The 72,089-nt window shown below is 40.2% G+C and overlaps 1 protein-coding gene across 2 annotated transcripts; it reads left to right on the forward strand.

Moving 5' to 3' along the window:
- The first annotated feature begins 9,657 nt into the window (after positions 1 to 9,657).
- On the forward strand, positions 9,658 to 52,945 carry zcchc9 (zinc finger, CCHC domain containing 9). Of its 2 annotated transcripts, none has more exons than XM_048528356.2 (6): positions 9,658 to 9,708; positions 12,505 to 12,907; positions 20,075 to 20,228; positions 24,293 to 24,385; positions 46,292 to 46,360; positions 52,449 to 52,945. In XM_048528356.2, the coding sequence occupies exons 2-6, from the start codon at positions 12,515 to 12,517 to the stop codon at positions 52,568 to 52,570; spliced, it is 831 nt and encodes a 276-aa protein (XP_048384313.1). In that variant the 5' UTR covers positions 9,658 to 9,708; positions 12,505 to 12,514; the 3' UTR covers positions 52,571 to 52,945. The 2 variants fall into 2 exon arrangements, with proteins under 2 accessions (XP_048384313.1, XP_048384312.1); XM_048528355.2 differs by lacking the exon at positions 9,658 to 9,708 and adding an exon at positions 9,715 to 9,946.
- The last annotated feature ends 19,144 nt before the right edge of the window (positions 52,946 to 72,089 follow it).

The raw sequence follows: 72,089 nt of genomic DNA on the forward strand, positions 1-72,089 counted from the left end.
CAGATCCCAGCATAATTTAAATGTTAAGACCTGATATTATGGAGTGTGAAATATTTAGAGACAATAAAAATCTAAAGCATTTAAAATTGAAAGGATTTGATGAAATTCGTACAGAAATGATAAAAGCAATTGTAGAGAAAGTGACAAGAGAATCAAAGGCAAAGCAGAATGACTGGAGACATTTTTGAAGAGCACAATGGTCCCAGAAACACCACAGTATGGAAGAACATTGCACCATACTTTTGATTACTCACATATCCAAGGAATATTAAAGATCCTAGCAAACAGAATGAAAGCCAAAGTTTGACATTACAATGCCTATGATCAATTCAGTTTAAGGAAGTGAACGAAATGATAGGCTCTAGTTAGAAAATGTTGAGTTTACTAACAAGAAGTGTACACTGTTTTGTGGATAATGAAAAATCTTTCAAAAGGGTTAAGTGGCAAATGTTATTACAAGTTTAGGAGGTAGTCAAAATTGACAGGAGGGACCGAAGAATGGTTATGGTTCTGTACATGCAACAGACAGGACTTGGAGTAGACAAACACAGGTGAGACTCAACAGTTTATTATTCCATTGCTCTTTAACATTCAAGCAAAAGTCATAATGAAGGTAGCACTAGACGAAATACAAAAAGGTTTCAAAGCAGGACATCAATTGATGAGATTTGCCATTTGCTTTTTACTAGTTCCTTGCAGCTAGCACAACAGATGATCTAAAGATATTAAGGGATAGAATGAATGCATCAGAGAAATCTTATGGAATGAAAATTAATATGAAGGTAAGTCAAAAGTTATGAAGATTGAAAGAAATAATAATGGGAAAGCACGCATCCATTTTTTTTTTGTTTGTTTTATGGTTCAAGGGATGAGGGTGTTGCTGGCCAGGCAGTATTTATTGCCCATCCCTAACTGCCCAGAGGGCAGCTAAGAGTCAACCACATTGCTGTGGGTCTGGAGTCATACATAGGCCAGACCAGGCAAGGATGGCAGTTTCCTTCCCTAAAGGGCATTAGTGAACCAAATGGGATTTTCCTGACAATCAACACTGGGTTCATGGTCGTCATTAGATTCTTAATTCTAGATATTAGTTGAATTCAAATTCAACATGTGCTGTAGCAGGATACAAACCTGGGTCCCCAGGACGTTATTTGGGTCTCTGAGTTAACAGCCCAGTGACAATGCCATTATGCTATTCCTGTGAGGGGAATAAATGGTCAATGACTGGAATGATACTCAAGCAACATCTTGTCAGAGGATGATGCTAGCTGAAAAGATAATAAAGCTAGAACAGCAATGGCAAAGAATACCTACTCCAAATATAAAAAAAACTGCTCATAATAGGAATGATTAAAGATAACAGGCTATTAATTTTAAAAGACTACGATTTGGAATGTCTTGTATGTTACATAGGTTAAATGTCTACGAAAAGTAGACTTCCAAAGACTTGAAAGTTATGAGATGTAGTTAGTTAGATTAGATTCCCTACAGTGTGGAAACAGACCCTTTGGCCCAACAAGTCCACACTGCTCCATGGAGCATCCCACCCAGACCCACACACCCCTGAACATTACAGACAATTTAGATGGCTAATCCACCTAACCTGCACATCTTTGAACTGTGGGAGGAAACTGGAGCACCCAGAGGAAATCCACGCAGACAAGGGGGGAATGTGCAAACTCCACACAGGCAGTCGCCCTAGGCTGGAATCGAACCCGGGTCCCTGGTGCAGTGATGCTGCAGTGCTAACCACTGAGCCACCGTACCGCCCCAGAAGAATGGACTGGGTCAGCTGGAGTGAACACAACAGCAATGGCCAAGTTCTCAAAATAGTGGAGGAGCAAAGATCATGATTGAATGTCATTTCAAAAAAGGCCAGCTTGCCTTGGCTATAGCATTCAGGAGAAGGTGATTGAGAAAACATTCGAAGGATGACGAAATTGAAGGATAAAGGGAATGATGATATTAAACAACTTTAGGTTAAAAATAGGAAGGTCATAAAAGTCACTGCAGAGGAAAGTGCAAGACCACAATGTGGAAGAATGAGTAGGTGGAATAATCCTGGAAAAGTCAATGAAGAGCTCTCTGTTGATTCCATGCTCCTGGAACAGTTGGTGGATAGAATCTTATTAGGACCTGAACAGTTGGACCTGTAAATGATAAATGACAACACCTTCCAGTCGCCAACCATTTTAACTCCCCCTCCTAGTCTTTGGTTGACATGTCCATCCTGGGCATCTTCCAGTGCCACACTGACACCACACACAAACTGGAAGAGCAATACTTCATATACTGCCTCAGAAGTCTACAGCCTGATGGCTTAAACATGGATTTCACCAGTTTCAAATTCTCCCCAATCCCAGCCTCATCCCATGTCTAACCCTCACTCTCATCCCTACCTCTGTGACCTGACACACCTGTCCATCTTCTTTCCCACCTATCCGCCTCACCCATCCCATTGACCAATCTCCACCACTCCCTATCTGCACTCACCTATCACCATCTCATCTACCTTCCCCAGCCCTACCACTCTTCTTCTCTATTCCCCAGCTCCCTTACCCCTCCCCATTTCTAAATAAGGGTCCCGATCCGAAACATCAACTTTCCTGCTCCTTTGATGCTGCCTGGTCTGCTGCATTCCTCCAGCTCCACACTGTGTTATCACAGGTAATTGTGAGAGAGGTTGAGCATGTGCTTTGGGGAAGGGTGGTCTCAGTAACATCAGGGGCCGAGTGAGTGTGGCATATTGGAGAGAAGATGGTGGTAATTACACTGGCAGAGTGGAGAAGGACATTGACCTTCTTCCTACCTAGTTGGACATTCTCCCAGATGGCTGAGACTGTGTCTGGCTGACCTGGTCTGATTTTGCAGCTTCCTCTGTTGGTACTGGAGAAGATAACAACCCATCTGTACACAGCACCATCCAGCAGGATTTCCTGATCCCTGACTGTAAAAGGGGGTGACACATTTCATTCATTTATTGCGTCAAAGGTAACTGTGTCAAAGTTATGTGTCAAATTGTGTCAAAGACAACATCCCAGCTGTACACAATGCCATCCAGCGGAAACATTGCTTTTCCATCTATTTAATTCCCTGATTCTGGAAGAGTCAATAATTTTCCCCCTGTTAATTTCCTGTTCCGGGAACAATCAGTGATTTCCTCTGTGATAATTCTCTCTGCCTGAAAAAGAAAACAGCGATTTTCTCTTTGATTATTCTCTGATTATTCCGGAAGAGTCTGTGTATTCCTCCTGTTTATTCCTTGTTCCAGGAAGTGTCAATGATTTTCCCATTGTTTATTTCCTCTTTACGAAAGTTAGCAATATCCCTCATGTTAATTCCCTGTTCCTGGAACACTCAATAAATTCCTGTCTGTCCACTCTCTATTCATGGAGAAGTAAACTATTATCTCCCTGTTAATTCCTTGTGCTCGAACAACCAATTACTTCCTTCTTGTTAATAATTTCAGCTTTGTTAATTCCCTGTTTCTGGAAGAGTCCATCATTTTAACACTGTTAATTTCCTGTGCCTGGAACAGAATGATTTTCTAGCTGTTTATTCCCTGTTCCTGGAAGAGTCGATTATTTAACCCTGTTTGGCTCAATTTCCTGGAACAGTAATTTATTTTCTTCCTGTTTATTCTGGTGTTCTTCAAAGAGTCAGTGATTTTTCCTTCTCTTAATTCCTGGAAGACTCAATAATTTCCTCCTGGTTAATGCACTATTCTCACTCTTATTTTCTGATCTTGTAACAATCATTGATTCTTTCCTCTGTAAATTCCATATTACTCAAAGAGTTAGGGATTTTCTCTCCTTTTATCCCCTGTTTCTGGGGTCATCAGTCATTTTCTGTCTTTTAATTCCCTGTACCTGTGAGAGCCTGTGATTTTCACCCAGTTAATTCCTTGTTCCTGAAACAGTCAATGATTTTTCTTCAGGTTTTTTCCATGTACCTGGATGAGGAAATTGAGTGCACTATAGCCAGGTTTGTGGAGGATGACACAAAGACTTTGAGGAAGGTTATAGACAGGTTAAGCAAGTGGGGAAGAACTTTGTAGATTCAGTATCATGTAGAATGAATCGTGAGGGTTTACCATTGGTCAGGAAGAATAGATGAGCTGAATATTTTTTAAATAGAAAGACCGCAGAAAGCTACAGCATAGTGGGATTTGGGAGTCCTCATTGACAAATCTGAAAAAGCTAGCTTAAAAGTTCAGTAGGTAATAATGAAGGCAAATAGATGTTGTCCTTTATTTTACGGGGAATGGAGTATAAAAATAGGTAAGTCTTGCTAAAATTATATTGGCCATTAGGAAGACCACAGTTGGAATCTGTGGGGGAAGATACATTAGAGGCAGTCCAGAGAAGGTTCGCTAGGCTGAGACTAGGTGTGGAGCAACTGGCTTATGAGGAGTGGTTGAGTGGGTTGGGCCTGAAGTCATTAGCATTTATAAGAATAAGTGGTGTCCTTATTGAAAATTATCATTGATTTCCTCCCTGTTTATTACATATTTCTAGAATAGTCAGTGGTTTTCTCACTGTATATTACCTGTTTCTGCAGCCATCAGCACTAGCTTTATGGTTACGTACTGTTCCAGTAAGTCTATCAGGTTTCCTTCCTTTTTGTTCCCTGATCCTGTGTCAGTGATTTTCTTCCTGATCATTTCCAGTTCCTGGAATAGTCAATAGTTTCCCTGTGTTTATTCCCTTTTCCCAGAATTGTTTGATTTTCTCCATTCTAATTCCCTATTTCTATAGGCCCCTGTTCCTAGAACTGTTAGTGGCTTTCTCACTGTTGAATCCTTGTTCCTGGAACAGTCACTGATTTTTCCCTGTGCTTCTTCTCCTGGCACTGGAATACTCAATGGTTTTCCCTCTGAAAGAGTCAGGGATTTTATGACTATTATTCCCCGTTCCTGAAACTGTAAGTGGTTTCCTCCTTTTTGACTCCATGCTCCTGGAACTGGGTCATTGACTTACTCTCTTATTTATTGCCTGATAGAAAAATAGAAACATCAAATACAGAAAACAGAAACAAGAGAAGGCCATTCAGCCCTTCAGGCCTGTCCTGCTATTCAATGCGATCATGGCTAATCAGGCAACCCACTGCTTTGTTCCGGCTTGCGCCATTCAATTCCTTTAGCCATTGAACTATATCTCCTTCTTGAAAAATATTCAATGTGTAAGGCTCATTACTCTTTGGGTAAAGAAATTACTCCTCATTGTAGCCCCAAAATGGCCTATTCCATTTCTTCAGGGTACAACCCCTGTTTCAGGGCGTCCCCAGTTGTTGGGAGCACAGGTGGCACAGTGGCTAGCACTGCTGCCTCACAGTGCCAAGGACCCAGGTTCAATTTCAGCCTTGGGTGACTGTCTGTATAAAGTTTGCACATTCTCCCTGTGTCTGCGTGGGTTTCTGCAGGGTACTCTGATGTCCTCCCACCGTCCAACAATGTGCACATTGGGTGGTTTGGCCATTGTAAATTGCCCTGTAGTGATCAGGGATATACAGGCTACGTGGATTAGCAATGTGAAGTTATGGGGCTAGGGTATGGGAATGGGTCTAGTGGGATGCTCTTTGGAGGGTCAGTGAGGACTTGATGGACTGAATGACCTTTATTTACACTGCAGGGATTCAATGATTCTGATGTTTATCCAATCTAATCCTGTTAGAATTTTATAGTTTTCTATGAGATATGCCCGTGTTCTTCCAAGCTGCAATGACTATGGTCTAAATAGATCCAGTGTTCCTTCAAACATCAATCCTGCAATCCCAAGAATCAGCTTGGTAAACCCTTAAACAAACAGAAAGCACTGGAGAAACTCAGCAGGTCTGGCAGAATCTGTAGAGAGAAAAACAGAGTTAGCATTTCAAGGTCAGTGACTGTTCATCAGTCTGGTAAGCCCTTGTTGCAGTCCCAACATAGCCAGAATATCTTACCCCAGATACGATGCAGACATGCAGGTGTTGGACTGGGGTGGACAAAGTCAAAAATCACGCAACACCACACAACACTGTCATGGCAAGACATGTCAGATCATCAAGATGGATACTACCATCGCACATGGGAGCACCACCCACCACGTGCACGGCAGATACTCGTGTGATTCGGCCAACATTGTCTATCTTGTATGCTGTAGGCAAGGATGTCTGACTCAAGGTAAATTGGCGAAACCATGCAGACACTATGACAAAGGATGAATGGGCACCACACAACAATCACCAGAGGATGTTCCCTTGCAGTAGGGGAACACTTCATACAGTCTTGATCTTCAGGTAAGCATCCTCCAAGCCCAACTTTGGGATACACAACAATGCAGGGAAAGTGAGCAGAGGCTGATAACAAGTTTTATACCCATGAGGACGGCCTCAGCCAGGATCTTGGGTTCGTGTTGCACTATCGGTGACCCCACCACACAATACACTTTTGATTTTGATTTTATTGTCACGTATACCAAAATACAGTGAAAAGCTTTGTTTATGAGCGGTACAGGCAGATCATGGCAAGCAAAGGATGAACTGATCAATGTGAAGATAGATAAGTCTCCTGGGCCGGATGGGATTTATCCTCGGATCCTCTGGGAAGCCAGGGAGGAGATTGCCGAGCCTTTGGCATTGATCTTTAACTCATCATTGTCTACAGGAATAGTGACAGATGACTGGAGGACAGCAAATGTGGTTCCCCTGTTCAAGAAGGGGAGTAGAGACAACCCTGGTAATTATAGACCAGTGAGCCTTACCTTACTTGTTGGTAAAGTGTTGGAAAAGGTTATAAGAAATAGGATTTATAATCATCTAGAAAAGAATAAATTGATTATGGATAGTCAGCGCGGTTTTGTGAAGGGAAGGTCGTGCCTCACAAACCTTATTGAGTTCTATGAGAAGGTGACCAAACAGGTAGATGAGAGTAAACCGGTTGATGTGGCGTATATGGATTTCAGCAAGGCGTTCGATAAGGTTCCCCACAGTAGGGTATTGTACAAAATGCGGAGGAATGGGATTGTGGGAGATATAGCAGTTTGGATTGGAAATTGGCTTGCTGAAAGAAGACAGAGGGTGGTAGTTGATGGGAAATGTTCATCCTGGAAACCAGTTACTTGTGGTGTACCGCAAGGGTCGGTGTTGGGTCCACTGCTGTTTGTCATTTTTATAAATGACATGGATGAGGGCGCAGAAGGATGGGTTAGTTACTTTGCAGTCGACACTAAGGTCGGTGGAGTTGTGGATAGTGATGAAGGATGCTGTAGGTTTCAGAGAGATATAGATAAGCTGCAGAGCTGGACGGAGTGGTGGCAAATGGAGTTTAATGCAGACAAGTGTGAGGTGATGCACTTTGGTAGGAGTAACCAGAAGGCAAAGCACTGGGCTAATGGTAAGATTCTTGGTAGTGTAGATGAGCAGAGCACACTATCGGTGTCCATGTACACAGATCCTTGAAAGTTGCCACCCAGGTTGACAGGGCTGTTAAGAAGGCATACAGTGTTTTAGCTTTATTAATAGAGGGATTGAGTTCCGGAACCAAGAGGTTATGCTGCAGCTGTACAAAACTCTGGTGCGGCCGCTCTTGGAGTATTGCGTACAGTTCTGGTCACCGCATTATAAGAAGGATGTGGGAGCTTTGGAAAGGGTGCAGAGGAGATTTACTAGGATGTTGCCTGGTATGGAGGGAAGGTCTTACGAGGAAAGTCTGAGGGACTTGAGGCTGTTTTCATTAGAGAGAAGAAGGTTGAGAGGCGACTTAATTGAAACATACAAAATAATCAGAGGGTTAGATAGGGTGGATAGGGAGATCCTTTTTCCTAGGATGGTGACGGCGAGCACGAGGGGGCATAGTTTTACATTGAGGGGTAAAAGATATAGGACAGATGTCAGAGGTAGTTTCTTTACTCAGAGAGTAGTAAGGGAATGGAACGCTTTGCCTGCAATGGTAGTAGATTTGCCAACTTTAGGTACATTTAAGTCATCATTGGACAAGCATATGGACGTACATGGAATAGTGTAGGTTAGATGGGCTTGAGATCGGTATGACAGGTCGGCACAACATTGAGGGCCGAAGGGCCTGTACTGTGCTGTAACGTTCTATGTTCTATGGTCAAAAAGACTTCGAGGCATATATGTTACATTGCAGGTTATGTCATTTGAGGCTAGAGTCCATTCAACAACTGATAATGGCTGGAAAGAAGCTGTTCCTGAACCTGCTTGTGTACATGTTCAGATTTCTGTATCTTCTGCCTGATGGAAGAGGTTGTAGGAGGTCATTACCAGGGTGTAGTGGGCCTTTGATGATGTTGGCGGCCTTTGATGATGAGGGTAGCCTTTCTACGGCAGTGGGCTGTGTAAATAGAGTGGTGCATATGAATGTGTGTGTGTGTGTGTGTGTGTGTGTGTGAGAGAGAGAGAGAGACAGAGTCTGTGCATATGTTTGTGTGTGAAAGTTTATGTGTATGAGAGAGAATCTGTGCGTATGTTTGTGTAAGAGTGTATGTGTCACTATGTGTGAGTTCAAGTGTTCAGTGGAAAACCTAGAAGAGCATGCCACCACCATCACCGACTTCGTTAGCAAATGTGTGGAGGACTGAGTACCAAAAAAAATCAATCCAAGTGTTCCCCAACCATAAACCTTGGATGAACCAGGAAATCCACTCCCTACTGAAGATCAGGCCACACAGCATTCAAGTCAGCTTACCTGGACCAACACACACTCACACACTTTCTCTCACAAACACATAAATCTATAGGGTGAATTTGCATTTTCAGATTTATTATTGCAGATACATTCTATTTTGTTCAAAATAGACACAATTTGTAGACAAGCAATGTGTGTTTTATAAATTCCTACTTTGGAAATAAAACCAGCCTGACTCCAAGTTAAAATGCAGACAGATTCTAAATAAGTCCTCACGCCTAAAATGCAACTGAGATGTTGCCTCTGGTATACTGATAAAACCTTTAGTTATATTAGGGGAGTGACTTGAAAGAAATTCTGAGATTTGCAGATTAATCAATCTGAACCTGCATCTCCTTTCTGACTGATTAAAGATTTATTAGCCATCTTAGGTTTCTTCAACACATTCACATCAGTTCACTGACCCTTTGATCTTTTGCTCTTAAATTCTATGTCTGATGCCACTCCTCTCACTGACACAAGAAGAAGGAGCAAGACTCCGAAAGCTTGTGTTTTCAAATAAACCTGTTGGACTATAACTTGGTGTTGTGTGATTTTTGATTTTGCCCAGATTAGAAAACCAGAATACAACTGTTCTTGTTCCTCTAAGAGTCGGTCTTTACATCCCTGTTTTATTCTCAGTTCTCAGGTGTGTCACTTATTTCCTCCCTGTTAATTCCATGGTCCTCAAAGAGTTAGTGGTAGAAAGGTCAGCGTTTTTTCAACCTGTAATTTCCCTGTTTCTATAATTGCCAGTGATTTCCTCCTGTTATGTCCCTGTACCTGAATACAGTCAATGTTTTTCCCTCTGTTCATTCCCTTTTCCTTTAAATGTCAGTGATGTTTCTGCTGGTTAATTTCTCATTCCTGAACAAACAGTGTTGTTCTACCTGTTAATTCCAAAGTTTTGGACACACTGATTTTTCCCTGATCCTGAATAGTCTAGTTCAGTGGGATTGGGTGCAGTCAGGGACAGGAACCTTTCTGCTGCACTTCGGAGCGCACGGATCAGTTTGATTGTGACACCGGAAGTGAGGTTCCAGGTAAGAAGTTGGTTCAGAAGGGGATGTTTCTCTATCCAATACAGTCTACACTCTCCGTCTCCCTGCATGGCTCTCCCGAAGGAGGCAGGAGCCCCTCACTCCCTTCTTCCCGACTTTGCCCCAGTGGTTAGCCCCGTCCTGAACTCGGGACTGACTGCCTTCACTGTCAGCCTCACACATCCAACCCCAAGCCCAGCCCCTGCCCCAGCAGTTGTCACCCAGGCCTCGGACTGACTTGGTAGGTAACCTTTGTGCCCGGGGTTTATCCCGACTCCGGCCGTTACATCATCAACGTCTAGGGGATCACCGTTTAAGCAAAAGGTTAACCGGATCGATGATAATGGGAACTGCAGATGCTGGAGGATCCAAGATAATAAAATGTGAGGCTGGATGAACACAGCAGGCCAAGCAGCATCTCAGGAGCACAAAAGCTGACGTCCTGGGCCTAGACCCTCCATCAGAGAGGGGGATGGGGTGAGGGTTCTGGGATAAATAGGGAGAGAGGGGGAGGCGGACCAAAGATGGAGAGAAAAGAAGATAGGTGGAGTGGAGAGTAGAGGTGGGGAGGGGATAGGTCAGTCCAGGAAAGACGGACAGGTCAATGAGGCGGGATGAGGTTAGTAGGTAGGAAATGGAGGTCTGGCATGAGGTGGGAGGAAGGGATGGGTGAGAGGAAGAACAGGTTAGGGAGGCAGAGACAGGTTGGACTGGTTTTGGGATGCAGTGGGGGGAGGGGACTTCAGTCGCGAACCACTTCAACTCCCCCTCCCATTCCTCAGACGACATGTCCATCATGGGCCTCCTGCAGTGCCACAATGTTGCCACCCGAAGGTTACAGGAACAGCAACTCATATTCCACTTGGGAACCCTGCAGCCCAATGGTATCAATGTGGACTTCACAAGCTTCAAAATCTCCTCTTCCCCAACTGCATCCCAAAACCAGCCCAGTTCTTCCCCTCCCTCCACTGCATCACAAAACCAGCCCAGCTCGTCCCCTCCCCCCACTGCATCCCAGAACCAGCACAGCCTGTCTCTACTTCCTTAACCTGTTCTTCCTCTCACCCATCCCTTCCTCCCACCTCAAGCCGCACCTCCATTTCCTACCTACCACCTCATTCTGCCTCCTTGACCTGTCCATCTTTCCTGGACTGACTTATCCCCTCTCTACCTCCTCACCTATACTGTCCTCTCTACCTATCTTGTTTTCTCTCCATCTTCGGTCCACCTCCCCCTCTCTCCCTATTTATTCCAGTTCCCTCTCCCCATCCCCCTCTCTGATGAAGGGTCTCGACCCAAAACATCAGCTTTTGTGCTCCTGAGATGCTGCTTGGCCTGCTGTGTTCATCCAGCTCTAGACTTTGTTATCTTAACCAGACCGAACCGTGTCATTAGTGTGGCTTCAAAAGCAGAAATAGTTTGCAATAAGCAGCTAATCATGTTACTCGGAACTAGCTATGAAATTAGAAAATGTACCCATTTATTCATAAACTTTAGTACTGGGCATCCCTGATAAGCATGACAAAGTTTTTTTTAAGCCTCGCCCCTTTATACTTCATGTGTGTTTCACAGACAGTATTTGTACTGTTATGGAGGATGCGCTTTCAAAACGGCACACTTAATATCAAACAGTGCCATAGAAAGTTATTGGAGCCATCATGCTTTTTTGAGCATTTTAAATGAGCTAACCTAGTTCCATTTTTCTTTGACCAAATCCCTACATATGTTCCCTATATTCTCAAATCTGACGAGTTGTGTTTTTAAATGAAATAGGAGTGCCTTGATAGACAGGCAGTGACAAAAAGGCCCTTTGATGAGTAACTATAATTTGTACTTGGATTTGTCGAACTGTACTGTAATTTATCCCCCTGCATAAGATATGATTTATTTGCCATTGAGGAAGTGCAGCAAAGATTCACTAGGCTAATACTGGAGATAGAAAGACTGTCTTACGAGGAAAGATTGGCTCAATTGAGCTTGTGCTCAGGGGTGTTTTAACAAAATGAGATGGTGTCCAATTGAAAGGTATAAACTTTTAACATAGCTAAACAGGCTACATTTAGGGAGGCTTTTTCCACTTGGAGAATTGAGTGTGTTCATAGTCTCAGGATATAGGGTAGGCATTTAGGACCATGGTGAGCCAGTTTTCACTCAGAGTGATCAACCTGTGGATTTCTGTGGAGAGAGCATCATTGTATGTATTCAAGAAAGAGATTCTTTTGTTTTTAGACTTTAAAAACATAAAAGATACGGAGAGAAAGCAGGAATATGGTATTGAGATGACGGATCAGTCGTAATCATGTTGAAGGGCAAAGTAGGCTTGACAAGTTGAATAGTCCCATTCTTAATTTCTATGTTTGTAAAACACTTCTACACATTTTGGTAATTATCCTTACTTTTTTTTAAACTAAGCTGTTCTGAAATCAGTAATTATGGATGTCAAAACTCATTGGCTCGTTCATATAGCTACTCTGAATCTAAGCAGCATCAGCAACCAGATGAATCATGGAGACACCACTTGACCCTACAGATTGTCATCATTGTCAGATAGTTCCAATTATTGCAAAAGAATTTCTGAGTGGAATTTGACAAGGATAAACCTTCCTAGAACATAGAACAATACAGCGCAGAACAGGCCCTTTGGCCCTCGAAGATGTTAATTTTTCCAGAAACCCATTTTTAATGTGACTGAATAAATCAACTTCTGTTCATATCATTCGCTTAAACAACATAAATGTTAGGCTAAAATTTTATGAATTGTAGTTTTATTAAATTTTATGTTACTCTACTTTGTCACAGCAAGAACACAATGACACGTTGGGCTCGTGCTAACAACATCCATAAAAAGAAGGTCTTGGAAGCCACACCATGGAGCCAGATGAAACAGAATGGTGGTAATGACCTCAGTAAGACGAAAGTGAAAAACGGTCGGGCTAAAAAGCAGCAAGCCAAAGATGGGAGAATTCCAAACAAATTGAAACGGAAGGAAAGTGAATGGTATCACATCAAAGAAGAGTATCAGAGTGAAGATGTTAATGGGTTCATGGATTACCTAAAAGAAACAGGTCAGGTTCTCCACAAAGGAATAGTGGTGGCAGCAGACTCTGAAAAGTTAGAAGTTGATGCGGCACGAGCTCTGAAGAAGGACCAGAGACGGGAGCATAGAAGGTTGAAGAGGCAAATGCAAAAGAAAAATGCCATGGTAATTTTCAAATGTAGTTGAGCCATCTTGACATAGCCTCTGAGTATATAGTATGCAAGTTTCCCAAAATCTTTATTCAGACACAAATTTAAAGAATTATGACAACTCAAAAATAAAGTTTAACCTTACATGTTCAGCTAACCTTTAATCAATGGAAATTCTAATCTAGGGGAGAATAATGTGCCATTTGATTTTAATAACTGTGTTAGGATAAAGAACAAGATTCACAGACTTATGAAGTGATCGCTCTAGGATAAGAATGGTATCTTATCTTATCCTTTAAGAATTTCCTTATAAGTATTGAAAAAAAATGTTTTGGTAGAGCCTCATTAACTTTTCAGAAATTGAACATAATGCAAACTTGCTAATCTGAAAACTTATTTAGGTGCAAAATAGTTGTTGCTTATGGTGAAACATAATGCAAGGTTCACAGCAATCAGTATGTTGTTTTAAGTATGCTTAACAACACACTAGTTTCTCAAACTAAAACAAGAGTGCCTGGCACATACAAACCCATATTGTACCAGTTGGTAGTTTAGAAGAAAAGGATCTGTGGTTGACCTGTAAAGTGTATCTGTGTTACAGTTTGCTTCTGAAGCCTTGACTATTAGAAAAAAATGCTGAAGGCAACAGGAAACTATAATTAAACTAAAATAGTTCATGACTTCTGCGCTTAATGATTTATGTCATTCGCCCTTTTATCATTTGTGCCTGAAACTTCTGCCGCCCGTGATGACATTTTGACTAGACCTCAAACGGCAAATAATTAAAGTCCTACAAAATGTATATTCCAATCAATTCCGATGCCCCGTAAGCAGTTATAGCAGTGCTGAACATGCTAACAATCTGCACTGGCATCCTGTAAATATGCACATTGAGTCAGGATAGTTGTAGATAGAATTATTCAAGTAATGAAGAAAATGGTGAAATAAACTGCATGAAAAATACATAATTCTTCAAATTTTGAGGCAACTTTATTTTCCACAGAAATAGAAAAATGACCATGCCTAAAATGCAGGATACCACCAAGGTTAAAGTAGGTAATGAGAAGATAATTAAATTTAGCAAGTGTGATTTGTTACAACCGACCCCTGGCAGGCTAGCCCCCTGTCTTAATTTGCCATCACCTTGTTTGGTCACAGCAAGGTTAATAAAAATAGATCCCTTTCCTTGTGAATACTTTTCTCCTAGATGTTGTGAAAGGAGCCAATTTAATCAGACTTACTTGTGTTAACAAACAGTGAGTTTATTAATAAACACAAGGCGAATTAGTAACACAACACACGTACAAAGAAATGACGAGTTCAAAGTGATAAAAGCTTAAAAAACAAATAGGGATGAATTTCTGAATTGTTCATTAAGTGTGGGTTGTTAAATGTTGCATCCGTTTCAGTGGAGGTTACTGATAGCATTAGGATTTCCAGTTGAACAGCCAGTTTCACGATCCTTAGTTTCGCAGAATGTTTGAGATTCTGTAGTTTTGATTTCTTTTGACCATAACTGAATGCCATTGTTAATAATAATGAGTTGCTCTATTTCCCTTTGTCTGGCTGTTAACTGGCTGGGATAGAGAAAGTGTGAAACGCTTAGAGGGGCCAAAATTCTTAAAAAGCTCCAATGGATACTTTTTAAGGCAACATGTTGGAAGCCCCACCTTAGAGGGAGCAATGTTGCATCTGATGTTAAAGGAATGAAGCTGGACGAGCAGTAGATGTGTCGGTGGTGAAAACATTTTGGTGATGGTGATTATAACTCAGTAACATTTAAGGCAGTCATGGAAAAGGACAAAGATAGAACAGAAGTAAAAGTTGTGACAGGCCAGTTTTTAGATAAGACAGGATCTCGTGAATGTGAACTGGGTGCATAGGAAAATCTACACCAGAAAAGTGGGAGTCTTTCAAAAAAGGAAATAATGAGGGTGTGAGGATAACATGCTCTTGTTTCAGTGAAGTGTGGGACCAGCATATCCAGACAACCCTGGATTTAAAAGAACGTATAGGATTGGATAAGAGGGGAAAGGGAAGTTTGTGGTAGATTCCAAGTGCTCAAAACTCTGCAAGTCTGAGAGACATATAGAAAGTGCAGGAGGTTGCTTTAAAAAATAAATTCAGAAAGTGAAGTGGGGTATGACAGTACACTGACAGGTTAAAAAGAAACTCCAAAGGCGTTTACAGTGATATTGATGGCAAGAGGATGACAAGGAAAAAGTAAAGTGGCAAACTGCACTGAGCCAGAAGACACAGGTGAGATCTTAAAAGAGTATTTTGTCCTTCACTACAGTGAATACATATAATGTAAATAGAGAAATGAGGGAGGGGTACAGTGATATGCTTGAACAAGTTCCAAGTGAAAGAGAGAGAGAGTATTAACAGTTTTAACTGTTTTAAATTTGGATAAATCTTCCGGGCTGGATAACATGTATTCTGAGCTCCTGTGGGAAGCATAGGAGGAGATTGTGGGGGCTCTGGCATTAATTTTCAAATCATCTCTGGACACAAGGTACTAGAGAACTGAAGGACAGCTAATGAGTTACGTTGTTCGTGGAGTGTAATAGGGTTAAACCAGTAAGTCTAACATCAGTGGCAGGGAACACTTTGGGAAAAAATTCCGAGCATTGAATTAATCTTCGATTGAAGAGACAAGAATTAATCAAGAATAATCAGTATACCGTTGTCAGGGGGAGATAATGTCTGACACATTTCATTAAGTTTTTTTTGAAGAGGTGAGGATAGTCCATATGCGTAAGTCCACATAGACTTTTGTCACACTATCACATGGGCAACTCATCAGCCGATAAAAACCCACTGGCACATTGAATCCAAAATTAGCTGAGTGGCATAGACGAGAGGGTGATGTGCATAAGTTGTTTTTGTGATTAGAAATCTGTGTCCCGTGGCATTCGGCAGGGTTTGGTGCTGGGCCCTTTACCGTTTGTAGCATGTATTAATAATTTAGATACAAATGTAAGAGGTTTGGTCAGTAAGTTTGCAGATGACACACAAATTGCTGATGTGCTAAATAGCACGGATGAAAGCCTTGGACAGCAGGGAAATATTGACAGGCTTGTCACCTGACTTTAAGTCTGTGTTCAACTAACAGACTCAAACTACAACCCAGACTTCTAGGCATTGGCGAATAATATGTGCTCTCATGTGTAACTCTGATACCCGGTAAGTTCAGAACAAAATGAATAATAGTGTATATTTGTTTTTAAATCGATGTAGTTCTAAAAATAAACAATTTATTCAATATTTTCTTGGCGGCAGTACCTGTAATGCACTTAAATTCAAAAGTGATCTTGTGCTTAAATAGATCGGAAACTTCTGCCTTAGATTGAAGAAATTTCTCCTCATTATAACCCTAAGCCTGGTATGAATCATGCAGTGCAGAAGAGGTGCATTCAGACCACCACTGAAAAATCACTCTTAAGTCTACACTAGTCCCATTTTTCCAGCACTTAGCCCATAACCTTGAATGTTATGACATTTCAAAGGCTCATCCAAGTACTTTTTAAATATTGTGAAGTTTCCTGCCTCAACTACCCTCCTAGTATTGCATTCCAGATTCACACAATTCTCTAGGTGAAAAAAATGCCTTTCACATTAAAATTATGTCCCCATGTTATTGATCTCTTAACTGAGGGGAACTGCACCTTTCTATCCACTCTGTCCATGCTGCTCAGAATCTTGTATAGCTCAATCAGGACCCCTCTCAGCCTTCTCTGCTCCAAAGAAAAAAAAACCTGAGCTCATCCAGCGTCTCTTCATAGTTAAACTGCATCATCCCAGGCAACATCCTTGAAAATCTCTTCTGCACCCCCTCCAGTGCAATCACATCCTTCCTACAGTGCAGTGACCAGAACTGTATGTAGTACTCAAACTGTGGCCTGACTAATGTCTTGTACTGCTCCAACATAACCTTCACTACCCTATTAACCAATTCTGTAGAAGACAGGGTGGGGAGAGCTGGTAAGGAGTAAACGATAGGTTGAGATAGAGCCTAAAGAGAGAGAGGAACAGCTGTACAGACAAAGGAGTGAATAATAATCAGCCTGGGAGAATGGATAATTATTAGTGGACAGTTATTAGCTATGCAACCTATCTTCTGCATAAAAACAACCTTTTCCTAGCAATCATCAAGCCTGAGGATGCATCACTGAACCTGAAACACGAATTCTGATTTCTCTCGACGGATGCTGCCAAGCGTGCTGAGCCTTTCCAGCAATTTCTATTTTTGTTTTTGATTTCCAGCATCCGCAGCTCTTGTTTTCTGCTCACAAGGCCTCACTTAAAGACCGGTCCAAGATATCATACCTCCTTACGCAGTAACTGATCCTTAATAATGTAACATCACCTCTTTTACACCCTCCCCTATCCTGCTTGAAGATCCTATGCTCCGGAATGTAGAGTTGCCTCCTGGTTCTCCCTCAACCATGTCCCTGAGTAGGCAACAACATTGCAGTTCACATCTTTTAAATTTGCAGCAATTCACAACCTGAAGGAATGAGACTATATTTATAATTGTTTACTTTCCCTATATGAAAGCCTGATTGACAGTCCTGAGCACATTGTTAAGAGCTGCATATACTGATGAATTCCAAGTCATAAGTTTGATGGGCAATTGATGTGCCAAAGCACATCAAAGCACAATGTCATCAAAATCTCGTGCAGGCTAAGTCCAAGGCATAATTTTGCAAATCATATCCAACTTGGAAATGGCAAAAGTTGGAAAGCAAATTGTGGCAATTCATGAAGTGTACTTTCCTCATGACAAATTGTTGGCTGCTTTGAATATTAATAACTGTGTTCTTACACACCCCATTACTCTTTTCAGCAGCTCTGGCTCAGTGTTTCACAGATGTTCTGTCTTTGCAGCTATAGATAATGTTACTTTGATTGGCATGGATGAAAATAACTCAATCCTCAACACATTTTTAGATAACAAAGTGTGGGGCTGGATAAACACAGCAGGCCAAGCAGCATCTTAGGAGCACAAAAGCTGACGTTTTGGGCCTAGGCTCTTTCTGATGAAAGGTCTAGGCCCGAAACGTCAGCTTTTGTGCTCTTAAGATGCTGCTTGGCCTGGTGTGTTCATCCAGCCCCACACTTTGTTATCTTGGATTCTCCAGTGTCTACAGTTCCCATTATCTCTCCCTCAACACATTTTTGTTTTCTTTTTCTGCCTTAACTGAGCTTAGGCAGGCACACTCACCGTCATTCCCATGTTCTGAAGTTGGTATCTGACGTCATAACTGTCAGGAGAGACAAATCTAACTGAAGTTTCTTTATTGAAAAAGAGCAAAACTGGGTGGAGATCTTTGCAAATTGTGAAATAGAGAATATGTTTCCATGTGTGGAGGAATCCAAAACTAGCAAACATAAATATAACAAAATCACTAATAAATCCTATAAGGAATTCATGAGAAACATCCGCATCATAAAGTAGTCAGAACATGGAACATACTACTGCAGTCATCAGAGCAAAGCATTTACAGGGAAACTTCATAGGTACCTGAGGGAGAAAGGGATAGCAGGATATGTTGATGTAGGCCATTAACAGGCATAAACACAGACAACAATCACTTGGGCTGAATGACTGATTTCTGTAAATTAAACTTATTAACATTTTCTTGTATGCAGCCTTTTATGAGCCTTTTTCTTAAGTAGGTAGCGATTTCATCTCAAAACTACTAGCATGATCATCTTGGGTCAAAATTTAAATTGTCATCACCTTTGAATTTCTATGCGTTTTTAGCTATTTGAGGATATAAAGTTAAGACTTGTACTTTTTTAGTTAATGCAAATGACTGACAGTTGTTGCTTCAATTTATAAACAAATCAACAATTTTGTGTATTAGCTGTCTACTTAACCTTTGTACAGTTTACTTTATATTTTCAAAAAAGTGAACAATGTTGCACACAACCAATGAGGAGCTGCTGCCCAATGCTAGAGCCAATTAACTTAAATCCAAGAGCAGCATCATGGATACTATTAAAATAAATTCCAGAACTTATTGCAGGATATATAGTTTCTTGATTTCACTTGTCCCTAAATTCCGCTATGATGGAATATGGTAGGTGGGGAACCCTGAGCTCATATTAGTATTCTACTTCTTTGGAATATTGAATTCATTATTTGAGATGGGGGCAAATATAGCATTTGTTTATTATCTCTGATTTGCTCTTGGATTGGTGGCTTGCTAGACCATTTCAGATATTGTCAGGTAAGAGATATTGTAATTATGGTTGGTTCGCTTGCCGAGCTGGTTCGTTGTTCAGCAGATGTTCATTACCCTGCTGGGTAATCTTCAGTACAGCCTCCAATGAAGCACTGTTATGTTTTCCGGCCTGTTATTTAACCTCTGGGGTCCATTGAGCTGGGTTACCTCACTTCTGGTTTTCCCTCACAATGAAGTGTATTGATGGCTTTCTTAGTAGAGAACCAGGCTTCTAGGAATTCCTGTGCTTGTGTCTGGTTTGCCTGTCCCAGGATCCTGGTGTTGTCCCAGGCGAATTTCTAATCCATGTGGATAGAGGTGAGTGAGTGTTGGTCGTGTCTTTTTGTTGGCAGTTAATGTTTGTGTACCCTTGTGGCTAATTTTCTTTTTGTTTGTCCAATGTAATGTTTGTTGCAGTTTCTGCAGAGAATCTTGTGTATGACGCTAGCCCTGTCCATAGTGGGCCTTTGGTTCAGGTGAGCAGTTGGTGTAGGCTTGATGTGGGTTTGTGTGCACTCTGATGCCCAGTGGTTGTAGGAGACTTGTGGTTAGTTCAGATGTGTTCTTGATGTAAGGTAGTGTGATGAGAGTCTCGGGGCATTTAGTACCTCCCTGGCGTCGTTCATGTAATAGGCTGTTACCCAGCAGGGTAATGAGACATCTGCGAAACAACGAAGCAGCTCGGTGAACCAGCCAACCAGAACATCCACAACCCAAGCTACAAATCTACTCTAAAACCTTAGATATTGTTATTATTTTAATAAGGTTTATCAATAGGATGTGATGTCAAACTATTTTAATTGTAACAGTAGCAAACGAGTTCCTGCTCAATAAACCAGTTGGAAGTGGGAGGCACTGTGTTGCATAGAACGTTCAATGCTGGGTGGGTAAATGTTTGTACTTGTGTAGTTGAATAACAACATTTTTGTTTTCCTTCTCCCATTGGAAAGATATGTTTCCACTGCAGAAAAACAGGGCATGGAATGGACCAGTGTCCAGAAATGGATAGAGACGAAGAAGGGAATGGAAATGGTATCTGTTACCGATGTGGCTCCACAGAACATGAGATCCAGAAATGTAGAGCAAAGGTTGACCCTGCTTTAGGTAAAAATTAGCATAGAATCTTATAAATGACTTTCTTCTGTAGTAAGTGTAATGTGCCTTGTAAAGAAACAACCCTTTTGAAACAGCTTTAATTATTTCTGGGGACGTAGTGCATTGCTTTAACAGAAGATTCAGGTCTGTCTGTCTGTTTAATCTGGAGAGCTGTTGTTTAGTCAATGGACAGCCTTGTATACCAGCAACAACTGTTTTTTTTATGGCCTGTAGAACAGTTCAGTCACATGCTGAATGAAAGGCTGGTTGGCTAAAGAGATCACGGACTTGTTCTGTAGATATTTCTAATCAGCCTATTCAGAGGTGTTATCTCACAGCTCTGGAACAGGTGGGACTTTAACCAGGCCTCCTAACTGAGTGGTAGGGACACTACCACTGCACCATGAGCCCTCTCAGGCTTTTTCTGTTGGAAGGACAATTGTTTCATGTGGTAGAATCTGTTTCCACTGAGGTACCCTAATGATATGTATTTTATAGTGTGCTTACTGTCCCGTGCCTGCACATGCAGGTAGTGGGTATTAGCCTTTGTGCTAATCAAAGTAATTTAATGTGCCCTTGATTATTTTATGTCATAATCTATATGTACCTCCCCTTGATAATGCGGCAGTGACACAGAGTTAATGTTACTGGACTAGTAATCCAAGGAACCATGTAATTATGCTGGGGACATGGGTTAAAATCCCACTGTAGCAGATGGTAAAATTTGAACATAGTAGAAATCTTGAATAAAAAGCTAACCTAATAGCGATCGTTGTCAGTTCTTATAAAAATCCATGTGTTCACTAATATCCTTTAAGGAAGGAAATCTGCTGTCTTTACCTGTTCTGGCCGACAGATGATTCCAGACGCACAATAATGTGATTGACTCTTAACTGTTTACTAAGAAATTGGGGATGGGCAATAATTGCCAGTCTAGTCAATGATGCTCACATCCCATGAAGAAATTATAAAAAAAGTAGACAGCATGTTAAACTCCTGTGAATTTTTAACTTAAAGTAACAATTTGACATTACTGGAGTTTGAGAAGTAGATGTAAAAAAAACACAAATTGTGATGCTGCAGGCCTAGGTAAGCATGAAAGAGTATCACAATCAAACCAAACCTGTCCACATCCAGAACCACAGCAATGTGATTGACACTTAACCGCCCTCTGAAATGGTCTAGCAAGCAAATCAGTTCAAAGGCAACTATGGATAATAAATGCTAGCCAGCAAGTGATATACAAATCCCACAAGTGAATAAAAGAAAGTCCTAGATCCGTTCTTGACACCACATGGACTGAAGCAGTTCATGAAGATTGCTCACCACCAGCTTCTCAAGGACAATTAAGAACAGGCAGTCAGTGCTGGCCCAGGCAGTGATGTCCATATCCCCAGGAAGAATAAGAAAAAGAGAATGGTTTCTGAATTTGAGACATTCTTGATTGCATATTTACTTGTGGGCTTCAATTCCCAATTGAGCCGTCATGTCAGATACACAATTGAAAGTATTGGAGATTCTTGAGATTCTTCAGAACAGCAGTGACTGTAGTCTCTAAATTTCTGAGAAACAAATTGATAGACAGTGACTCATTCCCAGTAATTAGTAAGTTTGTAGGCTGTAAATTTAGCTCCTCTGTGTAATGAAATGCTGTTGTGGTGCTAAAGGAAGTGCTTTGTTGACAAGAATATTGTAAGAGTAATGTGGACTGAGCTGTTTATTGCTCTGACTCTGGTGTGACTGACTTGTGAATACTTTATCTTGCAAACAAGAAGCAAGTGTGTTCATTGTCTGCATTGAAATGTACAAATGAAAACTAAATTGACTGTAATAATTTCTTTTGTTGTTAATTGATGTGAGGTGAATCCTTTGTAAACTCAATAACTACAAAGCTGATATTCTCTAAATCTAATACTTCAACATTTCTTTCGGTTCCATATGAACACAGCAAAATTTTTTTTCTGTTTTTCTTTTTAGCTTTTGTGCTTATCAAAGCTGAGAGCAAAATACATTTTTTTCAATTTTGTCCTTCAAATGTTGTTTCATGCACTCCTAGAATTTCATAGAATCCCTACAGTATGGAAACAGGCCCTCGGCCCAACAAGTCCACTCCGACCCTCTCAGCATTCCACCCAGACCCAACCACTTCACCCACCTAACCCACATATCCCTAAACTCCAGGCACAATTCAGCTTGGCCAGTCCACGTAGCCTGCACATCTTTGGTAAACGGCTCAGTAATCACCTGGAAACCAATATCCATTTCAAGCCCACCGACTCTCACAGCGACCTAGAATACATCTCCTCCCATCCCCTATTCCCAATTCCTTCACCTCCGCCGCATCTGCTCCAGGATGAGGCATTCCATCCAACTTACCCCCCAAAAGTGGTTGAAAACGCCCTTGACCTCGTCTCCCGCATTTCCCGCAACTCATCCTTCACACCTGCTCCCGGCAATAATAACCAACACAGAATCCCCCTCGTCCTCACGTACCAACCTACCAACCTCCAAATCCAACGCATCATCCTCCGACACTTCCACCATCTGCAATCTGACCCCACCCTTATCTGCCTTCCGGAGGGACCACTCTCTCTCTCTGACTCCCTCGTCCGCTCCACACTCCCCACCAGCCCCACCACCAGTCCCGGCACTTCTCCCTGCAGCCGCAGTAAGTGCTACACCTGCCCCCACACCTCCCCCCTCAACCCCATCCCAGACCCCAAAGAGACTTCCCACACCAAGCAGATGTTCACCTGCCCATCTGCTAATGTGGTATACTGTATCTGCTGTTCCCGATGTGGCCTCCTCTACATTGGGGAAACTAAGCGGAGGTTTGGGGACCACTTTGTGGAACACCTACGCTTGGTTTGCATTAAACAACTGCACCTCCCAGACGCGAACCATTTCAACTCCCCTCCCACTCGCCAGACGATATGTCCACCGAGGGCCTCCTGCAGTGCTATAACGAAGTTACCCGAAGTTTGCAGGAACAGCCCCCATATTTTGCTTGAGAGCCCTGCAGCCCAATGGTATCAATGTGGACTTCACAAGCTTCAAAATCTCCCCTCCCCCGACCACATCTCAAAACCAGCCCAGCTTGTCCCTGCCTCCCTAACCTGTCCTTTCTCTCGCCTGTCCCCTCCTCCCACCTCAAACCCCACCCCCATCTCCTACCTACTTGCCTCATCCCACCCCCTTGACCTGTCCGTCCTCCCTGGACTGACCTATCTCCCCCTAACTCCAACGCCCACAGTCACCTTTACTGTTTCCACCCCCCCGCCTCCTTCACCTGTCTGTCTCCTCTCCACTTATCTTCTCCTTTATCCATCTTCTAGCCGCCTCCCCCTTTCTCCCAATTTATTTCAGAATCCCCTTCCCCTCCCCCTCCCCGATTTCTGAAGAAGTGTCTAGACCCGAAAAGTCAGCTTTCCGGCTCCTCTGATGCTGCTTGGCCTGCTGTGTTCGTCCACCTCTACACCTTGTTTTCTCAGATGCTCTAGCACCTGCAATTTCTATTATCTCTGCACATCTTTGGACAGTGGGAGGAAACTAGAGCATTCGTTGGAAACCCACACAGACATGGAGAGAATGTGCAAACTCCACACAGTCATGCGAAGGTGGAATCAAACCTGGGTCCCTGGCACAGTGAGGCAGCAGTGCTATCTACTGTGCCCTCCTCTCTCACTCTTAACTCAGTCATGATATCTAGAAACAAAATAAACTGCTTTTCCCCTAAACTAGCCAGTTTCCTTCAATTCGCACTCTAAGCAGAATATTCCATTCTTCGCCATTGTGACATTTTTCCTTACTCCCAGACAATACGTAGCATCTTTACATAAGAATGAGCTAGTTTGTGGGTAGTGTTGCTGTGTGGGTTCATGATCCATTGGAAATTTATTGAAATTATCATCAATTACAGAGAGAGGTTTCTCTTATATAACTTGGTCATATTCAAGCCCAGTAATGATTGGACAGATTGCTAACTCAGTTAAATATCATGTTCTTTGTTCTCGTGTATTTGTGAAATCATTCCTTAAAGTTTCTGATAAAATTACTTTGCTTCAATTTTACAGGAGAATTTCCATTTGCAAAATGTTTTATCTGTGGTGAAATGGGGCATCTTTCAAGATCCTGCCCGGATAACCCGAAGGGACTATATGCAGATGGTAAGTATGTGGATTTTAAAAGCTAAGCCTTACATTGCACCACATCTGTTGTTCAGCTTCACTTATAAGAATGCAGGGTTGTTGCATGCTTTAGTACGTCGTAAATCCAGGTTAGGACACAGCAACACTTGTAATCTTTCTCCACATGGACCATGTGTTGAGAATGCTGTCCCCATGCTAAAGCGTGCTTCCTGCTCTGTCATGTCAATATTCATCACCTTTTTATTAAGTCTTAATAATTTGTCAAGAGCCACTCATGCTCAAACACAGTGGGCCATGAAGATAGTGGAAGTTTAAAACTGTGAAATCTGACACTGAGCCTTGAGTCCAAATGTGCTTCTCTGGGCAGTTGCTAAGCAAATGCTAGGCATCCCCCACTAAAGGGGCAAAGATTTACTGGATTGGTACTTACATTAATGCTGTAAACGTCATCCTTGGAAATAACAGTGAATTCCAGTTCTGCAGAAGTGTAGTTTCAGAAATATACCAAGTAGAAGATAGAAAATCTGCAAAGAACAATTGATAAAGAAAACAGATCTCAGCATCATAAAGTCAGAATCTATTTAAATTATAAATTCCGTAATTAATTTCTATAAATTTCTGTCTGTTAGAAATGTTTAACTGTAAACTGTTTATGCATATCACATAATTTGTAGTTTTTAAAATGCATTTGCTAGTAGACATTCAGGATAGAATTTTCCCCTTCCTAGTGTGGCATGAGCAATGATTAGAAATTTGGGGAAGTACAGAGAGAATGAAAAAAATCAGAACCTCAGTGGAGAGAAAATGGTTTGCAGTTTTCCCCTTGAGCTTTAAATGATGATTTCAGAGCCTTGCTGGTAACTTAAAGCTGACATATTTACATGCATTTGCATCTTATTAATACTACAACCTTCCCTTATTTGTATGCCACTACCGATGTTCTTCTCCTTCCCCAAGAAACTAGATGGCTTAAACTCCTGACATGCAAGTCAGATTGAGCAGATACCTGGTAGCTGCAGCTTGCTGATTTCTAGGTCCCAGCTACCATTCAACAGTGCCTTTTGTACAATGTCCCTGCATTCAACAAGGATACCATCCTCCTCAACCCTTCATCGACAAGAGTCAGCATTGGCATACCGCTACTCTCGCCACATCATTATGCTGCCTCTTGGTCCAACTCAAGACACCATTTCATGACCTCAACTCTGTACTTTGCATTCTAGAAGACCTCCAATTTCCAATGCATCTTATTGCTTTTAGCTTGTTTTCTTAGCAGTCACCAAACATACTTTCTGTAATTGCTGGTTTATTATCCTTACAACCTTTCTTGAATAAGGCCATAATGCTCATAATTCTTCATTCTTCTCATACCTCCCCTGATTCCAGGGCAATGGCCCCACAATTTCTAGCCTCCTTTCAAAATCGTTGGAAACATTTCATCTAGTCCCAGTGGCTTGTCAACTTTAAGTAGAAACAGTCTGTCCAAGGTTTCTTCCTTGTTAATTTTGAACCTTTTTACTGACAGTTTCTTCTTGTGTCACCATGGCCCAGGGAACATCTCCCTCTTTAGTAAAGACAGATGTTAATTGCTACCTCCTTTTCATCCAGGGAGCTCTTGATTTGTTTGTCCTACTTTTCTATGAGAGGGAGTATACCTGAACTCTACTTGAACCATTTGCTGTTTGAGAGTGACCCATTATTCAATTGCTGATTTTCCTGCCAACCTCTTGTACCAGTGAATCCTGCGCAGTTCTGCTCTTGCCTCATCAAAGTTAGCTCTCCACCAATTGATTTTTCGTACTCCTCACGAACATCCTGAACCATATGATCAATGTTTCCTAAATGTTCCCTTGCCCTTGAACACTTGGCCCACCTCGTTTCCAAGGACAAAGTTCAACAATGTGTCCTTCCTTGTTGGACTGGAAATTCTGCTGTGGGAGGCTCTCTTAAACATGTTGTGAGAATGCTCATCCCTCACTACCTCATGTGCTACCACTATCCCAGTCTACGGTTGGGGAATTAAAGTTCCCCTGGCTGCATCTTACATCCAGGTTTGTTGATGTGGCTTCCTCTGGAGGTCACCTGGAAACAGGACAGACCCTCATTCCAGCATCCCATCCACCAGCATCTCGAGGTCCTGTCTCCAAAGCAAGGACTGAGCTTTCCATTTTGTGCCAGAGTGGTCCAGCAGCACAATGTGAGGGCTAATACCTGTAGTGTTGAGAAGGTGGGTTTTATGGTGCCCATAGCATAAACACTGGAATGTACCAGCAATGGCGAATACTTGCACTTTCCTGCTGCGCAATTCCATGAGAAGGATACCAAAGAGCTGGTTGCATAATTAATGAGGTTAAGAGCAGAAAATTGCCAGAGAAAAGTCACTCTAAGCCACTGGCGAGCTGGGTTCCACGAATCGTATTCACAAAGTCATGTCGATTGCAAAGAGGAATGTTTTGCTGTCGATGTTCAACTTTTAATGTTTTATTCCTACAGAGTCAAACAGCGCAAAATATTCCTTTTATGCTCGGCTTAAACTCTCAAAATTTAGTTTTTCTCTGCACCTGGCAGATAAACGTGTTATTAAGATGACAAGTTTAGATTAGATTCCCTACAGTGTGGAAACAGGCCCTTCGGCCCAACAAGTCCACACCGCCCCTTGGAGCATCCCACCCAGACCTATCCCCCTATAACTCACACAGTCCTGAACACTACGGGCAGTATATCATAGCCAATCCACCTAGCCTACACATCTTTGGACTGTGGGAGGAAACCGGAGCACCCGGAGGAAACCCACGCAGACACGGGGAGTATGTGCAAACTCCACACAGACAGTTACCCGAGGCTGGAATCGAACCCGGGTCCCTGGTGCTGTGAAGCTGCAGTGCTAACCACTGAGCCACCGTGCCGCCCAAATCTGGGTTGAGGACTTATAATTTATTAATGTTCCTGGCAGTTTATTCTAGATGCTCACACCTGCTGGTTTGATCCTGCACTCCTGGTCTTTTTTGGTTGGCTTTCTATTCACTAATTGTGCCGATGAAGAGTGCTGACGGAGTGTAAAACAATCAGTGCACTTATTAAAATCAAATTTCTCACTCGCTGCAGTGCCTTGATAGTGACTAATTGAAAAACTCTCTAGAAAGCGGGAAATGTTATTTCAATACGTGAGTTGACTCTACAACGCACCACTGCCAGTGTGCACCAACACAATTAGTGTCTGGGTGATGGAAGCCAAAAACGGGAGAGTACGAGATAGGAGCCAGAAAGGGGTGAACAGCTGGCACAAAGAGAAAGAGAGGAGAATAACTGAGAGAGTGTATCGGCAATTTTTACACTGATCAGCAACTACAGCATTCTCAGTGAAAGCAGCAATCAGAGACTTCATTGCAGTACAGGAATTTAACAATGAATAAATATTGAAATTATAACTAATAATACTTTGAATTATGATTGAGATCATCACCTATCAATCAGAAAGATAAATTTCACACAAACGCTACCTGCTTTGTTATTTTGTCGTATTGCCTGATATTACTTGGCTGTCAGACTAAAATAGGACTTGAACCACATGTTGCCAAAATTCACATTAACATGAACAGTGAAAACCTAAAGAGTGCCACAGAACTTGGAATTTTATAGCACAGGAGGAAGCTATTCAGCCCATCATCTTTGTGCCAATCCTTTCAGGCAGTTTTCCATTGCACCCTTCTGTGTATCCATTATGCTTTTTTGTAGTAGAACCAAGTGTATTCTTTCTCTCTAGCTCCCCCTCTCCACTAGCCACAATGTATCTTTAAATGTTTACCCCAGTTGCCAGTATGGCAATTGATATACTTTATGAAGATTAGGCTCAAAAGAAAAAGATCCATCAGCAGGTTTTGTTAAATGACAAAATTATTGATTTATTATAAAAACAATACTTGACAAAGTTGCAAAGTTGATGAACTAGTAAGAAAAATTTTTAAAAAATATTAGTCTTCTAAAGAAATCAAAATAAGCACGCACCAGTTGAAGGAAAAACTTTCTCTGCAGTGATTAACCGTTCAAAAAAAAAAGCAACTAAATAATTGTTCATTCTGTAAGGAAAACTAAGATCCAAAGTATTTCATGTGGCTTTTGGTTCGGCTTCTGCTATGTGTAGATTCTTGCCTGGGCACAGAAGATCATTGCCAGACACGTGGTTGATCCTGGGATACCTTCTGATGCAATTCAATCAGGAGATGAAACCTTGTAGAAAGTCTACATGTGGGAGTTATGAGGGAACTAAACGTAATTTCTCCAAGTTTGCAGACGACACAAAGCTGAGTGGCAGAGAGTGAACTGTGAGGAGAATGCAGTGATACTTCAGTGTGAGTTGGAAAAATTGAGTGAGTGAAACAATATGTGGCAGATGAAGTATAATGTAGATCACTGTGAGGTTTTCCATTATAGTAGGAAAACTGGAAGGCAGGTTATAATCTGAATGGCAATAGATCGGGCAAGGAGAAAGTGCACCCAGGCCTGGGTGCCTTTGTACATCAGTTGCTGAAAGTAAGCATAAAAGTGCAGCAGGTGATGAAGAAGGCAGGCAGTATGTTGACGTTCATAGTGAGAGGATTTGAATTCAGTAGCCGAGAATGCTGCAGTTGTACAGGGCCTTGATGAGACCACACTTGAAGTATTGTGTGCGGTTTTGGTGAGGAAGGCTGTGCTGACGATGGAGGGAGTGCAATGAAGGTTTACGAAACTGATTTCTGGTATGGCAGGACTGGCATATGAGGAGAGACTGGATTGCTTTGGACTGTACTAGCTGGTGTTGAGAAGAATGAGGGGGGAGTCTTATAGAAGCTTATAAAATTCAAACAGGGCTAGACAGTGTAAATGCAGAAAGGATGTTCCCAGTGATTGGAGAGTCCAGAATCAGAGTTACAATCTCAGGATATGAGGTAGGCCGTTTATGACTGTGATGAACAGGCATGTCTTCACTCAGAGTGATAAGCCTGTACAAATCTCTGTCACAGAAAGTAACTGAGGCCAACATCTTCCATAACGAGTTAGATATAGACTTTACACGTTCTGACATTTTTACTGTTTTCAAATCTTACCATTCCACAATTCAGTCAGCCTAGAGCTCAAAGCTGTGGAGCCTATAGTGCCCAGTTAAGCCAAAATTACAAGCATGGCGACAGGATCATGGTGGATATGAGCACTCTGGTGTTGCTTCTGGATATGGGCAAAGCCAAAATGGGTATGGTTCAAGTTATGAACAAACACAGTCAGGATTGAATTCTTAATCGTCTAAAGGTTATTGACAGTTGTGGAAGTGAGAGCTCCTATAATACTAACGGAAACCAATAGTTGTGACAAGTTATGGACAACATTCAGTTTTCCCCAGCAGCTATAGCTCAAAATCTGATATGCAGTATTGTATCCAGTTCTGCAATTGTTGCAGAGGTGACATGATGGCTCCTCATTTTTATGCTGCAGTCTGATGATGAATCATTAGAAACTAGTAAATTTGGCATTAAGGTCATTTTCGTAGTCTTTGAATAACGTTGATTTTCTACTACATCACTAGATTTCTAGACTTGAAAAGTTAGTTTGTTCTCTCTCTACGAATGCTGCCTGATCTGCTATGATTTCCAGCATTTTTTGTTTTCACTGACTTTTAATTCCATTGAGCAGCTACATCAACTGACTGGTAGATAACTTCTAACTGGACGTAGTTTGATTTGGCTCACTTATGTGCATAAGCTTTCTGTTTCTGGTGACAATGTAACCATTTCAATGATTTTCAAGAACCTATTCTGATATGTGTTCCCCCACATCAGGCCAATGGCTGTTTCTGTTTTGATGGCATATTTGCTGCTGTGCATTTTATTCAAGCCAGATTCCACCTGTTCCCCATTCTTGAATCAGTTTTCTCCAAGTTCAAAATTCCCTTGCTGCAGCACTAATATTTGGCAAGTTAGCAAACTTTAGTTATATTAGCTTAAAAGAAGATTTGTACTTCATTTGTTTTACTGGAGGAACCATTTCAGTTCTTCACTCTCTATGCTTTGGGTAGTGTTCTATCTCCACAACAAAGCTCTTATCACCTGTTTGATCCCATGCACTGACTTCAGCTTTGGGGTAAGATGTGCACGGTTGAAAAATTGAGGCTGACTTATTTTCACATTCTGAGTTCGAAAGAGGCGGTTAATTTTTTGTTGAGTATATGCAAGCACATGATATTTCTAGCTGAAAAAATGAGGCTATCTCATATTTTGTGATCTATGACAGTAAACTATCCCGAGAGATTTTACAGAAACATTTATCAAATTAAAATTGAACACTGAGCCACACACACGTTAAAAGTAGGTGACTGAAAGCTTGGTCAAAATGTATAATTTAAGGAACAAACTAGTTCAGATGTGGAGAAGGTTATGGTGGCAATTCCAATGCTTACAGACCTGACAACTGTTGAAATGATTAAGATGTTAGATATTTAAGAGGTGAGCTTAGAGATGCATTATGATCTCGGAATGTTATAGTGCTGGAGAAAGTGTAGGTGTGCAGAGGGGGAAGGCCATGGAGAGATCTAAAAATGAGAATGCCAATAATATCAAACCATTGCCAGCTGAAAGCCAAAGTTGGTGAGTGAGAAAATGGTTGAAGGGTCAATAGCATTCTATACTAGTTAGGGTACAGACAGCAGATTTTTTGATCAGCTCAGTGTTGTGGAAGGACCAAAGTGGGAGCCCAGAGAGAGTGGCAAAAACAAAGGGTTAACAAAGGCAGAGCTGAGACATTTGGCAGCAGCTGAGCTAATGTGGGAATGGAAGATGTGTGAGGATGCAGTGAAAGAAGTAGGTGCTAAGGATAATGTTGGAAGCTCAGCTCAGGGTCAAGTAGGATGCTGAGACTGAATAGGCTTGTTTGCCCTCCGGTGGTGTCAAGGTATTTGTCAGTTGCATTTACAGCAAGGACCAAACACACTGTCTTCAATGACATCACCAACCCAAGGAAACCTAAACAGATAAATAGAAAGCGGGACATAACACCAGCGCATCACCAGAGGCTCACTGATGATGTTACCTAGAATGGTGACGAAATGTCTGAAAACTAACCTTCCAGCTCAGCGAGCAAACTCATCCAGACACTGTCTTCTGTGAAGAGATGGCATTCAGGTTTCGGGATTTGAACTTGGAACTCTGGGAATGATAACAAAGACTTGGAAACCTGTTTCATATTCCAGGACTTTGCTGAGGAAAGGGAGGTTAAAGGTAGGTTTATGGTTGCAAGGACAGAGCTTCCTGATGGGGAACCATGTGTCCCGCTGAAGGCCTCCCTAGAGAAATGCACATCCGCCGCTTAATGTCACCTGCCACTTTCTCAATGACATTCCTTTTACTAGTGCTGATTAGTTCCAACAATCCCCAACTCCACTTCCCTTAATCTAGGCTTGATCTGGGGTCACTGATCCAGGGACACCTGCTGTCCCAAATATGGCCACTTTTCACATGTAGCAGAAGCCACGACCTCAGGTAACTAATGCTTGAACCAAATTCAGTCATGGCTTTCAGGTTAGGTGGAGGTAGGTTTGTTCCTAACTTGCAACCAGACCTCCACCTCCACACCAAATCCTGGCCTTTAAAACCAAAGGAAGAAAAGCCCACCTTCTTTGAGAAGTTGTGATCTAGGGTTTATGGAGATGTTGGCCAAAGTAATTTTCCCGGGGTTAGTATAGCAGAGAGGAGATTGTATTCTATCTGACTTGGTTACATTCAAGATCACCTCCTCTGAATGAAAGGGGAATGTCATAATCGCAAAGGTACTCAGGCTCTCCTATTTACCAAAATTATAATTTGCTAATCATTTTTAATCTTTAGAAAACTTAATCAACTTTGGCAACCCAGAATAATTCACCACCCCAACTAAAATGGCTGTGAAGTAGATAATAAGGATAGAAAAAATATATATATAATGATGTACATAAACAGAAGTCGTTGGAAAAGCTCAGCAGGTCTGGCAGCATCTCTGAAGAAAAAGATCAGAGTTAACATTTCGGGTCCAGTGAACCTTCCTCAGAACGGTTCTGAGGAAGGGTCACCAGACCCGAAACGTTGACTGATTTTTTTTCCTCACAGATGCTGCCAGGCCTGTTGAGCTTTTCCAGCGACTTCTGTTTCTGTTCTTGATTTACAGCATCCGCAGTTCTTTCAGCTTTTATGTAATTATGTAACCTGGATACTCTAGGATTTGTGCCTGTTATTTAAGCACATGACAAAATATTTTATTTCAAGTAAGTGTTACTGAACAAAGACGAAATGATTTGTGACAGGGAAAGAGGAAGATCAGAAAGGTAATCGCTCTAAGCTGTTCCCTCATGTCCTAGCAGGCAACAGTGGAGCACAAGCAATGCATTTCATTCTCCACCAGTCCTCTGAATTAAGACATTTCTAACAATTTTGCCCCTTGGTGATAATTTACATTGATAATCCTTGCCACAAAGTCCCCGTAAACAGTAATAGTTTTTACACAATTGAGTAGGCAAATACTTTCATTCATTTAAAAAGAACATGTTAACTTTGCTCCCAAAGTTCTCTATTCCAGTGCAAATGGTAACCGTACTTCAAGGCTTCCTTCATAGCTGTAATTTTCTCATTTCTAACAGCACGCTGATGAATCTAAGCATAAATGCTTGCTGCAGTTTTAATATATTTTCTAAAATGACACATTGTACAGTAACTATGGACTAGCCCATTGGAGACTAGAAGATGTTATTGGCAAACCTTAGGTGTGGCTACAGTGACATAATTTAACAAAATACCCTAGTTTTACTAGAAAGCCCCTTGTGTAATCTCACGAGCGTTTACGTAACAAGCAAGTACTTTCAATATGCAAAGTAGCAAATCACTGGAAAGAATTTTAAAATATCAACATGTTTGACCTTTTTTCTTAATGTTTTACCAACAAACATTCAAAGGCCGAAGTACACACACATTTGCTGTATATGTCCAACAGCAGTGTCAGCTGCTTATTTTTTAGTTACTAATTAGAAATGCAGTTAGCCACTTTTTAGATTACAAATCAGCATGCACGTTGCTAATGGGTAATGTTTGGACAACATTGATTTAACCAATGTTTTATTCAAAATCATCCTTACCACTTTATTCCTGCATGCTGTAGGTGCTAATTATAAACATTAAATGTTGCTGGGCCTTTTCATTTTCTCTACTTATGTTTGTTTGCATACTTGTCTGTAGTTGCAGAGCTAGGTAGTATATATTGGAGTCCCACATTTCTCTTCATGCATACCTTTCCTCATTTTCCCAGTTATCTAGTACTTCTTTATTTACCTCACATTTATAAACATTGAATTGCATCTCCTACCTATTCTTATTCTGTTATCCATTCTGTGCATTCCTGCAGTACTTTAAAATCCATCTTGTCATTTGCCAAACCCTCAAATTTTCTGTTGTGAACAAATTTAGAGGTTGCTTTCCCTATTTCTAAGTTCAAATCATTTATCTTTGCTGAGGAGAAACCTGAAGCCAGCACGGATCTCTAGGTCCACCCTTTCCAACAGGAATAGTTGGCATTGTATTAATGTCTTAAATTTGTCTAGGGAAATCATCATGTGCTGTGATTTACAGTATTGTTAAACTTTGATGTTATCATCTCTTTTAATATGGTCTATATGTTATTGAAATATTTAAGTTAAGTATAATTTAAGAGATACCAATTTAAAACAAGCCTTCATTCCTTTTTCTGTAGACAGGGACAGATGAATGTGAAAGTCAGTAAGGTAGGTACCGGAATCCCGATTTTAATTTTGGAAGGATCCTCAGCTAGGGTCCTTGCCTAATAGATATGAGGTTTTTGCTCACGGTGTGGACAAGGGTGCAGATTGTAGGGACAATGAGCAAACTGACCAAAGCCTCATGGTGTAGAGCACCACTCAAGTGTTGGGAGAAATGTTCCATTGCTGGGACCAGTGTCCTGGCAACTTGTATAAGGTTGCAGTAAAGGATTTAATTTAATCAGTGGGGCAGTGAAGAATTCAATTGAAAACAAGTTTAAAATACATAAAATAGAGAAAGCAGAGATGCAAGCTAGTGCAGAGATTATCAAAGTGTGAAGGAAGGGACAGAAAATATAAATAGAGAAGTACAACAGAAATTAGAATAGGAGAGAGTATTGACAAAAAGTCAAAGTTTGAGACTCTACTGAATGCGATCGGCATTTGTAACAAGATAGACGAGTTGACAGCACAAGTAGCAATAAATGAATTTGGCTTGATAGTTACTACAGAGATGGGGTTTGCAGGATGACCTCGACCGGGAACTCAATATCTGAGGCTTTTTGACATTCCAGAAAAGTAGACAAAAAGCAAAGCAGGTGCAGTAGTGTTATTCATAAAGGAGGGTATCAACACCATGATGAGCAGTGAGGTACAGGCTCAGTAATGTGGAATCACATTGTGTGGAAGTAAAGACTGGCAAGGGAAAGAATTTATGGCTGAGAGTTTTCTATAGGCTCACAAAGAATTGCTTTACTGTGAGACAAAATGTAGATCGGGAAATAATGGAGGCTTGTAATAAGGGCATTACAGTTGTCATGGTATTTTAATTTGCATTTTGACTGACAAGTAAGGTTGGTGGGGATGACATGGAACACAAATTTCTAGAGTGCTCCAGGGATTGTTTCTTAGTCCATCCCTGTGTAATATGCTGCTCTATTTTAGATTTAGTTATACATCACAAAGTAAGGAACCTCTATGCAGCAATAAACACAGTCGGGTAGAATTTCGAGTAAATTTTGGGACAGGACAACCTGCATCTCAAACCAGTGTCCTCAGCTTAAATAAGGATAATTACAGAGATACGAGAAAAGAGTTGGCCAAAGCGTGCTGAGAAAATAGGCTAAATGGAAGGTCAGTAAATGAGCAGTGGCAGACACTTAGGCAGATATTTCACAATGCTCAGTGAAAATTTATTCTGGTTAAAAATGAAGGACTGGATAAGAAGGATAAACTGCCATGGTTACTAAAGGTTGTCCAGGAGAGTATCCAATCAAAAACTAAAGCATACAAAGCAAAGTCCACTGCTGGTAAGTCAGGGGATTGGGAAATAAAATGAATAAAAAAGAAATTTGTTAATGAAAGAGAATTTACAGAAAATACATAAACACGCATCAAGAGCTTCAACATTTATACAAAAAGAAAGTAGAACTAAAGTGAATATAGGACCCTTGGGAAGTGCAGTTAGGGAGCTGATGATGGAGAATATGGAAATGACAGGTAATTTAGTCAAATATTTTGCATTAATTTTCACTGTGAGAGACACTGCATTTATCCTAAAGGTTAGCCAGGTGCTAATCGGAAGGAAGATCTTGTAGCAGTTTTTTAACAAACTAATGGGATTGAAGGGAGACATGAGATGGAAGGGCCTGATGATGGGCATCCAAGGGTTTTAAACGAAGTGACTGTGGAAATATTGGAAGCATTGGTAAAAATCTTTCAGAACCCACAGGAATCTGGCAGAGTTCCAGTGGATTAGAAAGTAGCTAACATAATAATGCCCTGTTCAAGAAGGGAGGGAGACAGAAAGCAAAAAACTTTCAGCCAGTTGGCTTAACAGTTCACAAAGATTTGAGATGAGGAGAAATTTCTTCAGCCAGAGAGTGGTGAATCTGTGGAACTCATATATGCGGAAGGCTTGCAGGCCAAGTCATTGAAGTGTTTTTAACAGGGGTATAGGTTCTCGATTAGTAAGTGGGTCAAGGTTTATAGGAAGAAGGCAGTAGAATAGGGTTGAGAAACATTCAGCCATGATCAAATACTGAAGCATTCTCAATGAGCTAATTCTGCTCCCGTATCTTATGGTTATTGGGAAAATGCTAGAGTCAGTTAATAAGGAAGAAATAGCAGGATATATAGAAAAACCTAATACAATCAAACAAAGTCAACATGCTTTTGAGGAAAGAAAATCATGCTTGGCAAATTTGCAAGACTTGTTTGAAGATATAATAAGCAAAGCTGTCAAGCTGATGTAGCGTGCACTGGATAGGAATTTACCGCATCGGGGGTCAATGTATTAACATGGATTGACGATTGGTTAACACACACAAGACAGAGTCTTTTACATGAACACACCCAGGGTATGTATTCTGTAGCTACATTTCCCTCTTTATAGGCCTACTTGATTCTGCCCTATTCTCCAGAACACACACTTTCTGCTTACATATACAGAAGTGTTATTTGCATAAGCACAGCAGACTGGATAATTGCAACCTCCAGGTTAATTTTCTTACCACTTAAGTTTTTAAACACTCAGCAGTTACCTCCATTGCAAAGTCAAAGTTTTCTTGCCTCTGCAAGCCTATATGGTGGATCAAAATTTCAAGTTCTATTGATAAACACACACAGGCATTATATAACCTCTTATACACATTAAACTGAAATCCTTAATATAACGCACAATAGAGACATTTATTGCTCATTAGATCTTTACAAAGTGCCTTACAGTCAGTGAAATGCTTGGAAGACAGAAGGAAATTTACAAAGGAAAAGATCCAATTAAATTTTGGGTGCCTCATACTAAAAAGGTGGTCTAAAATTGGAACCAAAACTTTCAAAATTGACTTTGGGGAGCATTTCGTCCTTCACCGTGTGGTGAAAGTTTGGAACACTCTACTGTAATTTGCAAGTGGTAATAGATTAGTATTTAAATGGAGAAGACTCCCAAAAAAAAGTGCAGTGCAGGGGCACCTACTGGTTCTTGTATAGATATTTTTAAATCAAGCTGTTCAAAGATGCTGTTGCACACCTCCAGAGCAGGTGGGACCTGAATCCAGGACTCACTGCTTCGTGGTTAAAAAGAATTACTGTGCACGAGATACAAAATGATAATGTACAAGTAAAGCATGTAATTAAGAAAGCAGAAGGAATATTGGCCTTTATTACTAGATGGCATTTAAAATTATGCAAATCTTGTTACAACTGGTAAGGGTGTTGTTGAGGCTGTACCAGGAGGACCGTGTGCAGTTTTAGTCCCCATATTTAAGAAGGGATATACTGACTTTCAGGCTGTTTATAAGAGATACACTAGGCTGGCTGTTGGTTTGTTCGCCGTGCTTGGCAAATGAATTGCAAACATTTCGTCTCCAGTCGAGAAGACATTATCAGTGCCATTTGATTGGCTGTTTGGAGGTTATTTGAATCGTTTCTGCACGCCTTGGGTTCGTAGCGTTTGGTCTCTTCCACGGTTCCCCTGAGTTCATTGTTCCCTTGTCCATAACGGTTGGTAGGCTGGATCGATTTCGATGTGTTTGTTTATTGCTTCTTCGGATGAGTACCATGCCTTGATAAATTCCCATTCTTGTTTGGTATTTTCTTGTGCCAGTACCTTCACGTTGTTCCAGTCGAACTGGTGTCTCTCTTGGTCCTCGTGAACGGATACCAGTGACATTGGGTCGTGCCTTCGGGTGGCGAGCTGGTGTTCATGGATTCTCGTAGATAGCTTTCTTCCGGTTTGACCGACTTAGTGCTTGGAGCATTTGTTGCATTGAGTTTGGTAGATCACGTTGCTTCTTTTCATCAAATCCAGTTTCCCTTTGGGTTTTGATAGTCTGCTCCTGAGTGTATTCATGGGTCGGTAGGCGACGGTTACTCCATGTTGTCTAAATAGTCTTGCTGTCATCTCATAAATATTCTTGCTATATGAGAGGACAGTTCTCCTGTTTTCATGTTGTCTTGGGGGAATTGTCGCTGTGCGAATTCTCAGTGGCCTCCGGATGAAGTTTCTCAGCCATTTTTTGTGAAAACTTCATATAATCGTTTCTCCTCTTTCAATTTGGCTTCTGTGGTATTGCAATGTGTGTCAATTCGCTTGAATAGCGTCTGGATACAGCTTTGCTTGTGGCATTTTGGGTGGTTGCTGTGGCAGCTCAAAAGTTGATCTGTGTGAGTTTCCTTCCTGTAGACTTCGGTTTGGCGTTGTCCGTTCGGTATTCGGGTGACGAGAACCTCTAAAAACATCGACTAGAAAACCGATCAAACCACAAAACATGCAAACAAAATTAACAAAACCCTAAAGAAACTCAAATTAACTTTTGTTAATTTTGTTTGCATGTTTTGTGGTTTGATCGGTTTCTAGTCGGTGATAGGTATGTGTCGTTGAGTAGTTCTCTTGCTTTGTCGATGTATTCTGCTTCGTCCATGATGACTGTGATACGTCCTTTGTCAGCTGGTAGAATAACGATGTTTTGATCTGCTTTGAGGTTGTTTAGCACCTCCCGTTCTTCTACAGAGAAAGCGTTGAAGGGCTTGTTGCGTGTAATAGCAGGTACGACCGTTTGACGTAGCTGTTGTTGGGCTTCTTCGTCAAGTCCGCTCGATTTCATAGCAGCTTCCAGGCTGGCCAAGTACTCTAAATTACTGGTGTCCTTAAAGTTGAAGTTGAGCCCTCTAATCAGTACATTCTCTTCGGCTCCCGTTAGTTTTCTTCTAGACAGGTTTCTGATCAAACTACAAAACATGCAAACAAAATTAACAAAACCCTAAAGAAACTCAAGGAACTAAACAAAATCACCAAAGAAGAACACTGGAGGGTGAGAGCACACGATTCGGAAGTTGCTAGATTCTACGGACTCCCAAAGGTACACAAGGAAACAATACCTCTATGACCAATTGTCTCACTTCCAAAAACACAAAGCTACAATTTATCAAAGGAACTGTGGAAACAGGTGAAACATCTTATCAATGGATCCCCGTACTCAATTAGTAATGCACAGCAATTCTTAGAAAAGCTGAGAGGTGTACAAATCGAGGAAGACGAGATAATGGTGTCATTCGATGTAACCTCCCTGTTTACATCAGTGGACCTCAACTCTGCCAAAGCCACAGTCGCCGAGTCTGCTTTCTTAATTACATGCTTTACTTGGAGTAACCGCCGCCTACCGATCCATGAATACACTCAGGAGCAGACTATCAAAACCCAAAGGGAAACTGGATTTGATGAAAAGAAGCAACGTGATCTACCAAATTCAATGCAACAAATGCTTCAAGCACTACGTCGGTCAAACCGGAAGAAAGCTGTCTACGAGAATCCATGAACACCAGCTCGCCACCCAAAGGCACGACCCAATGTCACTGGTATCCGTCCACGAGGACCAAGAGGGACACCAGTTCGACTGGAACAAGGTGAAGGTACTGGCACAAGAAAATACCAAATAAGAATGGGAATTTATCGAGGCATGGTAATCATCCGAAGAAGCAATAAACAGACACATCGAAATCAATCCAGCCTACCAACCGTTACGGACAAGAGAACAACGAACTCGGGGGGGGGGGGGGGGGAAACCACGGAAGAGACCAAACGCCACGAACCCAAGGCGTGCAGAAACAATTCAAACAACCTCCAAACAGCCAATCAAATGGCACTGATGATGTCTTCTCGACTGGAGACGAAACGTTTGCAATTCATTTGCCAAGCTCGGCGAACAAACCAACAGCCAACCAATTTACCCGAGCTACCAATATTTCGCAATATCTCTAATACACTAGGCTGATTGATGGGATGAAAAGATTGACTTATTAAGGGCGGCTGAACAGATTAGTCAGTTATTCATTGAAGTTTAAAATAATAAGGGGTGATCTGAATGAAAAATACAAGGTTCTGAGGGATAGCTTGAGATGTTGAGAAACTGTTTCAACAAGTGAGCTAGGGGTCACAGTTATAGAATAAGGGCACTCATTTTAAACTGGGATGTGAAAACATTTCTTCCTCTGTGGTTCGTGAATGTCTGAAATTCTCTACCCAAGAGAGATATAGAGGCTTGATCACTGAATGTATTTAAAGAGGAGCTGGATGAATTTTTAGAATAACAAGGAGTCGAGGGCTATGAGAAGCTGACGCAAAGAAAGGGGCTGAAGCCTGGGCCAAGTCAGGCAAGATATTAGCGAAGTAGGCATGAAGGGCTGAATGGTGTATTCTCCTATTTTTATGTTGATTACAAATATCTGTAACAATCTGTTCAGAGATCTTACTACTCACCTCGAGAGAGGTGTGATTTGAACATGGGCCTCCTGGCTCAGAGGTTACCATTACCACTGCACCACAACATCCCTTCTTACGTTCTTATTTGGATGCAGCAATACTAATTCTACACATACAGCAGTATTAATTCCTTCCAAGTAATTATTTTACGTAAAACTTCAGACAGGTGAAAGATTTCACCTCTTCTTGCTAACTACCCAGGAGAAGTTTTTTTTAAACTAATTCACTAGATGTGGGCATCACTCTCTAGGCCAGCATTCATTGCCCATCCCTAATTACCCAGATGGCAGTTAAGAGTCAACCACACTGCTATGGGTCTGGAGTCACATGTAGGCCAGGCCAGGAAAGAATGGCAGTTTCCTTCACTAAAGGACATTAGTAGATCAGATGGGGTTTTTCCAATAATTGGCAATGCATGCATGGCCATCGTTAGGCTCTTAATTCCAGATTTTTATTGAAATCAAATTCCACCATATACATGGCCAGATTTGAAGAAGTTGCACTAGTTTTGCAGTTTTTCAGCATTGTCTCAATCTGACCATATGGTTCCAAGATTGACTACTTCCTGTCAGTGAACTAGAATGAACACACTTTTTCTAAAATCTCTGATTAGGAACTGCAGTCATTTCACCTAATCAGATTAGATGCTTCATGATTTGCATTGATCCATGAGTTCCATTCCATTGCTCCTTATGGGCTCAACCGTAGAAGATTACTTCTGTGTTTTACTCTTTGTATGTGGATTTCAATATGTGAGGTTTTAGAACACAAGCCCCATTTATGTATGGTTCAAAGAGCTTGCGGTGATTGCCCAAAAGAGACCCTGTCTGATCTCTGGTTATTTAAGACATTTAATTTGAACCATCCAAGTATTTCAGATGTCAGAAAAGTCCTTAAATGCAAGAATTTCATTTCCTTGATCAACTCTCTTACCTTCCTTCCCAGCATAAAGTAAAATTTTCTTTCATGTAGGTAGATGAGACCTAGACTTAAATAAAAGATATTCATGTTTTATAATTTTAAAAATAGCAGATAGCTTGAATGGAATTGTCATGTTTATTCTAGTTAAGAAAAATAGAATCAGATTATCATATGACTGCATCAGTAGGTTTCAGTCAAACCATGACAGGATTAAATAAAATCATTAGCTTGAAATAACTTGATATCACAAATATTACGTACTAAATAACCACGCACTGTGTCTTAAACTTTTATATTCTTTGGTTTAATTTAGTACCTTTCTCCCCCCCAAATTTCTTTATTGCATCCCATGATATTGACTGTTTTTGGGTTGTTGTTCTGTGGGGTGGACAGCCGTCCGGTTCTGGGACCATGGGTTAATCGCAACATTTACGTCTAATTTATACGATGTGTAGAGATAGGTTATAGTTGTCTCTTCCAGTCCTATCTGGCTGATGCTACATCATTAAAATATACTGTATCATCGTCTAAATTACTTAACCATTTTTCCTCAAAAGGATTTGTGGAAACAGTTTCATTGAATGGCATATTTTAAAGCATTGTGTATGCATGTATGTTTTAAAGTTCAGACAAAGCTAGAAAGTAGCTGGAAAGGATAATCATGAGCAGTCTTCCATAATGCTCCTCTATGCACTAGAAAATGAGAAATTCATTGGCTTATGTCGTTAATTAATAATTGACTCTCACTTTGGAGAGCCACTGATCCCAGGCAGTGTTTTGTCGACCTTTCCTTTCAGTGTGTGAACACCAGTGGTAAGACATAAGAAAAAAAATTGACAGAGGCTTTTTGCCAGTAATGTTTGTTAAACAGAAAGCTGCAAAAATTTTGCTGAAGCAAAAATGATAAGTTGCTGGAGGTTAATTAGAAATCGTCTTGTTTTAGTTAATAAGATCATACATTAACATAGTGTTGCATGTTACATATAGATAAATAGTACAGATTGAACTTAGTATGTGCTCTTCATCTGTCTCACCTCCATTAAGATTAAACTTGAAAGCAACTTGTTTTGCAAAGCTTTTGGTCACCTATCATAATAGCTTCTTTGCAGTTACTTCTCACAGTTAGAATTGTTCTTTGGAGCATTTTACTGTGTTCGTGGTGTTATATAAATGGCGGTTGTCGTTATTCTTAACACCAGCTCTGCATGTTCACCTTATCATGAAATACAGCAATTTAACAAATTGCATCAAACCAAGTCTTTTACTTGTTCTGTCTCGAGGGAAATTGAAACATTTATGAAAATTGTAAGTACCTAGTTCAAAACTGCTCATACATTGAAATCCTGTGGCTTGGTCTTAATCAATTTTTTGTTCTCTTGAAATAAGCCCCAATTCCTCTGCCTCTCCTCATTGCTGAAATGTCTGCTTTTCATATCCAGCTTTTGTTTTACAACCTTGTCTTGGTTCACCTGATTCAGCTTTCTTGTTTCATTAATACTTGTGCACTTAATGTTTAGTTTCCCTTCCAAGTAGCCAATTGTTTTGTTTCATATCTATGCCTTAGTTTAGGTCCTCCACCCTGAGTAACTGAGCACAATTGAGCCTTCATGATGTTGAGATAATGGTCTGAGAAACTGGTGCCTGTAACTAGAAACCCTGTAACCAGTTATAGTTCATATAAGTATCGTCAGCTTATGGGCATGTACCAGGATCAAGCCTGGAACGTACTGAGTCAGAATTGTTCAGTTATGCCCAAATTTTTTGCCAATAGTTATAGTGCTTTTAAACCACAAATGAAAATGCCATAACTGTCAATTAGATCCAACTCGAAGTCTATGATGTTGGAATTGGCATTTGGGTAACCTAATTTAATGAAGAAGGTAACTCAAGAATGAGGTATCAAGTGCCTTGTTTCGACACAGTACCAGTTTACTAATACAGGGGTGTTCCAGCGACGCGAATTGGCTGTAACTTGATTGTTGAATAGGGGAATAATATTTGAAAAACACAAACTTGTGTCGGCTATAATGCAGTTCCATTGAGTATGGATAATATGGATTGCTCTTTTCCAGTACTATTTTGAATGCAGTGTTACTCAGTTTTATAATGCATTTAAATCCTATTAAGTACCTTCAATGCTAATGGTCTATATAGAAAAGAAATGTCAGATTCCTCAGCTTCACTTAGCTGAAAATCTATCCAGAAATCTGTGCCAATGGAATGTCAGGTCAGATCAATATTTAAATGAAGAAAGGAATTTTACGAAAAATTGCTGCCGTGTCAATTTCGGGGGAGTTTCATAGAGAGATGCTGTGAGCTCTATCTCTCTCAATTTTGCACTATCCTCTTTTGGATGATGGCCACTCCAATGACCGTCCCCCTATTTCAGGCAGGTGTTCAAGATTACATCTGAAATTGCTAATGTGTCAATTTTGGGGGAGTTTCATGGAGATTGGCTGGCTGTGAGCTCTACCTCACAATTTTGCACTGTTCACCTCTTTTGGATCACGCTCACACTATCATGCAGTACTGACCATTGCTGGGATTTCCAGTGGCAGAACTCTTATTTAAAGCCCAGCTGTCATTTCATTGCAAATGCAAGGTCAGATTCGTAAATGTATTGCCTCTTTGCAGCATCACCTGTCTGATAAACTGTCATTATAACTGTGGCTATAAAAATGAAGCAAAACAGGTGAGGAAGAAAATTTGGAAAATATACTTGTGTCCTTTGTGCTCCTAACCCTGCTTTTCTCATAGGCCCCGTATAGCACAATTTTCTATAGCATGATATTGCACTGTAAATGCTGAGTGAAAAGGCTATATTTTCACATGACATTTGCTTCTTTTGCAAATTATTTTAAATCTGTGCCCGCTTGTTCTTGATCTTTTACAAGTGGGAACACATTCTCCCTTTTAGACACCGTATGATTTTGGAAACTTAGCACAAATCTTCTCTTAGAATTGTCTTTTCTGAGAAAAATAGTTCCAACTTCTCCATCATATCTTCCTAACAGAAATTTCTCATCCCTGGAACCATTCTTGTAAATCTCTTCTGCAGGCTTTTGAATGACTTCACATCCTTCCTGGGTGAGCCACGTAGAACTAAACAAAATATTCAAACTGCAATGTAACTAGTGTCTTGTGCAAGTTCATTACCTGTGAAGTAAGGCAAAGATCTGTGGATGCTGAAGATCCAAAATAAAAATTGCTGGTGAAACTCAGTAGGTCTGGCAGCATCTGTGGAGAGAATGTTGAGTTAAAGTTTTAAGTTGGTCACTGGACTCAAGATGTACTAACAAAATCAATGAAAAAGCACTGGTGGATGTAGAATACTACAATTTTCAAATCTTTTGATGAAATCCCTACAGGAGCTCGTTTAGAAAATTGAAGCACATGAGATAGGACATAAACCTACTGGCAAGGATTAACGATTGGTTAACAGCCAGAATACAGAATAGGAATAACTGGTTTATTCATTGTCAATCTGAGACAATGGGGTACCATAGAAACAGTATTCAGGAGCCCCAACTGTTCACAATACATGTCAACAATTTGGAGGTGGATTTAAATGTAATATTTCCAAATTTCTGGGTGATTGAAAGCAAAGTGGGGATATGTATTATGAGAAACTTATAAAGTGGCTTCAGCAGGATTTGGTCAGGCTTATTGATTGAGCAAGAATATGGCAGATGGGATAGAATGTGTAAAAATATGAATTTATCCACTTTCGTAGGAAAAATAGATGTGTGGAGTATTTCTTAAGTTGTAAGAGGTTGGAAAATGTAGATGTACAAAGGAACCTAGGCTGTCCTTGTTGATAGTATCAGAGATAATGGGAACTGCAGATGCTGGAGAATTCCAAGATAATAAAATGTGAGGCTGGATGAACACAGCAGGCCAAGCAGCATCTCAGGAGCACAAAAGCTGACGTTTCGGGCCTAGACCCTTCATCAGAGAGGGGGATGGGGAGAGGGAACTGGAATAAATAGGGAGAGAGGGGGAGGCGGACCCCGAAGATGGAGAGTAAAGAAGATAGGTGGAGAGAGTATAGGTGAGGAGGTAGGGAGGGGATAGGTCAGTCCAAAGAAGACGGACAGGTCAAGGAGGTGGGATGAGGTTAGTAGGTAGCTGGGGGTGCGGCTTGGGGTGGGAGAAAGGGGTGGGTGAGAGGAAGAACCGGTTAGGGAGGCAGAGACAGGTTGGACTGGTTTTGGGATGCAGTGGGTGGGGGGGGAAGAGCTGGGCTGGTTTAGGGATGCAGTGGGGGAAGGGGAGATTTTGAAACTGGTGAAGTCCACATTGATACCATTAGGCTGCAGGGTAACCAGCCCAGTTCGTCCCCTCCCCCCACTGCACCACACAACCAGCCCAGCTCTTCTCTCCCCCCCCCCACCCACTGCATCCCAAAACCAGTCCAACCTGTCTCTGCCTCCCTAACCGGTTCTTCCTCTCACCCATCCCTTCCTCCCACCCCAAGCCGCACCCCCGTCTACCCACTAACCTCATCCCACCTCCTTGACCTGTCCGTCTTCCCTGGACTGACCTATCCCCTCCCTACCTCCTCACCTATACTCTCTCCACCTATCTTCTTTACTCTCCATCTTCGGTCCGCCTCCCCCTCTCTCCCTATTTATTCCAGTTCCCTCTCCCCATTCCCCTCTCTGATGAAGGGTCTAGGCCCGAAACGTCAGCTTTTGTGCTCCTGAGATGCTGCTTGGCCTGCTGTGTTCATCCAGCCTCACATTTTTTATTGTCCTTGTTGATAAATCACTGAAAGGTAACATGCAGTGCAGCAAGCTATGAGGAAGGTTAATGGAAGGTCAAGGAAGTCTGCAAAATTATGAACAGCCCATCCACAATTTCCATTCTTACTGGCTTCAATAGCTCAGGCATATTTCATAAAACATATTCATACTTTGAAAATTCAGAATATGTTCAGTTGCATTTCAGAATTCCTCAACCATATGGTGTTGTTTTTCAGGCCGTTGCTGCAAGCTGTGTGGTTCAGTAGAGCATTTTCAAAAGGACTGCCCAGATCATCAGAATACGAGTAAGTACGAAACTTCATGCACTTTGTTTGATTTTTCGAAATTCTATGACCTTAGCACAACATAGAGATTCTCGAGCAAAAGCAAAATTCTTAAGAAACTGGAAATCTGAAATAAAAATAAAATATTCCAGAAAAACTTCTCCGAAGTCAGGAACATTTATACAGAAGAAAATGGGATGTACATTTCAGATGGATTTTATTCTAGTTATTTATTACCTAGTTTATCTAGTTATTGCTCTGATATTGATCATCCACCAATCTGAATTATGTTGCTCTCCATTAATGTTGCCTGACTTATTGAACATTTCTGGGAGTTTCTGATTTTTGTTTTGCAGATTCCAGAGGACTGACTAACTACAATTTCTAATTGTGATGAGAGTCAGCTGTGTTGTCGGAGTTTATTGTTAGTAATTTATTAGATCAAATGAATGAATACCAAATTTCAAAGAGAATATAATTTACGCTGCACAAGAAAGGGTGCTGAAATGGCTTGGTAAAGTCGGCTTACTAATTAATCAGTGCCCTTTAAGGCAACAGCGCTCAAGATACATGGGGACAGAATGTAAATTTGCCTTGAAAACCTCCAAAACAACCAACTAGATGTATCAAAGATGGTGAAGTTACCCCCACAATATGAATGAATAAGAAATTTCTGTACATGATCTACAAAACAAAATTCAGGAGAGCAATGGAATGCCGTCCACCTGCCTGGATGAGTGAAGATCCAATAATAATCAAGAATCCAAAACTATCCTTCTCTTGAGCATGTGTAGTTGCAGTGCAGTTCCACATATGTGCTCAGTAACCCTGATAGTAAACATGGGTTTACAGCTATTCAACTTGGTTAGCTGGTTGACAAAGGGTATATTTAGAATGCACTCTAAACGTAGAATATCCAAATGGGGATTTTGTCCATCATTAATTGTACTTAGTAAGTTGTTTCCTTGAACTGCAGCAATACGAGAGGTACACAGACCCACAGTGCTGTTAGGAAAGGAGTTCCAGGCTTTGACCTTTGTAGGTTTACAAGAATGATACCTGAATTTAAGAGGTTAAATTATGAGGAGAGATTGCACTGTTTCAAGATATTAACAAGAAAAGACTGAGTAGATAAACATAAACTGTTTCCACTGGTTGGGGATTTTATTCAATAAATTAGGGCCAGAATGTACAGGGAGTGTTTCTGCACACAAAGGGTGATAGACTGCTCAAGACTTCTTCCATAAATGGCATTGGATGCCTGATCAGTTACTAAATTTAAATCTGATAGAGGTAATTCTTCCTACAGCAAAGATATTAAGGGATATGTGACAAAGGCAGATATAGAGTAGGCCGCTGATCAACCATGATCTCTTTGAATGGTGAAACAGGCTTGAGAGTCTGAATGGTCTACTCCTATACCTGTGATCCTATTTTGACCCAGCGACAGTGAACGAATGACATAATTCCAAGTAAGGATTATACATGGCTTGTGGGTACTAGGGTTCCCATGTTATCTGCTGCCTTTTGGTGGTACTCTTTGTGGTACCACTGCGTGTGTGTGTCATTAATGGACTGGATTGTGTGAATGTTTAAAGTGGTGAATGAGGTGCCCATAACTTTGTTCTGGATAATGACCTGACCACATTTGGCCCATCAAGCCTGCTGTGTCATGCAGCGAGATCATGAATGATCTAGTAATCTTCAACTCCAATTTCCTGCCTTTTTCACATTAGCCTTAATTCCATTTCTAATTGAAACATTGTCAATCTCAGCCTTTTGAATTTAATTAATAACCAGCTTGAAATCTGTCTGCGGTAAAGAATTCCACAGATCACTATCCTCTAAGAGAACAAAATTCTCCTTCGTCTCTGTCTTAAACCCCTTACTCTAAGATTATGCCCTTTTCTCCTGGAATCATTCGCAATGAGAAACTATCTCTCCAGCTCTACTGTCAAATGCCCTAAACATCTTGTATGTTTCAATAAAATCTCCTTGTTTGTCTAAATTCCAATGAATACAAGTCCAACCTATAAAACATCTCTTCATAAGATTTTTTTTTATATGTAATGCCAGCACTTATTGCCTATCCCTAATTGCCCAAATAGCAGTTAGGAGTGAAACACATTGCTGTAGGTCTGGAGTCACATTGAGGGGTCAAGTATAGTCCAGAATAGGGCAGGATGGCAGATTTCCTTCCCTAAAAGGCATTCGTGAACCAGATGGGTTTCTGTGACAATCAACAGTGATCACGCGGTTGCAATAGGCTAGTTTTTTTTGTAATTATTCAGTCCAAATTTCACCATATAACTTGATGGGATTGGAGTTCACATCCTCAGACTTTACCTTGGGGGTCTGGATTACTACTCCAGTGATATTCCCACTACATCACCAGCTCTCAAAGTGAACAGTTAAGCAAGGTGCGAATAGTAGGAAAGATCTTGTAACGGTCTCTCTCAGAAGTGACACAAACAAATAGGACTAAAAGTAGACGGGTCTCCAACCTGATGGCCTGCATCCATGAGTTTTAAAGGAAATGGCTCCAGACATAGTGGAGACATTGATTGAAATATTCCAGAACTCGCTAGCTTCTGGTAGAGTTCCAGCAGAATGGAAAAACCACTGATGTAACACCTCTGTTCAAGAAAAGAGGGAGACAGAAAGCAGAAAAGTGGAAGCCAGTTAACCTAATACCTTTTGCCAAGAAAATGCTAGTTTCCACGGTATTGGGAGTGTACATTAGTATAACTTGAGGGTTGGTTAACACAGAGTTGGGATTAGTAGATTTTTTCACGTTAAAAGATGTAACTAGTACAGCACCATATAGATTGGCCCTAGAGCCTCAATTATTTACTGTCTGTGTTGTTGACTTGGATAAGGGAGTAGAATATAATGTATCCAAATTTGCTGGCAATACAAAAATAAGTGGGAGAAAATGTTGTGATGTGGGCATGAGGAATCAGCAAAGGAATATTAATGTGTTGAGAGTGTGGGCAAAAATCTGGCAGGTAGAGCTTAATGTAGGGAAGCCTGAGGTCATGCATTTCGATTAGAAGAAATGAAAGTCAGACAACATTTAACTAAAGAGACTCCAAAAAAAACGAGCAGTGCAGAGGGACCAGGTGTTTTTGTGCATGAATGCAAAGTTTTAGCTTGCCCGTACAGCAAATCAATAAGAAAGTTAATGGAATTTTGGCCTTTATTACTGTGGGGTTGGAGTTTAAAATCAGGGAGGTCTTGTGACACCTGTACAGAGTGTTGGTGAGGCCATACCCGAAATACTGCATTTAGTTTTGGTTACCATATTTAAGAAAGGGGGTACTGGCATTGGGGGTAGTTAGATTCACTAGACTAATTCCTGGGGTGAAAGGGTTAACTTATAAAGAAAGGCAAGGCAGATTAGGCCTTAATTCATTAGAGTTTTGAAGAATGTGATTCTGAGGGGGAGCTCGACAGTAGATGTGGAAAAGATGTTTCCATCTGTGGGGTGGATGGGGGAACACTCATTTAAAACTGATATGCACATTAATTTCTTTTCCCACAGGGTAGTGAATGTTTAGAGTTGTCTGCCAGAAAGAGCTGTAGATGTTAGACCACTAAAAGCATTTCAAGACGAGGCAGATTTTTGAAACATTGGGAAATTGAGGGCTGTGATGAGTTGAAGTTAAGTAGGAGTTGAGGCCTGGGGCTGATCAGCCATGATCTTACTCCTCCTCCCATTTCTCATGTTCTTGTGTTCTCATTTGTTATCTTTTTGATTACCACACCATGTTCTGATTTTCCTGGAAAAGGACATCCTTTTTCTTACAACACACAGTATATGTTTCAATTGGACATTTAAGTCATGATTTTCACAGAAACATTTAATAAAAAAAACTGCTGGTCATGAATGAGGATCCCATTGCTAATATTGTAAAAAGAAGTTGTGAAGTTAGTTATTCTTTACTCCTTTGCAGCCTTGCAGGAACCTCTCTTAGAATATTGTACTGAGCATACATTGAGTAAATTTAATGCTGACTGCCTGTTCTGATGGTTGGAGAATGAAACAGCTGTTCATGTTGCCATTAGATATCAAGCTTCACAATTACAGTTAAGCTAAGTAACTTAAATGGCATGATAGTGCACAGATTACTACACGGTGTGGTTTTTACCAGAGCACCAGAACTGTACAACAACAGCATTGTAAATCCTGCTGAAGGAATATAGAATCTGGGAATGCGTGTACGGAGAAACATAGTATTAAGTGTTAGCTGTTGTATGCAGCACTTCACTGATAAAACAAGTAATTCTGCATTAAAATACCGGAGGCCAAGAAAATGCTGGTGCCTTAGTTATAAATTATTCACAGTACCTAGTCACTAAGATAAGCAAAGCTCTCAGCAGCATATCTTTTCTCCAATCCGAAAGGAAAATTCCATGTTGCTGACATGTTTTTTTTTAAAATATATTTCAAATATCAGCCTTCTCCATGGCATCTTTGGCATGACAATAACGTGCATTTTGGAATAGCAGAATGTCTAGAGGCACTTGACACAGGTGCTGATTGGGCATTGAAAAAAGTGGGGGAAAAAATTAGGGCCCATAACAGGAGGCTTTTGAAAATATTAAGATGTAACAAGTTGGACAGATTGTACAAGAAAATTTCCATGCAGGACTATATAAGTCAATGCAGACTCAGAAGAGTTAGATTTCAACTAGGATTCGGAGTTGAACGATGTTATAGGCATGGATGGAATGAATCATTGAAATATTTATAAATAAGAATAATGATTTTTAAAATCATTGCTAGGGTATTGGGAAGCCATCGGAAATCAGCAATAGTCACTTTGCCAGCTAGTTGGGGGTGTGGGGTATTGAATGGTTGAACCTGGGGGTGACCAAGGAGGTGTTTGGCAGCAATGCAATGGGAAAAGACACTGCAATTAATAATTTTCATGTCTAACTTCAAAAAAAAGTTTAAACTCAGCTCAGGGTCAAGGTTGTGTGCTAATACTTCTACTGCCTCATCTTATTAACCTAAACAACATTGTAAATGCTGCTGAAGGAATATTGAATCTGGGAGTGAGTTTACAGAAAAACGTAGTATTAAGTATTAGCTATTCTACTCACCACTTCACTGATAAAACAAGCAATTTTACATTATAAATGAAAAGAGAAATTGTGCAAAGAATTCAACAGCTCAGACATCATCAGTTGAAAGATAAGCAGTTAACATTTTAGCTCCCTGATCTTTTATAGTAATCTGGTTAAAACAGTAGCATTTTTTTTGGTTTTGTGCAGTTGAATTATTTCACTTATTTGTAGGTATGAAATCTCTTTCTTTGTCTTAGTGTCGTCTAACTTCTATTGATCGAGCACATTATATGACAACTGTCTCTGGGCATCTGTTATTAGTGTTTCAACCCTACAAATGATCTGGAGGAAAATGGTCCACCTCTTTATCCAAAGTTTTCCTGTCTGGAATTTCCTCAACTCATTTCTATTGTCAACATGGTGGAGATCAGAAAGTGGAATGGAGAGAATTGGGCTAGACTCTGAATATCCCATGTTCTAATATCTTGCAACTCCAAGCTCTCTGCTCAGTGATGATAGTTATGATGGTTATCTTGGGCGATTGCTGCAACAGCATAAAAATAACCATTATCATAATCCGTGGGAACATGCACTGACAAAATTTTCTAAATGTTGCAATATGTTATCTAAGTTTATTAATGGAAATGCAACTCCGTAACAAAGGCTAAATAAGTGAAATTTCTTAAAATAATAACTAGAAACTTCAGTCATTAGCTCACGTCATTTCAACCCCAACGTTCCTTCATGTAAATAACTGCCCACCAGAGAAGATGAAAACATTTGATTCTAGTAAGCCAAAAAAGAAATTGCCTTTCTATCATTCTCAATCCTGAATAAAATACGTTCTGCCGCAGTATTCTGCTCAATGTGTATGTTTTATTCCAAAATCTGCCTTTTATCAATACAGGCAAAACCATCTTTAAGCAGTTCTTCGGAATAGAGAATGGCTTACTTTTACTCCAGTTAGTTGCAATTTCTGAAACTTTTGACAGTTCTTCTAATTATGTCTTTAACTGTAGTGTTTTTCATCCTTTAGGTAATTCTGTTTTAACTGTTGCCCGATGGACTGAAGGAATGAGTGCTGATTATGAAGAAATCCCGTTGCCTTCAGATACTCATAAAGCAAAACCTAAAGTTTCAAAAACTGTAAATTTTTGAATGGATCTTTGAAATGAGAATTGCATCGATTAGCTTGTAGGGGAATCCTGCAACTCATCTAAAGAATATTTGTGATAACAAGACGTAGAGTTGGATGAACACAGCAGGCCAAGCAGCATCAGAGGAGCAGGAAGGCTGATGTTTCAGACCTAGACCCTCCGTCTCCAGCATCTGCAGTTCCTACAATCTTTAAAGATGAAGAATATTTGTGTTTTGATTTAAAAATTTGAATGTTATGTTGAAATGGGAAGCGTGAAAAAAATCAATTTAATTCCAGCAGGTGGGGCTATTGTGTGTCAAATCCAGGCCTGATGAAATTTAAAACTGTTCATTGCACCTAATTCTAATAAATGGTTGTATACAATTGTATTGAGATTATATTTAGTTCATATAATTTTGTCTTAAATTGCAAATAGAAAGTTGAAGAATCGAGCTTTGCTGCTTCGACATTTGTAAAGTGCCTTGAATGTAAGAAAATTCGCTTCACAGTGAATAATTGCACAAGAATTGACACCAACCCAAGGAAGGAGATATTGGCAACTTTTGTCAGAGGTGAATTTTAGGTAAAGTTTTAATGATGAAGAAAAAAAGTGACAAAAAATGGGAATTCGAAAGTTCAGGGTTTAGATGTCCAAACATGAGATAGAAGGAATGAGGGATGATTGCAGAGTTGGAAGAATACAAATCTCTTGGCGGGATGTCAGCCTGGAGGAGATTGTATTCTGTTTACAGTTATGTGGCGTTCAGTTGACTGGATGGCTAGTTTGTGATGCAACCGTGTGTAGGCTCAATTCCTGCACCACCTACCGTTGCAGGACTCTCCTTTTTAACCTCTCCCCTTGCCTGAGGTATGGTGACCTTCAGGTTAAACCACCACCAGCCATGTCTGTCTCTCGCTCTCTCTCTCTCTATCCCTCTGATGAGAGAGCAGCCCTATGGTCTGCGAGGACTTTATCTTTTTATGTGGCAAGAAGCAAAGAGATTGGTCCATGTTTAAATTTGGCTTTACTCTCCTGCATTATATGTATTTCTTTCTTGCTAAAAAGAGAAGCAGATTCAAATCAATAATATCCAGAGCAGCCCTGGGAGCATGCACTAATCATGTGACCCAAACAAGACGATATGAATGGCAAGGAAAGAATTCAGGTTTGTAATCATTTTTGTTTATAGATAAACACAATATGATTTGTAAAGAGAGAGTTGGCTCATTTAGCTAAGCTATACATGCACTTGTTTTATTGACGCTGGCCCAGTCTCTCTCAGTCAGGTTGCCAGTAGAGCCCTGGGATATTTTATTTCCATCCAAAGTGACAGTCAAGCCCCTAGTTTAATATCTCATTTGAAAGCTGGACCCTCCATCGCTCCCTATGTGCAATGCCGGAGTGTCAGCCTTGAATATAGGTTCAGGTCTATGGAGATCTTCGTTTGGAAGAAAACTAACGCCGACAGCAAGAGGTATAACAGTCAAATAAAAGCTAAGATAACAAAGTGTGGAGCTGGATGAACACAGCAGGCCAAGCAGCATCTCAGGAGCACAAAAGCTGACGTTTCGGGCCAGAGAGCTCTCTGATGAAGGGTCTAGGCCCAAAACGTCAGCTTTTGTGCTCCTGAGATGCTGCTTGGCCTGCTGTGTTCATCCAGCTCCACACTTTGTTATCTTGGATTCTCCAGCATCTGCAGTTCCCATTATCTCAAATGAAAGCTAAGCACTGTTTATGCTGGAGATCTGGGGAAATTCAGTAAGTCTGGCAGCAAAGTCGAGAGATGAACAAAGGTAACATTTTGGATCCGGTGTAACTCTTTGGAACTGATTTAAGAGTGTTCAACTCTCAGATTAGAATGATAAAGCTTTTTACACATGAATGATTACAAAAACAAAGAATACCTATGAAGCAGTACCCCAAGCCAGGAAAGAGTACATTCCCAAGACTAAGGAAACAATTTGGCTGAATAAAATGAGAGAGATCCACTGAATGATCAAGGCTTTGACTGTTGGTAGCAATCAAAATTGTAATGTTACCACGATGTGCCATGTTCATAAGTGATCTGTGAACGTAGGATTTGTACAAACTCAAATGTAACCTTTTAATTTTCAAGTGTTTCCATTTAAAAAATAGCCAGCAATACAGCTTTATATTTTAAAGTGTTCACATTATCACAATTATTACTAAATCTCGATAAAAGTGCAAATCAATTATGTAAAATGCATATGTGAGAATTACAGTTAAATATGAAGAGGAAGATGAGATCTGTGGCCAGGGCTGCTTGAAGATTCTCTTTCTGAAATAAAAGGATTGAAACTTATCATCAAACTCAACAGCTGCAAAAGCTTCTGTAGTTGAATAATTGAAATTTCCTCCCTAAATGTGACTCAATAAGCAAAATGAAGTTCTCGGAGCAAGTAAAGGCTCCTCCTTTCCTGTAGCACTGCAAGTTGTGACTCTTGTTGGCCTTTTTCAATGTAGCAGTTCCTTATATTTTTGTGCCACAGTTGTGAGTAGCTTTTGTTTCAAGATATTTTTCTTGTGCTAAACAGATATTCTTCCTCGAAACTGTTATTCCTCACCAGCTTTATCACAGTCAAAAGGAAATGGTTGCAGATATTACTCTTGATGAATCATCCTTCCAAGTAGCAAAGTCCATTACTCTGGAATTCCCTGTGATGCTCCTTTCCATCTTCTGTTCCACACTACAAAAGCTTCTAGTTTTCACACCTTTTGATACTTCAAAGTTTAGTCCTAAAATCCTTGAAATATTTAATTATCCTTTTTTAATTGATTCTTATGATAACACAGTCTGATTGTCTGAGCAGACCTCAATGGGTACAGCTGTCTGCTTTGGTTGCAGTTGAATCCACAGGAGACTTCACGTGACTCTAGGAGCCCTGTTTAAAATCCTCTATGTTTCGATTTTTTTTTACAGGTTACAGTTTGTTACAAAATGCGAAATACATGTCAGTAAGAAATCTTCGGGGGTGTATAAATGCAACTTCTATTTCCATTTGCAGCAATTATGTTTTATCATAGTCTTGGTTCCCTTTAACTCTTCCAATTTTTTACAATCCAACCTTGCCAATTACCCCGTCAACAAATTTATAATTAGTCTTCTGTCAGTCAACTGGTGGCTGATGTTGTCAACAGCACAATAAAGTGGTACCAATTCACTAAAAACCAGTTCATTGATACTCAGTTCAGGTTTCACTGGGCTCAATCACCCCCGTTCTTCAGCGTAAAGAGAACTAAAACTTCTTGAGCAGATATGTACTGAAGGAGAAAAGTTTATATTCTCTACTGCTAGTAGAGTTGACTGATATAATCAGTGATGTATTTGAACATAGAACATTACAGCACAGTACAAGCCCTTCGGCCCTCGATGTTGTGCCGACCTGTCATACCAATCTGAAGCCCATCTAACCTACACTATTCCATGTACGTCCATATGCTTGTGCAATGACGACTTAAATGTACTTAAAGTTGGCGAATCTACTACCGTTGCAGACAAAGCGTTCCATACCCTTACTACTCTCTGAGTAAAGAAACTACCTCTGACATCTGTCCTATATCTTTCACCCCTCAATTTAAAGCTATGCCCCCTCGTGCTTGCCGTCACCATCCTAGGAAAAAGGCTTTCCCTATCCACCCTATCTAACCCTCTGATTATCTTATATGTCTCAATTAAGTCACCTCTCAACCTTCTTCTCTCTAACGAAAACAGCCTCAAGTCCCTCAGCCTTTCCTCGTAAGACCTTCCCTCCATACCAGGCAACATCCTTGTAAATCTCCTCTGCACCCTTTCCAAAGCTTCCACATCCTTCTTATAATGCGGTGACCAGAACTGTACGCATCTGAAATTCTAGGTGTGGTGCAAAATGGAAAAGGTTGCAGGATACCAACAAATCAAAAGAGAAATATATGCATTTGGTCATTAATATAATGCTGCATTCCTAGCCTCGCCAATAAAATGATACTTGTTTTCCTTAAATTTTAAACAGCCATGATATGAATAAAAAGACAAGTGCTGAACAAAAATAAGCAGAGCTAAATTATGACAAGATTATAACACATAAACTAAGACAGCTGTGTAATTTCAATTGCAAACAAAAGGAAGCTTTGTTGTTGTAGCTCATAGAAATCAGAATTATACAGAAAGCTCGTAACCAGACCCATTGTTAATTTTTATGAGCTAAATAGTTACAGCGGTATATTTATTCATTTACAGCCATCTAACAGATGATCTTATCCTTAGAAGCTAAATTACAGTGGAATATTAATTACTGGAAGTTTATAGTATGATTCCATATAGAAATATTTACTGAAAATGTAAATCAGCAGATGTGATTGTAAATGAGATTTGCCATCATTACAAAACTAGCAAATAGATTATTCATCCATAAATATACAGTCAAATGCAGACATTCAGAGGTCAGTGTCAGTTATTCCCTGCTCACCCTTAGGATTTGCTATTGAAATCCCCTTCATTGCAGACTTTAAGGAATCATCATAGAATCTCTACAGTCTGGCAGCATGCCATGCAGCCCATTGAGTGCAAACCACCCCTCAAAAGAGTTTACCATCAGACCCACTCCAATATCCTATTCCTGAAACTCTGCATTTCCCATGGCTAATCAACCCAGCCTGCACATTCCTCCAGACTATGGGTAATTTAGCACAGCCAATCCACCTACATAGCACATCTTTGGACTGTGGGAGGAAATTAAAACATCCAGAGAAAACTCACTCAGACGCAGAGAAAATGTGCAAACTCCACACAGTCACCCAAGGCTGGGATCGAACATGGGTCCCTAGTGCTGCAAGGCAGCAATGTTACTATTGAGCCACCATGCCACTCTTGATTTGAATAAGTTGTACTAATGCTAAATTCCACTCTTTAATGTTCTAATCTCACAATAAACTTCACTCCACTCCAAACCCTGAAAAAAGTTATGTCTGTTGAACAAGTTGTACTTTCATTTTTAATGCATTTTGAATCAATAATGTTGAACAACCTTTCTGGCTTTGAAACACGACATTTATATTTCTATAATGCAAATTTCTCTTTTGAGAATCCATAGGTGTTTACTTTTCATAATTGAAATTTGTTTATTATTTTTCAGCTTTATTAATTCGATGTGTATGTCCTAATCCTTATTTAATACTTTATTAATCATTTTAATTGTTTTATAATCAGTTTATTCCTGACTTACAGATTGTGAGAATCCTTCAATATGATTAGCTGCTTCACCTGCTTAATGACTTCACTGTTGCTAATTGTTGGGGTCTCCACTGGTTCGCAGAATAAGATTAATATTGGGAAAGGTGAAATTCACCATAGGTCACTGGATTTTGTGAACATCTTTCTTCAATGTCTGCAGCAAAACTATTATTTCACTGTTGACCAAACTTTCATGCCATTGTTCTTAAATGCCAGTTACGAAAAATCTGTGTCATTGTATCTTCTGTACTACAAACATTTTGTTCATGTAATAAATGCTACTAAAATATTTAACTGCATCAAGATGTTTCAACTGGACCTAATTTTATGGATTCAATTGCTTGAATTGTCTTTTCAGACTGACATTAGTGGGTGCTGGGCACAGAGTATTTTCTTAGTACCTGCCTACAGAACCATCCCACTTCCTACAGTCAAAAGGGTGGCCATGGGCCCAAGCTATACCTGACTCTTTGTAGGTTAGGTGGAACAATCTCTGTTCCGCACCTACACTGGCCCTAAACCCCAATCTCCTTCTGTTACAGTGATGACTCTATCAGCACCGCCTCGTGCTCCCACAAGGAGCTCGAACAGTTCATCCACGAACACTTTTCACCCCAACCTTAAGTTTACCTGGACCATCTCTAACACCTCCCTTGCCTTCCTGGGCACCTTTCTCTCCATCTCGGGCAACCACATAGAAACTGATATCCATTTCAAGCCCACCGACTCCCACAGCTACCTAGAATACACCTCCTCCCACCCACGTTCCAGCAAAAATGCCATCCCCTATTCCCAAAACCATCGCATCCACCACATCTGCTCCCAGGATGAGGCATTCCACTCCCATACATCTCAGATGGCCTCATTTTTCAAGGCCAACAACTTGCCTCCACAGTGGTCGAGAACGCCCTCGACCGTGTTTCCCGCATTTCCCGCAATTCATCCCTCCACACCTCTTCCCGCAATAACAACCAAAAGAGAATCCCCCTAGTCCTCATATACCACCCCACCAACATCCGGATCCAATGCATCATTCTCCAACACTTCAACCATCTGCAATCCGACCCCACCAGCAAAGATATTTTTCCCTCTCCATCCTTATCTGCTTTCTGGAGGGACCACTCTCTCCATGACTCCCTTGTCCACTCCACACTCCGCTCCGGCCCCACCACACCCAGCACTTTTCCCTGCAACCGTAGAAAGTGCTACTCCCGCCCCCACACCTCCTCCGTCACCCCCATCACAGGACCCAAGAAGACTTTCCACATCAAGCAGAGGTTCACTTGCACATCTGCTAATGTGGTATACTGCATCCGCTGTTCCCGTTGTCGCCTCTTATACATCAGGGAAACCAAGCGGAGGCTTGGGGATCACTTTGCAGAACACCTATGCTCAGTTCGCAGTAAACAACTGCACCTCCCAGTCGCAAACCATTTCAATTCCTCCTCCCATTCATCAGATGATATGTCCATCCTGGGCCTCCTGCACTGCCACAATGATGCCACCCAGAGGTTGCAGGAACAGCAACTCATATTCCGCTTGGGAACCCTGCAGGCCAATGGTATCAACGTGGATTTCACAAGCTTCAAAATCTCCCCTCCCCTGACCGCATCCAAAAACCAGAACAGTTCGTCCCCACCTCCCTAACCTGTTCTTCCTCTAACCCATCCCCTCCTCCCATCTCAAGCACAGCCCTATTTCCTACTTACTAACCTCACCCTTTACCTGTCTGTCCTCCCTGGACTGACCTATCCCCTCCCTACCTCCCCACCTACACTCACCTTTACTGGCTCCATCCCCGCCTCTTTAACTTGTCTGTCTCCTCACCACCTATCTTCTTCTCTATCCATCTTCGATCCACTTCCCCCTCTCTCCCTATTTATTTCAGAATTCTCTTCCCCTCCCCCATTTCTGATGAAGGGCCTAGGCCCGAAACGCCAGCCTTCCTGCTCCTCTGATGCTGCTTGGCCCGCTGTGTTCATCCAGCTCCACAACTTGTTATCTCAGATTCTCCAGCATCTGCAGTTCCTATTATCTCTGATATCTTTATAGTCTAATGTATTTGCTGCTTTTTCCCTCCATTGTATCTATCAGTATAGAGTTTCAGCATGAAATAAGTCTAAAATAAACATTTTTTTCCTCAAGCCGATGGGATTGTACAGTTTGAACAGTGTTTATTGATATTCATAACTAAGATTGTTTCATACAACAAGCTGTCACAGGCGATTAGCTTCATATTTGATAGATCTCACCAATGTCCATGCTGTAACTTCTGAAACCCCGTACTGTAGAAACTAATTACATTGTTCTTAGCCAGTGTATTGTCCAATCATTTCAGTAACATTTGAGACTGTAGCTACTTTCCAACTGACTGCCAGTGTTAATGCCAGATAACTGAAGCCTTTGCCCGTTAGAAACAATTTATTGAATCAATGTTGTTAATTAACTTCACAATCTTAAAAATTTTGATTAGGTTGTATTAAAACCTGTTTTACCAAGGAAGTTGGTCCAGAGTGGTTGTAAAAGCCAATCAAGGAATTATATCAAATCTGGCTTGTTTTTCTCATATTTAGTGTTTGATATTCAATAATATTTGCTGCTTGGCGTTTGTACTTTATTTGACTTGCATTCAGTTTGATGTTTCAGTTTTCAGAGGCTAAAGAATGCTTTTTAGTTGGTTCTCATTAAGAGCAACACCCACAAGTACACAAATTTTGCTTGTTAGGAAAGAAATTTCCAGTCTGTTTCACCGCAAGTGTGGACATGGTGATATATATCCAAGTGAAATGTATGAGACTTGGAGGGAAGTGTTTACTTGATAATATTATCCATATCCTACTGTTTTTGAATTTCTCAGGCTGGTAGAGTTCCTGGGTTGGAGCTGGTGTCAAATTTAGTTCAGTGACTTCCATTACATCCCTTCAACGGTACAATTTGGTATGTGAGCGGGCTGGATATACACTTGGAGACTTGTAATGACAGCAGTGCTAGTTTGAGATTAACAAAATTGTAAGGGCAAATTTCTTAAATAGCCTGCCAAATTTAATCTCTGATCCAGATGAGCACTTCTATTTCCATTTCCTAACTGCTGAGAACCAGATTGAGAGACTGTTGAGCGGATAGGGCACTGACTAAGAGGAAGTGGATCTTGATCAGAATCTTGTGGATGCTGGGGAAGGGATCACAATCCAAATCCAGAATGGAGATATGAAGCCAGGCAACATTAGAGAGACCTAGGGTAAGGGAGTATCAGACTTGAGTGGGAGGAGTGTTAGGCTGGTTGCAATTAGAGCCCAGAGTCCGATGATAGGGATCAGAGGAGATTGAGAGTGTCAAGGGAAGGGATGACTGGAGTTGTGGACGGGCAAGATAAGACATGTGAGGGAATGGAAAGAATCAGGAATTTTAAAGGTGATTTCTTTGTGGATTATGTGGCACCGTCTTATTATTTAAAATATGTTTCTTGCTATTCAGCCCACAGTAATCACTTTGTCATTTTGGTGGACGTGTCTGAGACCTAAACTTCAGTGCATTTTCATCATACATTCCCTTATGTCACTTACTTCGGATGTAACAAACATTCTGTGTGCCCATCCGTATTCCAAGATCATGCCACACATTCTTGACTTGCAGGTGATATTTTTCAAGAATGAAATGTTTGAGTGGGAGGGAGAATACATGTTCGCCCTGCCTCACCCAAGTGTTCCGGGTGATGGCCAAATCATCCAATGTAGTTCTCGAACGAACATGAAATTCATAGGCAAAGGCACAAATATCCCAGGAGAAAGCTGTTAGTTATTTGTTTAATTACTCCAACACTCACTTGATAAATTTTACATTACTAAATCTCAGGTGAGTCATTCCCACTTCCATTGATGCTGTCACTTTTCCCCCGTCATTATTCTCAGTAAGACCATCTCATTAATTAGAAGTCTATCTGATCCAGGAGCACTGGATAAACCTTACTGTCTAGTTTTTAAAAATGTTTTCATAATATCTTTAATATGGAAATCAAACATTACTGTATTTTCAAGCATTCCCAGATTTTACTTGTTCGCTTTTTCTTACAAACATTGTTTTTACCATAAGTAACTCACTAAATTATGCTGACATTTCTTTCCTTTTTAAAATTACCCAATATTCAAGAATGACAGACCTGAGATTTTCCTTTGTTTACAACCTTAGCAGTATTGTTGGACTGAATGGTTTCATTCATGGTCAATTAATTTCTTCCCAAACAATCTTTCCGATTTCTGTTTCTATTGGCTTTTGTTTTATATTTTAATTTAGACCATTAATTTTATTTGTCTCCTTCAACTTTAAATTCCCTATTGTGTGCTTGAACTAGTAACTTGTAACAAAAACAGAAATTGTTGGAAAAACTTAGCAGGTCTGGCAGCATCTGTGGAGAGAAATCAGAGTTAATGTTTCGGGTCCAGTGACCCTTCTTCAGAATTCGTATGGAGTTATTTTATCAATCCCAATATGAGAAAGAAAACGGTCCATGTTTTTGGTAGTTTTAAACAAAAGGTGCTTTTGCATCGAACGGATAAGTGATCATTCTACATTCAAGGTTCTCCTGTTCCCAAACACTTTGTTTCAGCAAGACATCTGGATCCCTCACTGTATTGTTGTTACTTGTACAAAAGTACACAAACAATATTTCCTGTGTCTCTGGAAAAAGGGCTAATAATGTCAAAACACGTGTCTAAAATCATGCTTCTAGTGATGGAGAACGTATGTGATATGGTTTTAAAAACGCAGCAGAAAGAGCTAATTCTCTGTTGTTCTGTGAAAAGGAGGAGCCCAAATCATTCTGTACTAGCAATGTTTTGTTTAGAACAGAACTGTCAAAATCTGCTGATAATTTCAAACTGGCTTCTTGTCTTAAAGAAAACATTTTAAGTATTTTAATAACACTTACATAAAAAGATGGAAAAAATATATCTTATTCCAAATTCTGTGTTCAAATTGGGTGTCTTCCAAAATGCAGCTTATTTTGAGGACAAACCAAAATTCTCTTTCTCACAACATGAGCTTTTTCTCAGCGCTTTAAAAATTACTTATTATTGTAGTTTCACACCATTGGCAGAGGATGAGATTTGAATCTGTGATACATTCAGACCACCTCTTGTTTTGGTACTGATTTCAGTGCCTGAAGGGTCTTTCGTCCACGTCCTCTGGCTCCTGGGTAACGTTACATATCAATGCACAAAGACGGAACGAGAGGTGGTAGGGAAAGCAAACTCAACTTTTGTCGCCTGTGACAGAAGTCTGTTCACAGATTTCTGCTTGACATGTTTTGATTTTAGCTAGAGTGGGGAGAACTTCACTTCATAATCCATCTGAATATCAATATCCAGTTACAATGCTGGCCTATCAATCGCCTTTCCATTGTATTATTCATAATGAGAAGTTGCATTTCTGTTGGCAATCATTTTTACCCAAAGCTCTTTTATAAATTCCCACATTTTATTTTGCTTTTCCTTATCCAACTAGAATGGACACGATAGCTAACTTATTCTGTGCTGTTTTTAACTCAGCTGTTCCTTTCATAACATCTTTTGAGAGCCTGTCAAGGACGCTCTTGTAATTACCGTCGCATATTTCTACAATTTAGAATACAGCACCGACTTCTGATGGTCCTAAATTTTTACATTAATTTATCAGCTGCATTTTAAAATATCCCATGTGCCCAAAACTCAGCCAACCAAGAGTCAACGTGTTCAGTTACATGAGAAACCTCAGCAGGAATTCACAACCTTGCGTAGACGTCATTCTCCAAATCAAGGGACACCCACCAACTTCAGGACGAAAGGCAACTTGACCCCAAGCGCATGAAGCACCAGCCAGCTATGTACTCTGAGGGATCACCACCCAAACTAAGATAGCAGGAGGTGAGGCATGTGTACAATATCATTATTGCATATCTGCTGATAATGTGTTCTCAAAATATACAGTTATCCCAAACAGTGTTATTATATTACATTGCGCACATTTTGTTTACTTCATGCATGGATCATGTATAACCACCATTAGAACAGGTTTCCCTTTTTCTTGCTTGTAAATTTCAAAAGGTGAGTTTTGATTCCAAAGCTCTAAACTGTCACAGAGTTACCAAGCCAATAATATTGCCATTCCACCACCTCCTCTCCTTGCATAGCAACATAAGTCTCATTTTATCTTGTAACTATTTACATTGATCAAATTAACACAATTCCACTCAATTGTTTATTATCTAAACTTGATGAATATCTTCTTAGCAGAATCAATATACAGACAATTCATCAAACTCATTAGGTTCTAACACTATTATTATACCTTGGAGCTTTACGTTCTTTACCTCTTCTTTCCAGTCCCACACTCCTGATTCCTCAATGTCCTGGTCCCAGTATATCAAAGCCATCTCATTATTGTTGACATTAAGTACAATTACAGATGTTTTAAGCTACTTGGAGGATCTACTTTAACAGTTCATTAGGAGAAAAACAGTGCTACTATCATGGAACTGAGAACATACAGAGACTTCTGTAAACTGTGACTTTCACAATCGCTTTGGTGCCATTTAGTCCATACTTGGATTGAGAAAATTTAGGCAGTAATACTGATTATTAACTGTTCATAATATTTGAGAATCATGATTGCAAGCATGACATGAATAGCCACTAATCCACTGAATAGCAAAATGGCATTTTTAGAGAGTAGGGTGCATTTCCGTGATTGGTTAGTGGTTTGTTAATCAAAAGAAAAATACTTTATGCTTTAGCTTTTCAGAAAAAAGGGAATTTTGGCCTTAATTTCCATGTGTTAATGAATGACAACAGATCTGGCTTTCCTCACCAAAACCTGTCAGATGCTTTTCTGAAAAGTTTGGAAATAATGTTCCAAGCAATGTGTGGCATTAAATATTGATATTCTTGGTGGCACAGCACAGTACAAAAATAAACCACTGCTTTATGTGAGCATTTTTGACTGTGACTTGTATATATTGGTGAAAGTGTCAAAGATATAGTTATATGATTACTATTATTATAATATTGTGGTTTCCAGTAAAAGTATTTAATTTATATGTATTGCAGGATCTGCCAAGACTCCCAGTTCAAAAAAAAATGACTTGATCCAGCTGCTTCATTATGTAGAGTGTTGTACCTCAGTGGAAAGGGTAGCATAACAAAATCTGTTTAAATGATGCTGCACAGGAGAAAAAAATACAAATTTTTAAAATACAAAATTATTTACCATCAGCACAACTTGGAATCTTAGGATTCAGCATGCCTATACTGAAACATTATTAGTAGCTATTCAAGCAATCAACCAAATAGTTTTACACATTTTTAATGTGAAACAAAGAACAAACCATTTTCTTTATCATTGCTTTCAAACATCTAAGACATATTATGAGATCGATTATTCTGTTGCCATGATTTAATGTGAATGTTTGCTAAACTATAAATATTAACTAGATCAGCCTTGTTGTCTTTCACATATAAATGTGTGTTGCCACAGATGCAAGCGATTTGCTTGTCTTGTAAAATAAAAAAAAGTGCTGTAATGGTATTGTATGAATTAGGCTGAAACATTGCTGTCCAGAGCAAAAGACAAAATGCTACTCTGTCACTTGGGGCGACTGCTAAGTGTAACTGTGCCTTGAGTATCTAAAATTAATTGTGCAAAATGAAACAAAGACTGGCATGTTGTGTGATAGCAAGAGATTGAAGGACCCAGATGTTATCTCAAAATAATTGCAATGAAAATGTAGCTTCAATCCGACTGATGTGCAACAGAACCTAACAGAATAAATTATTTACAAGCATGATTCCCTAGAATTAGTATCATTGCCAGATTATTCTAATGATGCATCACTTAATTTAATAAAACAATTCTTGTTTAATAAGCTCTATTAACGAACATGATTCATTTCACATTTTCTACCTTGAAGCATCCTTTTCAGTATCTTACAAGGAGGTTGATTGTAATAAATGTGAAATAGCAGTGTGCGAATAAGAAATAATTTGACATATTTCAAGTTTGAAGAGATAATGGCTGTTAAGAGATATTCAATAGATATCCCACTGCAGGCTAAATGTGATCTCTCTGTGAAATGAGATTCCAGTGGTTGATTTATAGATCCCATCTGTTCATAACTGCATTTTTTGTGAAAAGGCCACTTTGTTGAGGTAATTGTTCATTTCCACGTTGCTACTACAGTGAGTAACGAATGAGGCTGGAAGTTAGACCCATGGTCATGTTTTCCTGTGACTAACAGCTCTTCCCAATCATGGATAAGAAAATATGGAATCTCATCTCAGTCAGATGGAGGAAGAGATTTTAGACCAATTTGGTCAAAATGGGCTGATTTGAGTAAGTGGCTTTGTTAGAAGTGAACTTAATGGCCTATTCAGTTTACATAAATAGACAGACTTGAGAAGTTGTTACAGAGGTATACATAACTGCCGATATGGGAGAATCTGAGATAACAAGGTGTAGAGCTGGATGACACAGCAGACCAAGCAGCATCAGAGGAGCAGGAAAGCTGACATTTTAGGTCTAGACCCTTCTTCAGAAATGGAGGAGGGGAATAGATTCTGAAATAAATAGGGAGAGAGAGGGAGGCGGATAGAAGACGGATAAAGGAAAAGATAGGTGGAGAGGAGACAGGCCGGTCAAAGAGGTGGGGTTGGAGCCAGTAAAGGTGAGTGTAGATGGGAGTTAGGGAGGGGATAGGTCAGTTCAGGGAGGACAGACATGTCAAGGAGGCAGGATGAGGCTAGTAGGTAGGAGATGGGTGTGGGGCTTGAGGTGTGACGAATGGATAGTTGGGAGGAAGAACAGGTTAAGGAGGCGGAGATGAGCTGGGCTGGTTTTGGGATGCAGTTGGGGGGAGGGGAGATTTTGAATCTTGTGAAGTCCACATTGATACCATTGGGCTGCAAGGTTCCCAAGCTAAATATGAGATGCAGTTCCTGCAACCTTGGGGTGACATTGGCATGGCACTAAAGGAGGCCCAGGATGGACATGTCGTCCAAGGAGTGGGAGGGGGAGTTGAAATGGTTCTCGATTTGTTGCAAACTGAGTGTAGGTGTTCTGCAAAGCAGTCTGCAAGCCTCCACTTGGTTTCCCACATCGGGAGGCCACATCGGGATCAGCAGATACAGTACATGACATTAGCAGATGTGCAGGTAAACATCTGGTTGGGGTGGAAAGTCTTCTTGAGGCCTTGGATGGGAGTTAGAGGGGAGGTGTAGGGGCAGGTGTAACACCTCCTGCGGTTGTAGAGAAATGTGCCGGGAATGGTGGGGTTGGTGGGGAGTGTGGAGGGGGAAGGGAGTCACAGAGAGAGTGGTCCCTCTGGAAACCAGATGAGGTGGAGGGGGAAGAATGTCCTTGGTAGTGGGGTTGGATTGCAGATGGCGAAATGTTGGAGGATGATGTATTGGATCCAAATGTCGGTGGGGTGGTGCGTGAGGAGAAGGGGGATTCTGTTTTGGTTGTTATTGTGAAGAAGGGTGTGTGAGGGATGAGTTGCGGGAAATGCGGGAGACACGGTCAAGGGAGTTTTCGGCCACTATGGAGGGGAAGTTGCAGACCTTGAAAAATCGAGGACATCTGGTATGTCTGGGAGTGGAATGACTCATCTCAGGAGCAGATGCGGCAGAGGCAAAGGAATTGACAATTGGGGGTGGCATTTTTGCAGGAAGTTGGGTGAGAGGAGGTATATTCTAGTTGTCTGCTATTAGTGCCAATGTCAGCACATGAAGGAAGATCTTTTATCAGGTCATATCAACTTTATCACATTGATTGTTGATGTTGAAAGCATTCAATATATATTAGTTACATGAAGTTGAATGGCATTTATATCTCTGTTAGCTACAGTCAGTCAGAATATTGGGGTTATACACTATTAAATGGAAGATATTGTGCAGCATTTTACAAAAAGTTATTTTAACCAAGAAACATTATTTTCAAACTAGAACGTTGCTTAATGTTTGGCATGGATATCTTCAAAAACATTGTGAAGACCTGCTGACAAAAGCAATCTAATTGAATGCAAGCAGATAAGCTATATGCTTGTTGTAGAAACAAACCAAAGCATCTGTTTGATTTGACTGTGACATTGCCAACCACCTGCACCAGGATTGCAAACTCCCTCCTTCTGTTACAAGTATTCAAATAACTGAGTTAGTAATTACATCTGATTTACCCTTGTACAGACTGAAGATAGAGACATTTGCAAAACTAGCAGTAGAATAACAATTCATAAGAAAGTCTAATCTTATTCATCCCACACATTTTCAGCCTTTTACAAGTTCTCACTAGTTCGCTACTGACAATGTCGTGGTCACATTTGACAGATGAAAACATTTGATGGTCCTGAGAAAAAGTAAATTGGAATCACTTGGCCTGTTTCAGATTAAAGATTACTGTCCACAACATCCAACATGTGGCTAGCCCATACCCCATTTTGAACACAAAACAGTATTACATTTGCCATGTTGTTATGCCAGAGCACATCTGAGCCATTAACAAGAATTTATTGCTACTGTACCTAAACATTCTGCATCAAGCTAAAACATCTGCGTAGCTCCAGCAGTGCAACTTCATAAACTTTAACCATTATAAGTAGAACTCTGCACCCACAATTTTTGTATGCTGAAATTTTAAGCAAAATCATCGAATTAATGAAAGCGGGCTGGAGAATGTATTGGTAAATATGTCTGCTGACATTTAATGCACTAGTGCAACTTCTCTAATTCTGTTGTAAAAAGTACCCCACCCAGCTGTGTGTGATACTGACTTTTACTAGATTTCTCCAAGTGTAATAGATTATACAGCTGAACATTTTTGCAATCTCCTATGAAAATCATAATCACCATATTTTCAATACTTTCAAAACTTTCCTTTTCAGCTAAGTATGGCTTTATATTGGGAGATTTGAAGTCCATATTGAACAAAGTTTGAACATAGTCTACTAATAATTATTTGAGTTTGAATGTTGGGTTTTTCTTCATCAAGGAGGCAGTTTCACTAAAAGCTGCTATTTTTTCTAAGTCACAGACCCAATATTTGAAACAGGTGAAGCATAAACAGGGCAAATTAGACTGAGTTGAAAATGCACTAAGATTGGAATGGTTTGAGAACATAAATTGGGCACAGCTGGCCCATATAATATTTGATATTGTGATGTTCCATTGTCCTATGTTAAGGTCTTAAATGTATGTGAAATATACGGTAAACGGCAGATTGTTGAGTGATAATTAGCTGCAGTTGGTTGACATTTTTGTTTTTTTAATGCAGTTCATTATCACCTTTCTGAGCTGTAGAGTTATCAACAACATCTATCAGTTAATAATAAAAATAGTATTTCTTTCAAGCAGATGTTAAAGCATGTGAAATCTTAAAAGGTACTGCAATTAGAACTTTATGTCAAAGAAGCATTAAATATTAATAAAAATGACATATTTCAATTCTTTAAAGCATTTCTGAAAGTGTATCACTTGTTTCATTTGAATTATTATGCTTTGCTACATGACCAAGGATAGTTTTCAGTACCTCTTTGCAAACTGCTATTGCTTACAGCCCACTCCAGTCCTCTGGCCATGAAAATGATATTTGTTTCCCTGAATCAGAATGTGTAATGAGCCTAGCAGCAAAATCCCAAAATTATCCAGGATATATTAAGGCAATTAGCAAGTTGTAATAGGGAAGGAAACAAATTGAGTGACAAATCCAGTTCTGTGCATTATACTAAACACAAAAGGTCTTCCTCTCCCTGAACAGTTTTCTTATATTACTTTGGAAATTTTGATCACGTTATGTACACTACATGGAGATGTAAATAACTTCATTACTTACCACCAGTAAATTCTATGTTAAATATCAGTAGTGGTCTACCTAGGGGCTGGTCCTCAATTCATTCTACTACTCCTCTTGGTGTTTTTCTTTCCTCTTAAGTTGTTCATTGGAGCTTTCCATTTTCAATTTCAAGTTATCTAATATTATCATTCCCTTTCTACCCCTTAGTCTGAAGCCCCCTGAACTTCCTTCACAATCCTCAACAACATCCCATGTTTTATAATACAGCCAATCCAATCATGCCATCTTTTACTGATGTCATTACAATAATTGTTCCTTCTCCACTATCCTGAAAATCTTTCCAATAATCTTTAGTTTTCTCCAACTGACTTTATCCAGCCTTCTCCAGACCACTTTTGAATGTTAGGTGTCTGCTTTTAACAAAAAAAGTTCCCACCGCCAGGTTTCAGCCCCAAGTAATAAGATACTCCAGTCATGATAATTCTTTTAAGATATCTTCTTTAGATTCTTAATGTGAGCAATTCTTTTTATCTGAAGAATGTATTCTTTGCTCTTGCTATTCTGGTTGTGATTTCGTTCTAATAGTAACGATCTTATGATAAGATACTTCCCAGCTGGTGCTTAAATTGTGAGACCTGCTCCAGCTGTTAATCATTTATCTTGCCCTCCAATTTCCCAATATTGTCTGGATATTCATACATTTTGTATAGGGAAATTTTCTTTTTAATTTATCCGACTATGCTGAGGCAACAAACTCTTTCATTAGTTCAGTTAATACAAATACCCTAGTTATAGTGGAACGTGTGGAATTACAGCGTCCAGCTTGCCTAGTAGGATCCCACGAATAGCAAGTTTGTAGGACTATTTTGGTGACACTTATTGAAGGATGAATGTTGCCCAGTACGCCAAGAAAATCCACTTTCTCATCTTCAAATAATGCTATTGCATCTCTCATGCTATTCAAAAGGATAGATGCAACCAAGGTTTATCCCATCTCATCTAAGTAATAGCATCTTCAAAAGTGCAGCATTCCTTCCTACTGCAGTGAAATATTGGCGTGGATTATGTGATCAAATCACTGCATCAAGGCTGACCCTTTTAACTTGTCCTATCACTATCACTATCACTATCCAATTACTGCTGCAATTAATTCAATGGTTGTTTATTGTCCAGGACCTACAAGTTAATCTTACAAATGGAACTGTCTGGTAACAATTGAGGACAGACACTCATGACAAGTAAAAGTTCAATTGTCTGTTACCTAATAGAAATTGACACTTGTACTGAACACATCAGATGTAACATTACATTATAAAGTTACATTGTTCCAAAAAGTACTTACATTTTCCTCACTTTTGTCACTATTTCCTTCTCCACCTATTTTTGACAGAACTGCTCAGTAACTCTCCACTTTTCTTAACCTGCAATACCAGTGCATCACATTGCAGCCAACTCCACAATGGATGACAACAGACTTTTAATTGCCATTAAGAATTTCCACGCAGAATGCATCAATATTGGCTTCATTTATCTAAACTGAAGACCATCCAGTTTCTTTGAGTGTTGTGTGTGGGTAAGTAATGTGCCAGTTCTGACATTTCTCATGTCTCTGTTCAAATCTCGGAATTTTCTTTCAAATAATTTCTATTTGTTGATGTGATTACCTGCCACCTTTTATCTAATTGGGAACAGGCATTTTGAATAACAGATGCACAAGAATATACGAGAAACAAATCCTCATTTTAGATTTTACTTTTAAAATTATATTTCTACTGATTCATTCAGAACAAGAAAATGTCAGCTAAAATTGGTATATGTTCAGAACGTTCTTACACTACTTATTTGAAAGCATATATTCCTTCTGGAAACATCTTTTCTGGTTAACAATATTCTCTTTCTTTGTTCACTAAAACATTCTGACAGGTTCAGAGTGAATTACTTTAATTCCAGTGTCTTGTGGCATTTGTTATTAAGTTCAGAAAATAACATAGTAGTAAGGGTGTGATTTATTAAAGCACAAGAGTTTGTAATCGCCCAAGTCATTACATGGTGTGTGGCCATCAAACTTACAAAAAAATTCCAAATTAAAAGAAAAATCAGGGAACATTGTGTGACACCAATGTTGATACGTACATGTAAAAATGGTTGTTTGGTTTGGATATGAAGGGAACACTCAGCACCCCTGGAATATGTTTAAGGAATTGGCAATAAAATAAATTTTGTTTTGTTCACTTGCTCTGTTTCCTTTTGTACACAGCATCCTGATTTTGAATAGTTACTGCAAATTTACATCATCCCTTCATTTCACGTCAAATATTTTCTTATTAACACTCAAACACACCACTCTTGTTTCTCCCATTGGTTTCTCAGTACTTTTGCTTATTACATTCATTCTTAGTGTGTTTTTCTTTGATCTATGGTTGATATTGTAGTCGAAAGAGTAGGTATAGAAATTAACGGTCAAATAAATGTGTGCCACTTAACCAAAGACAAC

The sequence above is a fragment of the Stegostoma tigrinum genome, chromosome 3 (genome assembly GCF_030684315.1).
Source record: "Stegostoma tigrinum isolate sSteTig4 chromosome 3, sSteTig4.hap1, whole genome shotgun sequence".
Classification (NCBI taxonomy): domain Eukaryota; kingdom Metazoa; phylum Chordata; class Chondrichthyes; order Orectolobiformes; family Stegostomatidae; genus Stegostoma; species Stegostoma tigrinum.

Excerpts from the sequence above, each read along its gene's own strand:
- zcchc9 (XM_048528356.2), top strand. The coding sequence starts at position 12,515 with ATGACACGTTGGGCTCGTGCTAACAACATCCATAAAAAGAAGGTCTTG. Across the intron at positions 20,229-24,292 it reads AAAGGTTGACCCTGCTTTAG|GAGAATTTCCATTTGCAAAA; the intron begins GTAAAAATTAGC and ends TCAATTTTACAG. Across the intron at positions 24,386-46,291 it reads GAAGGGACTATATGCAGATG|GCCGTTGCTGCAAGCTGTGT; the intron begins GTAAGTATGTGG and ends GTTGTTTTTCAG.